Source organism: Papilio polytes, unplaced genomic scaffold (assembly GCF_000836215.1).
Source record: "Papilio polytes unplaced genomic scaffold, Ppol_1.0 DF822067.1, whole genome shotgun sequence".
In the NCBI taxonomy this organism is placed as follows: domain Eukaryota; kingdom Metazoa; phylum Arthropoda; class Insecta; order Lepidoptera; family Papilionidae; genus Papilio; species Papilio polytes.
Window position 1 is genome coordinate 4,504,731 of NW_013527137.1, and position 72,089 is coordinate 4,576,819.

Here is a 72,089-nt window from a genome sequence, read left to right on the forward strand (position 1 = left end):
GAGCTAGGACAATTTTTTTTGCAAATTAACCTAAAGACAAAAACTTTAACGAAAAAGAAGAAAAGTATTGAATCAAACTGTTGATGTGTTTTTTTTACATGTCCTTCAATTCTGTTTTTGAAAAACAAATATTTTTGTGTTTGTGTGCCGTTTAAAATAAGAATGATTATAAGAATAAGGATGCGGGGGAAATTACGGACATTAACAACACTGGATATGCATGTAGTTAGTGGCTACAGCGTGCTAGTTATATACACAGTTTGCTTTAACAATGCAATTGAAAGCTAACTAAAGACCGGTTGATTTACAAAGATCCCATCGGCTTTACCTCGCAAAGCTTTGCTCTTCTAATTAGCGGTTACCGCTTACTTTCAGCTCGCTTTACGTGCTACGTTTAAAATCTTTAGAGCGCTACGAAAATGTTAAAGCCTGTATTTTCTTTAGGTAGATTATTCTGTTATATAATCCAACTAATACTAAGATTACTAACATAAATGATAAAGTTTAGAAACAGCTATAAAGTGAAATAACACACAGCCTATTAATTAAGCCTTTTTTAATTCCGCGCGGTCGAAGTCGTAGGCAAAAGCTTACTAGAATATTATTTTGTTTAGAAAATCTTGTTGCTAAGTTTTATCTTAATGTTCTGAGGATTCCTACAATTATTTTTCATTTTATAATTGAGTTATTTGAATTGCAAATAGAAAATGCCAGATTTTTTTAACTTCCATAACAAAAAACATCGGTTAATATATATGTCTCTATTGATTTTTAAAAGACTTTATTTAAAAAAAATCTTGTCTCTTAAGAAAATTGTCAAAAAGGACTACTTAGTACCTTATTAATGCGAAAACATTAAGATTAGGCGTATCTTTTTTTATACGAAGAATTTTGCATAAAAACTAAAAAAAAAGCAAAAGCACTACCACCACTATGAGATGGATATCCCATGTCATAGTGGTGGTCGTGGCTTTGCCCCGGGCCGCTGAGCCACCAAGCCGTATGGCTTCGTATTCGTAAATTTAAAACATATTAAACATTGGCATCGCTCCAATAGCTATATAATCGTTGTAAATATCTCTCTATAAAATATCAGAACAAGATTATGTGATTAAAAAGTAAATATATAATTTATTTAATATAATATACAATGTTTTGTTCAAATATTGTATGAATGTAGAAAAGATGGCGCTACAATAAATTTGCGAGATATGAAGAAGTAAGGTTAAAATAAATGAAATTTGTCGACTACTATAAGTTTATGCATTTTAGTTTGTACGTTTTTATATAAATTCTTACAATAAAGACAGTATAAATATACAAACTATTGGTGTTTGAACTTATTGAAATATAATATAAAATTCAGATATTTTAAATGATCTTTTGTATTATAATTGCAGATAATAATTAGAATCATTACATCTTGTGTATTTTTCTATATTTCAAGGGATATGTACTATTATGTTTACAATATATTAGATGTATAGTTAAAAACAGTGCCATCTCTTATTCGTTCTTTAAACACGCTGAAGTTTGACATACAGTTTACAATAACAAAAAAAAATGTTTCTCCATATAAAATACGAGTTTGAAATATTTACAGTTATCTCAACAACACCAATCAATATAAACTTAACATTTTAAGTTTAACCAACTATCGAAGGATTTGTTTTAGGTTATGTAAAACATTACATCGACACGGATGAAGGCGACAACGAATTAAATGGGGTGAGTATAGAGCCTTGGGGTTGATAGCAACGTTATACAAATGATATGTTGAATATTGAACATTGATCTTTGGCACACAGTCGGTTAATTTCTCCGGCTTTCCCAGACTACAGACTTTTTATTGACTGTTTTGGTGACACACCGATAACGTGTAATATGGTTTTGACAACCCTATCTAGCCAAACTTCGGCCAATCAAATGTTTTTAATCTGCAGGGGTGTGCGGTTTTAATTTTTTTTACATTATGATAATAACTTCCAAAAGTCATTTCGGAGAAAGGCAAGAACATTAAAATAACTAAAAGTATTATATTATTCTACTTAACTTTATAAGCATTCGCTTTTCTGTGAAATTTACTTTTAATATTAAGATAAAATTTAAAAGTCAACAAGTAAAACGATTTCTCTTCGTTCATTAAAAATAAAAGGCTGAGCTTGTTGAGACATCCATTAATCAACGCGTCTCATCTTTAACGATGTTCTGGATAGTGTTTGCGAAATTTCAAAAGAAAAGCAGATGTTTGTAAGCGGAATATATTTATTCATTCTATTATATTTATTAACCAGCTTTTGGTCCTGACTTCGCTCGTAAAATAAAAGATAATAAAAAATATAGCCCATGTTACATGTCTAACTGGCAACGTAACTTTTTAATGGTGAAAGCATTCAAATCGGGCCAGTAGTTTTTGAATTATTTCAATAAATTTGACAGTGGTAGTGCCCGCTTTAACATCTTAGCACGAATGGCCCGCACGCCCGGTGCAATACCACGACCACACAGAAGATAGGCGTGAAATGGAAGCAATTCCGTGTTTCGTCTGATGAGTGTGGTGCCGGAGGCCTAATTTAAGTCCCTTTCTCTTTACCACCCTTTTCTTTTAAGGAGAGGTTGGGAAGAGGAAGTGGATTTGACGGTGGAGGAGATGCATAGGAAGGGGAAATATTCTCTTTATGTGCGTCTCCTCCTCCGTCGTATAAGGGTAGACAACGCATCTGCAATTGCGGATGTCTATGGGCAGCGGTCGCTTCGCCATTTTGGCGGTTTCAGGTGGCCGCTTGCTCGTTTGCCACCTTGTGTTATAAAAAAAAAAATAAATAAATACAAAAATACAAATCTTTCCTCTTTATAACATTAGTAGGCAACATTGTGTAGTAAATTCTAGAATATATCTACACTAGCTTTCGCCCGCGACTCCGCCCTCGTGGAATTAAAAAAAAACAAAAGTGATTAGCCTATGTGTTCTTCCGGACTATCCTCTACATATATACCAAATTTCATCGAAATCTGTTAATCCGTTTAGGCTATAAACTCTAACAAACATCCATCTATCCATAATCTAAACTTTCGCATTTATAATATTAGTATGAAGTATGATTTAGTCATCATGTGATACGGATGTATCAAATTTTACATCAAAAGCGCTCCCGCATTAAAAGATAGCTGCAGTCGAAAATTTAATATTATAAAAGGTTTGCAATTTTCAAAAGTGTAATGTTTTATGTTTAGTGAAAAATTTGTCTACAGAATGCTGAGACGGTTTAATAACGTTAATGCATTTTGTAGGTGCTATGCTTTCTAAAATAGTGTGTTTTTCACGTCGTATCTTTATTTTAATGCATCGTCTAATTTAAAAAAAAACATTTAACTTCAGGATCAGGTAGACAAATTAATTATATATCCGAACGTAAAACTACAATAGTTTAGTAGTTTTTGAGAAATGTCTTATTAATAAAGCTCCAATTTAAGCGCTAATAGCTAATAGCCTAATGGCCAATTTGGATAAACTAGTAGTGGTTGGAAAGATCGAGGGCAAAAGGTCACGGAGCCGTTCACCTACCCGATGGACCGATCAGGTTCAGTCCATACCGGGACTCAAGATCCCAACTGCCCTGAGACAAGCCGAAGATAGGGCGGCATGGAGGCAGCTCGTTGATGACTCTTTAAAGGCTTATCAGGGCAAACAAGACCTTCAGCAATGAAGAAACGAAGAAGAAGAAGAAGCCTAATGGTTTGGGATACGGACTATCGATCTTGCCGTGGAGGGTTCGAATCCCGCCATTCGATTGTTGTCGTGAACCATATCCTAGCACAAGCCTAGAGTTTAGTTGCATTGGTTAAAGGAAATATTAGTAAATTAATACAAAGTGAACAAAAAGCAGATGCAGAGGAAACTATTATCTAGAATTTATAGCATTGAAAAAGGCTGCAGTTCTGTACAAAATCATAGTATATACTTTAATAGCTTTGACGCATAAATACATATACAAATATTTTATTGGTAAGAGAATTACAAGTCATAATGTTAAAAAAAAACTTTACAGATATTCTGAACAAAACTTGTGTACATAAAACAATCATGGTAGGAAAAATTCTTTGATACTATAGAAGGCTTTTTGGATTAGCCATTACATGAGTTTATTTTTAAATGACGCGAGGCTGGTAGCCGCTGTGACGTGGTCTGGCAGGCGGTTGTAGACGGCGGGCCCCATGATATTACATATCATATTACGATAGATAGATACCAAGAGAACTTTGTATCTATTTAAGGAAATTCAGCGATTGGACACAGTTAAAAGTTATATACAGAATTACATAAAGCTACTAGTAATAAAAGATCGAACAACGGATGACCACTGCCCGTTTAAACTCCAAATTCCATTAACATTATGATGCCTGTCAGATTGTTAGTGACATTTACGAAGCAAAGTGTATAAAATCGGTTTTAGTATTAGGCCGTAAGTCAATTTGAAATTGTAAATTAACAAACGTTTTTATAAAGTTCCTAAAAAAAAATACATATAAAATATTCTTAGGTCCCTAATTGTTTTATGTAAACGATATCACCAATTTTATATTAGAATAATGACGCATAATGGTTAAAGTTATTGCCATTACGGCGGCATAAATTCCTTGCTTTGGCTCCATTGCAGTAGAATTAATAGCTGCCGCAGTTTGTATTGCATGGACGACAAATTTTAATTCAGTCATTAATTTAGTTTAACGGCGTACGCACAGTGCGAGCACATGACTATCTTCAAAAATGACTTTTACTGAGCATTCGATGGTTTTGGTTACTTGAAGTTGTGATTTGATGATCTATATGTATACACGCGTATAATAAAATTGCGGTGTCTGTTTGCATCAAAAGAAAAACTCCAGATTTCTAGAAGATGATGTATTTGCGTTGCTGATAACGAAAATCGTATCTGAAAAATTTTTGTCCGTTTGTCTGTCCACACACCGTGTTTATTCCGGGTTAACTCAGAAACGGCTGGGCCGATTTCGACCGCACTTTCACTGAAGGGTAGCTAATGTAGACAGGCATATTATAAGTTGTCTTTTATCTTAATATTGCGTGGACAAAGTTGCGGACAACAGCTAGTTTTTAATAAAAACATTATAACTTTCCACTAACGTTGTCGAAAATAATATAAAAAAAATGTTAACTTCGAATAAGTGCGAAAGCTGCCTTGTTTTTTAACAAACGGTCTTTGTTTAAAATGTTAGGTTATATTTGTTTTGGTCAAAATGTATCCAGATTTATCGTAATACGTAGTAAAAGTGATAAGGGATATCCAAAAGTGATAACAACGCCATCTATCCTCTATAGTTAAAGTGTATCACGTTCCACGAAATAAAAATATATAGACATTAAAATATCCTGTGAAGCAATCATGTAAATTTTTGGTAGCAATATTTATGCATATTTTAATTACCTCTACCAAGAGCTCGTTAGCTCAGCGGTTAGAGCACCCATTTGATATAATTAAATAGTGGTGGTCGGGGGTTCAAGTCCCTCACGAGCTAGTTTTTTTTTTTACATTTTTTAACTGTTGTTATAATGATTAAAAAACAGATACTATTACCCTATATTACATAGAGCAAACATTTTATTTGATATTTTCACGTACGGCTTAAAGGATATAATTATTTTTATTCCAGGCTAGTAATTTAACTTAAAATATATTACAAGCCGTAGGTTAATAAATTGCTTTTTGCTTTATAATTTTCAAGATCGGTTTAATGATTTAGAAAACATAAAAAACTATTTTATTGTTACAGATGTCAGTTGTTTCATTATAATTCGGTGTTATTTACAAATCGTAGATAAGTTGATAACACATGGTGATATATTTATCTACGAATGTTTACACTGAAATATAATCTTTGGACTATGCAATCCATATTAACATGTTATCTTATTAATATTTCGTTTATTTATTTACTTATTATGCTAATGTTATAAATGCGAAAATTTAGATGTACGGATGAATGGATGTTTGTTAGAGTCTGTAGCTTAAACGGCTGAACTGGTTTCAATGAAATTTGGTACAGATGTAAAGGATAGTCTGAAAGACACATAGACTACCTTCTTTTGTTTTATTCATTTCCTCGCGGACGGAGTCGCGGGCGAAAGCTAGTAATGTTATAAATACGAAAGTTTGGATGGATTAAGTTTGTTTAGACGATCTATTATGACTAAATTAAAAAGGTGTGTGTGTGTGTGTATTTTGGAAACTATATTTAACTGTAGTTAAATATTTTAATTAATTGCAACGTCAAATGGAAAATATAGTAGGATCGAGTGTCGGTGAGTGGTGCTAAATAAATCCACCTTGAAATATAGCGAACCTAACATCCCGGCCGCGAAATAATTGCTTTGTCTGGTTCTTGTATTCGATTTTTTGGCATGTTTTTTTTAATAATTACATCATGTGTAAAAACTATAGAACATAAAACTAATAGAGAAAGCAAATGGGATATTTTTTATTCCAGCTGCCCGAATGATAACATAATAGAAGGACATTTTAGTCGTTAAATTTACTTTTTATCGACGTCAATCTTTAAAATTTAAACTATATAACCTTTTTGCATTTTCCTTGATTAAAAAAAATCGTAAAAAAGTGTTGTAACTGGTATTTTTAAAGCAATTCTTGATTAATATGTAAACAAAGTAATATACATTAAATAAAGTAGCGATATGAGACGTGGAAAATCCTAATCAAGATTAACAATGAAATATTTACAATTCTGTTGTCATAGTTACGTTTATTAATGAAATTATTCATTACAAAACTATGTAGCATTACATTTATTAATAACACTGTAGCTATTGTTCCAACACTTCACATTCTAATACTTCGTGATACACACTTTGTTGAATTATAATGAAAATTCTGAAGTCTTTACGTTTCTTATTTATTATTGGAAATGTCTTACTTACGTTTAGAAATTTATCATTCATATCACGAAGAAAGCGTTACTTTATTTATATTGTGATTTTATTTGATATATTACTTAGTATCATCAACATCATCGTATGTATTCACTTCAAAATATATTATCGCATCGCTGATGTTTTATTCGTGAATTTTTTGTTATTCAATTCCATGGTATTTATTATCTTATCGTGTTATCATGCAGAGAAATTCAAAGACATGTTAAAGTTTTTGGAATCAAACAATAACTTTATTGATGAAGATAATATTTATTTAAAGAATTTTGGAAGAAAGAAAATAATGCTCAAAGTGGCTATGATCACATATTTGGCGATAAAATTGATATTTCCAATATTTTATTCTAGACATAAAAGTTTGACTATTAGCTTGCCTTATTTTGTCTATGTTGTTTTAAAATTAAACTCCATGTGGTGGGACTTTCGTTTTGTTTTTGAATATATGTTAATAAGTGCGTTATTGTATGTGTTTTCGGAACAGTTGGAATGTATTATTAGATCGGTAGTTAAACATAAACGCTTCGTAGCGGTCAACTTTCAGCTAAGTAACACAAATTTAGACAACGAATTTGTATGCAACCAGTACGTGGAAAAGATATCAGAATGGTTCCAGGCATTGACGAACCTTACCGAAGCTATAAAGCTTTTTAACACTATTTTTGGACTACAGGTATTCCTATTATGGTATTAGATGTTATTGTTGGTTTACAAATGCTAAAACTCCTTTATAATTCATCTTTGTTTTTTTCTATCAGGTAGAGGGATAAAAAAATGTTTTAGTACAGGTGTTTTGGCAGTGGAAACTCTCAGTTAGTTGTTATCGTTGTTTTTCTGATTGATTTCAGTTGGCTGTGATGTTAATAACAGGAACGTTTTATGTCAGTTTATTTCTGTACGATATAGCAGCTTTTAGTGTTAAGGTGAGTACGATACTCTTTTTAATTCCTAGGCCCTCTATGTTCAGACACTGTAAAGAATATATTCTTTCGTAGGAGTTGTAATTTACGTAAAATTAAAAAAAAGAAAGGGAGTCTATATGTTCTTCCAGATTATCCTCTGTATCTACGCCGAATTACACCGAGATCAAATTAGCAGTTTAGGTTAAAAACTCCTTTCATCAAAATTTTCGCATTTATAATATTAGTAAGATATGATGTGGCAATGTACTAATCATTTATTATATGTTTTAGCATAATTACGGTAACATAATTATTGTGTCGTATGCTATACGACTTGTCATTACGCTATTGGTGGTTTTGGTTCTATCCAGAGCCGGACAAAGACTTCATAATAACGTAAAACATTTGAGACGTCGTATTGGAAAAATTTATATTCTTTCATTAGTTGGTATGTATATGACTGTAAGCTTTGATTCATTCTTAAAATAAAGAATCATGTATTTACTAAAAACTTAACGATTCTGAGTGTGGCAATAACTTAAATACAGATATTGTTTTCAGATGAGAAGTTCTATACGGCCACAAAAGATATTTTGGAGTACATTTCTTGTGATCAGATGCGAATTCAAGCTTTCGGTTCTATAGAAGTGGACATGCGGCTGCCGCCTACGTTTATAATGCTCTTTACTTCTTACACAATCCTTGCTTTGCAATTTAATAACGTATTGTAACTTGTTAAAATCTATATGTCTACATGTTTAATTCACAATTTTCAATGTAATTTTATGCGATATAAATCACTGAATTGCACGCGTTTATTTGATGTAAAACTTATCCTATTTAAAGATACTGTACACTTGTATGATTTGTAATTAAAATTTTGAACATTGCATTTTATATCTTATTTGTCTTGTTCTTAAATATGTTAACCATGAAATCCACTGCCCTGGGACTTGTATCAATACATAAATAATTCCATAACTTAGGCCTTTTGTACATAAGGCAACGTAAATCTTTGAAATCAATATTGTATCGTTGCGTCGCGTAAGTGCTACCATGAATCATCTACGCGAGTTGTAGTTGTAGGCATAGGCTACGACTCTACTGACCGTGTTAATCGTACAGTTGCTACGCGGCGTAGCGTAGCCTACGACCATCATTAAAATAGCAGCGACTTTTCTTAGGATAATCTCGATAAGCTGAGGGCTATTTAGAATGTTGCATGTCAGTTGCGAGAACGTATAAAAAGTCGATCGAATCGAAAACTTAAGCCATTTTTTGTACAAAGGTCTTTAGTATGGGTTACGACTGACGACTACTGTGTCACTTGTATTGATACATGTTGTTTCTGTCTGTTTCAAAGAGAATGTGAGGGATGACAATATTTTATAATAAAAAAAATAAAAAAATAATTACATTTACTACGACTATACTGTGACATGTTTCAGAAACAAAATTACTTAATAATTTTTATGGATGTGATAATAAAAAATATACACTTTTTACTGTCATAGTTACATTGTTCATTATTGAAATTATTAATTTCTTTAAAATGTTTCACTTGTTCTTTTATTTGCTACCAAAACTGGCTTTTACGTCCGTCTGGTCGGTTATAGTGAAAGAACTCATTTGAGTTTCATAAAATAATTATAATGAAGATTCTGAATCATTTACGGTTTTTATTCGTTCTCGGAAACGTGTTATTGTTATTTCGAAATTTGTCATTTAAAAGCCGAGGGATTCGTTGTTTTATTTATTGTATAATTTTAATAGATATTATAATTAGTATCAGTAATGGCTTCACATGTTTTTATTTAAAACTATACAAACGATTATCCGACATTTTACATTTGAATGTGTCTCTCTTCAATTCATTAGTTTTCGTAATATTTTCAATTTATCATTCGGATAATTTAAAAAAGTTGTTATTTGTTTTGAATAATTTTATAATCAAGGATGAAATGTATTTAAAAAAATTTGACGGGAAGAGAAAATTATTATTATTCGCTGTTATATTATACATTGGAGTGAAAATAGTGCCCTCAATAATGTTTTCTAGATACTACAGTTTTGCCCACGAATTGCCGCTTCTTGTCCCTATTATTTTTAAAATAAATGCCATATTTTGCGATGCTAGATTTTTTTACGAATTCATATTTATGTGTGCATTATTGTATGTATTTTCTGAGCAAATAGAATGTATTATCAGGTCCGTTGTTAGACAAAGACGTTTCGTTACCGCTAACTGTGCACATTCGGACGCAACTCTACATCAGTTAGTAAAAATCCAGTATTTAAAAAAGGTATCAGAATGGTCCCACGCATTTGCAAACGTTGAAGAAGCTATTAAGCTTTTTAACAGAATTTTCAGTATACAGGTATTTATCTTATTTACTTAAAAAATGCAATAAATTTTAATAAAGTAAATAACGGCTTAGGTTTTGTAATTGTAGACAGTGTAAAACGAGTTGTCTGTTTTAAACAAGTTAACTTTGTAAATATTGCATTGTTTTTGTAATAAATCTATATTTTGACCTTTCATTTTATTGTAGTTCTCTATCATGATATCTTCGACTATCTTTTATGTGACATCGTTCTTGTACGACACGGCTGATCTTATTGTGAACGTAAGTTTAAATTATTTTCAGTCATCATACTAATAATGTAAATGCGAAAGTTTAGATGGATGGATGTTTGATGGAGTTTGCAGCTTAAACGGCTCAACGGATTTTTATGTAATTTAGTATAGATGTAGAGGATAGTCTGGAAGAACACTTAGGGTACTTACTTTTATTTTTTTAATTCCACGCGGCCGGAGTCGCGGGTGAAAGCTAGTAAATTATATTAGAAATATGTTTCTACAAAATACTTTAATCATATACTTAAGTAGCAAACAAATAACACTTTACACGGAAGTGTCAAAGACTTGGTACCTAATGGTAATAAGTCGTAGATTATAATTTGCTTCGGATGTCTTTGGTTAAAATATGTTCACCCAAGGACAAGACGTGTTATAACCAATATTGACTTTGCAATGTATCATTATCTTTACCATCGCTTTATATTAGGCTAGCTTTCGTCCACGACTCCGTCCGCATGAAATTAAAAAAAAGTAAGTAAACATAGCCGATGTTACTTACAGATAAAATACCTTTCTAACGGTGGAAGAATTTTCAAAATCGGCCCAGCACTTTTTGAGTCTTTTCATTACAATCAAACAAAGTTTTCCTCTTTATAATATTAGTATAGGTGTTAAATTATTTATTGTACGCTATTGGTTACATAAAAATAAACAAAAAAAATTTTTTTTCAGCGTCAGTTTGATACCGTTATACTAGTCAATTATCTATCGAGAGTTATAATGTTTCACACACAGATTTTCTTTTTGTCCAAAGCTGGTCAAAGATTACATAATAATGTAGAAGAATTAAAACGACGAGTTGGTAAAATTTTTATTTTATCGTTAACTGGTACGTATTTATATTCTAATAATTATCATTTATAATTATTACAAATTACGCCTTTCGAATTTATAATTTGAATCTTCATCCATTACATGTAGAGTCGTGGATTGGACCAGATTGTAGACGTCAATATTTCCTTCCACGTTCCTTTAAGACTAAAGCTATCATTTACTGAATAGCAAATATCATATTACAATCACCACTTACCATCATGGTATCGTAGTAAGCCGCTAGTTTACTCACTATTCAAGTAATTTATTTCAGATGACAAGTTCTATAAGGCTGCGCAAAATTTACTAGATCATATTTGCTGTGATAATACGAGAATCCAAGCGTTTGGCTCCATAGAAGTCAACATGAGCTTGGCGCCTACATTTATAATGCTATACACTTCATACACAATACTTGCTTTGCAATTTAATAATATTCTTTAAACGTTGAAATTAAGCCCGCTTTAACATATTCGCACGAATAGGAGGGATCGACTGATGTAACGACCACACGGAAGACAAGCGTGAACTGTGTCATGTACCATTTTTAAATTAACAAATAGTTACTAAAACTTTTTTAATGGCCTTCTACAATTCTTTTCAAATGTTTTACGGCTAGGTCATTGGCGCTCTGCATAGTGCCATCCCGCTATCCTCTGCCACACTTAAAATTGTTGCACTCAGAAAACTTTGGATTTAAAAATCGAACTATCTATTCACTACTTTGTGAAATTAGATTTAAAAATAAAATAAGAAATGACTATGTAACAGCTGTTTTTATTTCTTTCCCTTATCCTTTCTAATTCAACACCAGCTTACTATACGTCTCCACTGAGGGGCAAAAAAAAAATAAATCAGTGTATTTGTGTGTTCTGTACTTGATATGTTCCAACATGACGCTGTACACAATAGAGAAAAAATATGTCATCAAAGAGCGTTACAAAAAAAGGAAATGAGAGGATGGAGGATCTCATTAGCGAACTGTTTTCTTACTGCATACATACTCACTGTCACTGACTCGGAATTCAACATCGTACATTGTAAAATATACTCTACTCTGATAAACATTAGGTAAAAATTGAAGCGGATAAGTCAATATTTAATAGCGCGACAAGTATTAAACGGTGATCATGTCCGTTTCAAATAAGGATGTCCAAGTCAATACCCAATGTAATAAAACTAACGTACAATTTAGATACGTAAGTATTGTAAATCTCGAAGATTAATTGAAAATGCATCAGTTATTGTTATATTACTAGTGCTATCTTTTCGAAAATATTGTGACGTCACAATGAAGCGCAAATATATTCGTATACATTTTTATTAAAAACACATTATATTATTTGAAGTAAATTAAAAAATATTTTTTTGCACAAATCGTTTAATTCTAACAATTAGATAAATTAAATAGTTTATAAAAACTATTATAGCAGAGAAATGGAACGTGTAATTTATTTGCGGTTGTGAGGTTAGATTCGCTGTAAATCAAAGTGAATTTATTTCCCTACCCTTCTCACCGCATAGTGTTTTAATTGATGTGATTAAGCCGTAAACTGCAAACTTTAAAATAAAAATACATTATACCCATTACTATTACCGATTCTCTTTATAACATGTCATAATTATATGTCTTTTAAATAAAATTTATTATTATTTAAATTATTTAAAGTACAATCACAAGAAAAAACAACCTCCATTCAGTTTACAGTTTATACTCTAATTTATTTACAAACTAGTATGTTTAATTATTATTAAAAAACTCAATGACTTTGATATGTAGGTATTTGTAATTGTTCACGCCTGAGACGCTGGCAACACTCGCCTATGTCAAGAACCGAAAATAACGGCGACGAAGTAATCGTGCAACGTGCATATTTGTCTTAACATTATTATAAACTCTGTAACTTTGCTCAATAAACCAATCTAACCAACCAATTGGTCCTTCGAGCCGGATGAAATAGGAATTAAAATCAGACATTTATCTTAAGTTCGTTTTGCTTTAGTTTATCGCAAATTAGCTATAAAATAATTCTTAACTAGAGTCGGAGAACAAATCTTAAGATTATTCTTGTATCTTTAAATACAAGAAAAATCTTATAGAATTAATAAGAATTGTTACGTATTTCCTGTGCAATAAATTTATCGCTTGGTGATAAATCAAAAGGGCTTTAGTTGTCCGCCGAAGATTAGGGTCGTGGAGGCTCATTGCTGTTATTTGTCAGATTTGCCTGCATTAAGGTGAGTTTCCACTGTCGAAAATCCGTACAAATCTATTGTCTCAATTTTTACTAATAAAATTAAAGAAGCATAGGCAAATCATATTTCTGTTTAATTCAAATATTTTTTTAACAAACTTAAACAACATATCTAAATATGAGTTTGTACTAGTTATACCAAACGAAACAGAATTATGGGAAAGAAGGTGTTTATAGTACATTGTTAAACTGTAAAGCGATCACCGTATAGGAGGTGAATAACATTACACAGCTGGGAGGTAAAGTCATATCCACTGGAATAGACCCGAATGCTTCGATTCTCAATCGACGATACGATATAAAGCGTAGTAGATCTTTGGTTGCACGGTAGCGTTTGTAATCTGAAAAATAAAATTATTAACAGAATATTTTTACGTAAAAACAGAATGATCGTTAAGCTATTAGTAATCGTACTTCATACTAATATTATAAATGCGGAAGTTTAGAAGGATGTATTAAAAATGGCTTAACGGAGTTCGATTAAATTTGGTATAGATGTAGAGGATAGTCTGGAAGAACACATAGGCTTCTGTTTTTTTTATTCCACGCGGACGGCGTCGCGGGCGAAAACTAGTTAAAAATATTGCAAACAATGTCAAAAAGTTAAATGGCAATTGTGAGCGTGATTTCATTAAACTGGGTAGGAATTAAAATTCCTAGAATATGCCCATATCAAAAAAAAAATTATTCCTTTAAAACATAAAATTTCACCTACTATTTATTTATGAACATTATAACGGAAACTATAGTATAATTACTTACCGTTTAGTGAATTAAGTAAGAGTCTGCCAAAACGACGTCGTAAAGTTTGCACCTTATTTTTAATTCTTTGAGCTGTATATGATAAAATTAAAATTTGTATATGCATAATAATAATTTTCTGGATATAAACAACCAATGTAGCAGTATCGTATAATCCCTAGAACAAAATATTAAGTTATTTGTAACATATGAAATGGCCTTTTAATTATTTTTTACCAAATACCAAGTCTGGAGTGAGTTTGTTGATTCATTGCCGTAATACTTATGTACTTACATGAACACTCAGAAACGTGATGGTGTATAGAAAAATAGTGATATACGTCACCGCTAACATTAACATGATAGTAATCTGGAAAATATTAAGTGTTACAGATTTACAATATCACCTACAAAAATAAAATAAAATCAAGCAGGTACAGTACGGGAAACTAGCGGTGTTCTATATTAAAAGGTGCAATCTTTGAACATAATGAAACGAGACACGGAATAAAAATTGATACAACGCAGCTTATAAATGTATCTGTACGAAAAAAAGGCGTTTAGTGATCGAGGAGCTTCGCTTGCACCGAAAGAGGCGGAGTTTGTCTTGTCACAATGAACAAGGCCTTTTCCTGAAATGGAACACCGCAGATTTCCGCTGTTGTACTTGTATCCAAAAATACCTGTACACCAAAAATGTTATTAAACATATCCGTAGTATTTGCGATACCGGAATATATCAGTGACCATTGTTCAATATTCTTCTCGTATTCAGTTTGAATCATAGACAATCTGATAGTATTCACTTCTATTCTGTCAGGGGTCGAAGAAATGTGTACATCTCTATCTATTGACCTAATAACACAATCCAACTGATCCGATATTAATCCCAAAAGCGTATACAATAGTAAGTATTCATAAAAATATCGTACATCATTAAAAACTGTGTTGAGTCGAAGACACATCGACATAAAAACGGAAAATCTCTTTCTTAAGAGAAAATAATATTTAGTACCGAGAAATACTAAAATTATCTTTAATATCACAAATAAAATAAAAAATGTTATCATTACTACATTTCTTTTTTTAATTCTCCTTAAATACAATTCGTCCTTCGTAAAAAAGGAACTGTGCTTGTTAAAACAGATTATAAGTCTATCAAACCGTTTAGAATAGTAACATGAAAATAATATTAGAATTAAAGAATTCAAGAAAACCATTAATATATTTATACAATCGCCAACATGAAAATATAAAGAATAATATACAATTACAAAGCAGTTATAGAACGCTACCGATATTGTTACTATTATAGCAAATATCATTATCATGCGAATTCTTAAACCAACTAGGGACATATTTCTAAACAAAAACAAAAGATTCCCTATAACTAATAACATTTTAAATGATTTCAAAATATCCATAATTTCAACTTGAGTAAAAATGATTCAGAGATACTTATCTGTCTCAGTACAAGAACAAAACTAACCTGTAATTATTGAGTACTTGATATCGTATAAGTATTAATAACGTAAAAGCTTACAAATGGTTGTTTTAATAACCTTTTACTTTATTGTTGATATAACCTTGTAACCATGACAATAACAACGTAAACTGATTATTTTTTTATTGCATCGTTTTTAAGAACTATTTCTCTATTTGTAGTTCAGGTTTCATTATAATATTAGGCGAAATTGAAGGCATGAGCCCACCTTCTACTATACTATCGCATAACCGTTTAGTTTTGCTTTGATTCCCATGAGCTTATATGGAGGTGCGCAAATTACTCTATTTTTAGTTGTGCAACTAAACAGTTGAATTGGCTGCGAAACAATCGACAATCGCAAAACAGATTTGCGATAGTTTAGTCAAAGTTGTCTGCTCTTATAGTCAAGGGTACAAACATCGATCACGTGGTTGAGGGTTCCAACCCCACCGACGACTATAAACCATAACACAAGTCATTGAAATTGTATGAAACATTATTAGTTAATTAATGAAAACCTGCGAATGTTTTCCGAGAATAAAGAAATTATAAAAATTAAAAGGTTTATTACAATTTTTAATAAGCAAATAAGATGAAGGATCGATAGTTGGGTTCGACCGTAGTCTATCGGTATATTTCATGCGTTCGCTATTATGGTCTTATGGAGCTATTTGTTGAATTTGCGACGACACGACAGCCTATTAATTTACGGTCACAAAATGGCGCAATTTTGGTCATACAAATTCTTAACTGTCGGCTGTGCCCATGTAAAGGTATTATTAATAATTAAACTTTAAAAATTCAAGTTTATTAAGGAGATTTATCTTTTTGGTGCTCAAATTATTAAATGTTTTGGATAAAATAATGTATATGCTAAACATGTTAGAATGTTTAATTAGCTTTAGAAATCTGACATTTACCCGATAGCATAATTGTCATCGAATCGTTTTCACGACAAACAATGCAAATTGGAATATGATGGTCCGCACAATAATGTACTTTAAAATAACATCAAATCCGTGACTAGGAATACATTATTTTTAAAAGTTTGCATGAATATAATAATATGAAACGTACAATTTAGGCACATTGTCAAATAATGCAATTACTATATACAATATCTAGGCTCTGGATATATTAATATCTTTGTAACGATCGAGGTCTATATTTAAAAATTAATTACATTAGGCTTCCTTTCCTCGTCAAGTACAATTTCGTTTGCTATCCCTCGTTAATTAGAGACTGTGGAAAGGTAAGGACGCCTTCATTGTGTGGTCGTGGTATTGCACTGTTTAAGCGCTACACTCGTACAGCAGCTAATGCTGCGGTCTCTACTATTGTTGAAATAATATCTAGTTTATAATTCGATGATTTAGGTAGCCCTCTGATTTTCAGGTTTTTTCGTTAAACAATATTTATTGCATAATAGCTCCGTATAGGTATTATTATTTGAATGTGTATGTCTTTAATATTCATATTTCATTATTGATAACTTCGTTGTCATAGTTACCTTGGTTATTAATGAAATGGTTCAATACATTAACAATGGAATAATGCTTTTGCCGATAATTCATAATAACTTCAACACTTAAATTCGATCAGTATGCATTGAACATTCGTAAAGTAACGATTACTTTCTGTTAATACAATGAAGGTTTTAAAATCATTGCGCATTTTCTTTATTTTAGGAAACATAATACTTTTATTTCCAAATTTATTTACTTTAAATAAAGCAAGACGTCTTCTAATTATTTTGGTAATAATAACCGAAATATTGCTCTCTGTTACCAACGGCATTATATGCGCTTATCACAAATTATATTTTCACTTTCCTGATTTTATACATTTCAATTTGTCTCTCTTTAACTCCATATTATTAATTTTATTGACGTGTTACCATTCGGAACATTACAAAATAATGTTCACGTTTTTGGATTCCAATAGTTCATTTGTTTCGAAAGATGATAAATATTTGAAAAACTATGAAAAGAAAAGAATTGTTTTGCTTGTAATATTAATTCCATATTTAGTGTTGAAGACAGCTCTACCTTTGGCTAGTTCTCGATATTTCGGCATTCCAGGACACGAATTGCCTATCTTTGTTATCACGATTCTTAAAATTAACTCTTCCTTGTACGAGCTACGTTTCTTTTATATTTATTACATACTGTATGTGATATTGTATTTAATATCGGAACAATTGGAATGCATGATAAGATCGATTGTTAAAGAAAAATGCTTTGTCGCCACTGTCTTTGAGCAAACTGAGACAGTTGTATCGGATATGGTGACCATCCGTTACAAGAACATAACATCAGAGTGGTCGGATGTATTCACTTTTATTACTGATGCTATTATTTTGTTTAACAAGATATTTAGTTTACAGGTATTTTAAAGTTTTTGACGTGTGATCCATCGGTGGCTCTTACGTATATTTTTAATTTTTTTTTTACATTTTCAGATGACATTAATGTTTTCTTCAGCGATAATATATATTACCCTATTTCTCTACGATATAGCTGTTTTAAGCACTAGGGTAAGTTAACATTTGTAATGTTTTTTTATTAATTTATATCAAAGAATATATAATTTTCTATTACGTATTACTAGCAATTTACCTACGTGATATATTTAATTGGAATTATGATTAAGGCTCTGTTGTAATTAAAAAAAAAAATTTATCATGTAGCTTTTTATATTTCAGAGTTTCTACAATAATGTGATGTTATCGAAGTATTTAGTAAAGATAGTGATTCTACACGTACAGATATTTGTTTTGTCTAAAGCCGGTCAAAGAATTAACAACAATATAGAAAACTTGAAACGTCGTGTTGGAAAACTTTTGATTGGATCATTAACTAGTATGTGTTTTAATAATATTTTTAAGAGTATTGTAATTTATTACTTACATGTTTAGGGCCCGTCCCACCACTGGCTGATAACTCAGATAGCTTAAAAATGGCGTCACTGTCAGATAAGGTAACAAAATCAGATATTTCCATCACGTATTTGACACGTCGAATTGTTATCAGACAATTTACAATTTGGTGGTACAGGCTTTTAATATTGTTAATTTTAGTATTAGTGTCAGTTTTAGGTTTTATTTTTCTGTAGTCATCGCTTTAAAGTCGGCTTAATATTTTTTGGTAACATTTCAATACAATCTTACTTCTTACTAATATTATAAATGCGAAAGTTTGAACGGATGGACAAATGGATTTTGTTAGAGATTATAGTCTAATTTTTGAACAGACCACGATGTTATTTTCCACAGATGTAAAACATAGTCTGGAAGAATACATTAGCTACTTACTTTTGTTTTTTTATTTACACGTGGACGGAGTCGTAGACAAAAACTAATATATAGTATTTTTATTATTTCAGATGTACAGTCTTATGAAGTAACTAAAGATCTACTACAGCATATATCAAACGGTCGGACGCAGATTCAAGCATTTGGCTCTATTAATGTAGACATGAGTTTACCACCGACTTTTATAATGCTGTTCACCTCATACACGGTCATTGCTTTGCAGTTTAATAACGTACTTTAATTACTTTGATATATGTAATAATTAATGTTTGTCTGTATTTTTTGCACCGTTGATTATATTGTATTTCATAGCAATTAAAGTGTGAATTAATAATTTTTTATTTGACGTGGAATTGTAACTTCAGATAGTAATAAAACTTTAAACAAAGTAAATCTCTATCAATGCTTTTTAAAATTAAAATAATTAAAGCTCTTAAAGTATGTGTTAGTTATCTCCCATGATGCATGTTCCATACAATTATAAAATTCATTACAAAGTAAGGGAATTTGGATCGTTAGAATATTTTTTAATTAAACTGTAAAAAAAATAACGAAAATCACAGAGTAACTACCCGATATTGCACATCAAAGCAAAATTATGGTATACTTTCGAGTTTTATGTTACAATGACATCTGGGAGCATAATATTTTTCCTTCCAACCTTACGATCTTAATTTCGCAGTTACGACATTGGTTAGTAGAGAATTCTGTAATAAAATCTTCTCTATTCTTCGTTATTACTCGTAACTAACTATATAATTTATGACCTAAATACAGAACATATCAAGTTGTCATTTCAATTTAAAATACATCAGTTTCTCTTAAAAAGTAATCATGATACAAAATTGTAGGTTAGAAATCAATATGCCAAGATCAGATTTATCAATTACGTTTTTATTCTATTAGCTCGGAGCTACGCCCGCCGCCGCCTTAACCTGAAATTTGATTCCAGTCTCTATAAGCTTAGAGATAATTTATTTCTTATCTAATGCTCTCAATACATAGACACATTTTGTATTTGTTTTGATTATATTTATCTAATACCTGGATCCTAATTTAATAAGATGTTACATTATAAGTATTTTTCATAAAAATGTTCCTATAACATTATCTGAAAAATTCACAATTGTAGCCATCAAAAATGTACATTTAAATATCCAATTCAATTTGAAATTGATTATTATTAAAATAAAACTTTTTGGAAATAAAGATCTAATAGTAATTTAGGTTAACGATAAAAAACAAATAATTACATTTAACTTTAGCGAGTCTAATCTTCGCTGACAACCAAAGCCTCTTTGATTAATTACAATCCAGCAAAAGTTATTACACAACATTTTCAACGGAACGAAGTAATTAAATCGTTAGCTTTTTATCGCTGTTTTCTCAGGTTGTTTCAATTTGATACTAAAATGTAATGCAGGACATTAAAAGATGAGAAGAAACCGAAGAAGAATATTACTAAAAGTCCATATAATAGAAACAATAATTGCGCTTATGGTGAAAAAAAAAATCTATTAAGACATATTATTTAAAACTGATTAATCGACCGATCGATGTTAAAGTTCTAGCAACTTTGAATGTAAAGTTCAACAGTTAACCACTACGTTTATCGCTTGAATGTTGGGTAGTCAGAAGTTTAATGTAAACACAGTAGGTCGCTGACCTAATTGCCCATCCAGGTTTACCCAATCCCTCCACATCACATATTTGAGTACAATAAAGGAATATTAGACTTCACATAATCCTACAAAAGTTAAGAAACAAAAACGGTATTGAGATTTTTATATTGATATATATTTGTTAATCGTGTTTTTGAACGAATTTTATCTTAGACTAGCTGTTCCCGTGTGGCTTCATCCGCTTCAACTGTATTTTATTATTTACATTTATCAAATTATAAATTGCAAATGTCAAAATGACATGATGACAAACCATGGAAATCTTGTTTCCTTGATGTTGGCAGCTTGTAGTTTGTGGTCAAGGGACCATGGGAAAGGTGTTTTTCCAATTCATTTATCCCCTAAGTTTAATAGTGTAAGAACATATAGAATAAAGCATATCGTAAGTGTAGGGGTTTATATTAAAGAACTATTAAAAAATATCCTGTGATTGCGGACATCCTATGACACAAGGCTTTTTAAATTTAAAAATTCTCTTAGTACTATATAACTCAATTTAGAAGGTTCTAGAACATTTCAAATAACACAATGATGCTGAAGAATAGAGCAATAAAATGAAAAGGATGTAAAAATGCGTGCCAACGATTTGTCCCGTAGACGAGTGAAACCGAGGGCACAGCCTGATAATAAGCCTAACTTAAGATAAACACGTGTAACAAGGAAAATCTCACGTGTGCTAGTTTCAGTGACGCAAGTCACGTACAAGCTAGGTCAGTGACACTGTCGCGAGTAATTGATACTTGTTAGTCATTCTCGATATTTACTTGCTAAAAAAAGCTCACCGTAAATGTGTTTTGTTTCACAATAAAAGTATTTATTAAGTTACAACGTTTTTCATACGATTATAGGAGGTGTTATTTATATTTTTGTTGTCAACGTTATGTATTTCGCATATTAGTTCCATGTCTATTTATCATCCCGATAATTAATTAAAACCATGATCGATGAGTGGTTAAATATTTGACTTGGTTGTTAGGGATCGAATTGAAGTTGAGTGGCATTATTATAACAATGCCAAATTATTGATACTTTTTGAACGATTAAAGTAACTGGCAACTAATACTTTTGAGTACTGGCTAGATGGTTATCGTGCATGATAGCTGTCAAGACGACGATAAAATGACTGATGACAGTTGTCTTTGAATGTTGAAATGATGCGTTTTGTTATTATAAAATCAATTGGTTAAATCTCTGTTAATGTTTGCAATATGATTAGAGTGTGTTGTGAAGTTATCAATTAAGATGGTGGTCAACTACTTATGGTTTTTCTAATGTTACGCCATTGATATTTCTTTATCTCCGACAAACGGACGCTCACAGTGAAAGATCGTCATCATGGCAAATATATTTTACCCCATGAATAGTTAAATACGGGTAAGTTTATTTTTATTATGAACTAGCAATCGCCCGCGACTCCGTCCGCATGGAATAAAAAAAGTAAGTAGCCAATGTCGTCTTCAAGACTATGCCAAATTTCATGAAGATCCGTTCGGCAGTTAAGGCTCCGAAATCTAACAAACATCATAAACTTTCGCATTATTAAATTTATTAAGATTACTTTTTAAAAAGCTTGAAGTTAACATAATACTCATATACTGACAGCTCGTTTCGTGAATACGAATTACCATTGAAAAGTCTGAAATATTATTCCCGTGGGATCTCGCGTTCCATTTTACGATCTTCATTCTCTTAATTTCAAGAGAGCGATAAGCAAACTTTTACTGAAATACAAAATAAAATGGATCGACACATTCATCCTCTCAACGTTCTTGTAATATGAATTATGTATATTTTTTTCTCATGTAGAAATGGATTCGACTCGTAATATTATTTAAGTATACAATGAGAAAATGAAACATCCAGATGTATTATACTTTTTTTCATTTATAATTTATTTTCTTGTCCAGAAAACTATCAAATGTGTTTTTGATAAATTCTTTGAAGACGCTTGTCCGTATTTGCGGTTAAAAATCAACCAAATTCACTATGAAAATAAAATAGTACTGGTTTTCTAAAGTAAATTTAATTTTGTTTTATGTCCATAATCTGCAGACCAGATAAATAAGAAAGTTTGTGAAAGGTCTGCGTATTCAACAGTAAATTGTATTGAAATTGAAAAATGAAACACGAAGTTTGTCTGCGCCCTTAAGCTATTTAAGAGTAAAGAAATATGTAGATAATTAAATACCGCCGACGTATTTGTGACAATTAATAAAAAGACACAACTATGCAAAAGTGAACGGGAGTCGGCTTAACATAAAAAGAAAATGAGCGGAGAGACGAGGGATCTCATTAGTGAACAGTTTCCTTACTCTGCTATATTGATCGTCACGGATTAATTTTATTCAGGCGAAAATGATCTTTAAGTCTAATTGACTAGAGTATTAAATTGATTTGTTTTAAAAACTTTTATATTCCGTAATGAATTAATGTGAAACGCATTTGTTAATATTCTGTCATGTTCATTAAGAACTTTGAAATGGACATGTAATAAATATGTACAGTTAAGGACGTATATTTCCTACCCTCTTCGATAAATTCTCGTTTGACGCTCACGATCCAATTATGTTTTTTACGGCTGATACCAAAATACGATCAAAATTTTTAAGACAAGGGGATCAACCTATATAAAGATTTATTTATTTGAAGTATTTTGTATAATTTTATTATACTGATATGTTCTAAGGAACCAAAGTCCCTATCTATAGTAATATTATGATAAGGAAAGATTTTGTTTGTGTGTATTAAAATTACTCAATAATTATTGCGCCGATTTTACAAATTCTTTCACCGTTAGACAGATAATTTATCTGTGAATAACATAGGCTACATTTGTTTAATTTCACGCGGGAGAAGTCGAGAGCAACAGCCATATAAATAAAGATAAAAATAAATGAATCGGAATTGCAATAGCAATAAAAAAACATTATCTATTCTGTATTATCTAACAATTTGTACTGATTAAAAAAAATATTCTCATGTTAAAGATCGAATATGGACTCCATAGTTTAGCACTAAATATTAATAACAGAGTTATTATAGTATTAATCACATTCAACACAGATGTTGCAAAATGTTTCAAAACGTATGTCGGCCGACATTTAAATGCAAAAGTAATTTTCAAAGCCCAAAGGAATTAACTTGGGTCCAACCTAGCAAAGGGTACTTCAAAATAAAGGGATATTCTGCACAAATGTCGATTAATTTTAATTAAAACTAATTTAGTAAAACCAATTTTATATAATTAAAATATTACACAAATGTATTGCGATTTTAGTAGCCTTAAAATAACTGATAGAAACAGCATTATGGAATTTATAACAGTTGCTTACCTTATTTATTGCTTGACAAACATTTTTTTGGGTTTCTTATTTCAAACAACTACGAGTTTAATTTTAAAAACGTTAGTCCCTTTTACAAGGATGAAAGAATATAAACTTGTTCTCCAACGGTAGAAAATTTTTATTCAAAATGTTAAAAATCTCTAAACTTTCTAGTTTGTAATTGAATCAGTTTGGCTTACACGCCGCTGGCAATGTTTGCGGTGCACTCTACTCATGAATATTATGATTACGTCAACTGAAACACTGCAACGCTGATAAATATACGACAAATTGTTATTTTTTTACGGAGACGAACATATGAATACCGGGTAAGTTTGCGCAATATTCCATTAAGAAAATGTAATACCACGATGAGCTGACTATGGCATACTTACAAGGAATTTAATTCGATGGTGTCCAGTCTGAAAACCAATTTAAAATCTACTGAACTAGTTTATTTCGATAATAATGGCCTCATCTATTATTTTTTTCTTAAAACAATCATTTTAGATTTTTATCTCGAGTCGCAACACTCTATCGTCATATTATATTTAGTGGATTTTTTTATATTCTACCAACTAAATTTTCTAAAGAATATAACACAATCGGACCGGAAAATCCCAGGTTTCCAATCGAAGGCATTTTATATACAAGGTACCATATTTTTGGTTTCAGCTCCACAATACATAGGAGTTGAAATTGCTTAGAACGTGTAGCATTGTTCCATTGGATACCTGAAAATTGCTTTTTTATACACATGTGTTTCCAAAATCCCATTGTTTGAATTATAAAAAAGTCATAAAGATTTATTTATTTAGAAGTAATCTACCGACTAAGAATCTTCTTTAAAAAAGAAGTTTTAATATCATACTGATTTTAGATAAAATAACTGGATTTATAAAATATGCAAAGATTTTTGTTAAAACTTGTATAAATATATTAACGGCGTTTTTTAAAACTTACTTTTAAAAATGGCATTATTTTGTATAATAATACCACATAAAATATTCTAATAATAGCAACCTTCGGAAAAAAAAATAGGTCTGATCTTATTGGAATTCGCCAATACCGTTGACCAAGGTAAAGCGGCCAAATGACTGCCACATTCCGTGGTCAAACTCTTTGTACGGAATTCGATTGTAGAAAGGTATCGCCACACTGAGCAATTATGTTATCCTACGGAATCAGGTTATCGGTTCGAATTGTTGAGGTCGAATATTGTACAAGATACAAATTCTAGCATTCAAACATTGCTGGCGTTTTGCAATTGATTGAATTGTGTTGCTTGTAGATATTACATGAAAATGAAGTATTAAATTTTTCTATAGGAAACATAAAAATTAAAAAAATATATATTTCATGTTTTTGACATCTTAAAGATTAAAATTACAACATAAGACGATACCTACATTTAACATACAATATAGTAATTAAATCTGAGACAGTAAATGTATGAAAGTTTTTGAAAAATCTATTTCGTTATTCAAACACCCGAGTCATAATAACTAATAAGATTTTCTCCGGCGCTCCTTAGTCATGGAAACGTGACTAAAGTACCGAACTTGACACAATAATGAACTTTACTTTCCTTGTTTACTTTATTTGTATGACGTTTTTGCAACCAAGCTAAGTCTTGGTTGATTAAAGTTTTTGTTACTAAATCTTGCCTTTAAAAAATAAAAAGTATCCATTATATAAAGAGAAAAAGATTATTTTTTCTTCATTATTTAGGTGAATCTATAATAATATGCAAATTTATTAATGAATTACAAAAAAAATGTTAAAGAATTTTCAATTTTGTTGAAATAAAATTTGAAGTCAGACATGGATTTAAAAATTGCAGTCAAACAGTTGAACTTCTAAAATGTTAGTTTAATCTGAACTTACGCTTTTCTTATCGTATGCTCTGTAACGTTTACCGCAAAAGTATATTAAGTGCATTTTTAATACAATTATAGCATACGTTTCTATTTACACTTATCAATACCATATACATCATGCCTCTGTCTACGACTACGACGTATTACGAGTTGCCGAGATATCTGTAACATTGACAGAAATCCGTTAGCAAATTTAATTAAGCATCTGTCTCTAAATCTATTATTAGGTAATGTCGTCGTAAGATAGCTCGAGGGTTTAATTAATTTTCGGTTACTGGTACAGCTTAATATAGAGCTCTAAGGCGGCTTCCCTGAAATTCAATTACTATAGATTTTGTACCTTAAAATATATATTATTTTAATTTGATAGAAATACTTCAAGATGAACTTCAATCGCGTTTGATTTCTTGTTCAAAAAAATGTATACTGTTCTAATAATAGATTTATGTGAGAATTTCTTTTATTAAATGTATTACTATCACCTGTTTGTGAAGATTCCCGCCACAGTTTTTTTAGGTAAAAGTAGTTACGATAAAATCTTTACAGCCTCTAGTTGCCAGTATCTTAGACATTCATTTTTTCTTTCTTAATAAGTTGGAATGGATCCAAATATAATGGAGAAATTACAATTAGTCTCGCTTACTGCAATCCACTTTGTGACAAAGGAAATTCTCGGCCTTATTAATTAAAAGAAATAATTGCTCTTGTATCTTCTTATATTCAAAATTTAAAGATATCTGTTTTTCTATATTATTTATTTGGAAACACTTTATATTTTTTGATACATCTTTCATACGCCTAAAAAAAGGGAGACATCGATTTTAAGCTTCACAATGTATTTGAAACATTTCTACCAATTTTTAGCTCTATACGAATGATTGTAGCTTTAATATTTACTTTGACTCCCTTATATATATACGAATACTATCAACGAAATGTTCATTATAAAAACCGGTAAAACATAGAAGAAGTAATCGGAATAATTATTCGAGTGCGGAGTTATCCAGGTTAATACTTCATAAAAATGCAGAGCGGCAATTTTGTAGCAATCAACTAGGAACCAAAGGAGAACGAACTCGATTAAGTGGGCGCTGGAAAACAGATAACCAGATTTGCATAACTTTTTCACACAACTCTTTCCTTGCTAATTTCATTTTCATACTGCATGTTTTAAAAAATATAATTGAGTCAAGTTAAATTTCTGTGTGATTTCATTTTAAAAAAAATGATCTGCTTTGATTGAATATTGAAGCTATAATGATTGGCATAGAGCTGTTAATTGGTAGGAATTTTCCTTCCTCAAAGGGTGCTTCAAGAAGCGAGCCTACAATTTCCTCAAAGGCCAGGAACGCATCTGTAGTTCCTCTTGGTGTTGCGGATGTCCATGGGCGTCGATGACCACCTCTGTGTTCCTGCTGCTCGTTTGCTCCCTTCTCTTATATGAAAAGGAATGTTTGGAATACTTATAAGAAACTATTATAAGAACCCTGAAATAACACCATGATAACATAGCTCGGTTAAATTTAGCAAAGTGAAGCTATACTCGTAATAAATTTTATAGAGCTGAAAATTGAGCTTTTGTACATCAAACGCATGTTTGTTGTTTGTGGATGTTATTTGTCATTATAATATGATAATGTACATCCATTTCGAGGTTTAATTCTCTATTTATTGTTACTTTTACTTTACACTATCACACTTAGTTTGTGATCTAAACTGCTAAACGGAGCTCGATGAAATTTGGCATAGATTTATAGCAAAGTCTGTAAGAACACATAGGCTGCTTACTTTTTTTCTTTTTTAATTCCAGGCGCACGGAGTCGCGGGCGAAATCTAGTGATGTATAGTATATAAAATAAAAGGAGTACTATGTTAAAATGATTTAACGTTTCAATGTATTTATTTACTCGGTAAAAAAACGTTAAAAGTAAACTAAAGAAACTTCAATGGCCATTATCTCATAACGTTGGGCGTTTATAGAGCTCTGCAAACACTAGCGGCGTGTCATCGCTCGAGTGTTTGAGTTGCGGGATAAAAGCTTTCGGAAATTCACCACTGTACCACAAGGTTTTTATATCGACTCGCAAATTAATTTATTCTTAAACTACTACCCATTCAGAATTTTTTAATAGTCACTGATAGACTCTAAGCGTAGATTTAGTTAGAGAATGCTACACTAAGGAGCACCTTTAAATATTAAATGACTTTGAGTCCAACAGTAAGGAACCCTGTAAGTACCCTGCTATTAACTTATTATTAAAAAATATAGTAACCATGCTCTTATATCATTCTTTTTCGGGAACGTCTGGTAATTAAATCTACAATTCGTCAGTTTAGTCGTCACTCCCTATTTCATCATGTCTCTCGCTACGCAATCCATTATCTTATTAGACGTAATCGAATACTAACAGCCTTACAAATAAACGCAGAATAAAGTTAAACTATGGAATAATCTGAGTATAAGTATAAATTAGTAGAAATTTTAAGTTTAACTTTAAAAAGAGTTTATTTGTAAGGCTGTAAGAGAATAGTGGTTGGCTATTTGCTATTAAATTTCTGTTTTTTATTTTTATTTTTAAACTAAAAAGCGATAGGTGAATGATCTCAAACTTATGTTACGAGCCCAACGTTAATGTAACGATAGTTGTGCTGACTCAGCAAATTCTATAGGTAAAGAATAAAAAGGTTCCTATTGCAAGAAATTGAACGACGATGACGATGAGAATTTCATGTTACATCGTCATTTTGTAAATGCCAACTAAGAGCGGGTGCACCTTTGACTAAACTATCGCACGACAGTTGTGCGATTGTCGATTGTTTTGCAGTCAATTCAACTGTTTAGTTGCACAACTAAGAATCGAATAGTGTGCACATCCATATAATCTTATAGGAATCAAAGCGTGACTAAACAGTTGTGCGATAGTTTACTTTCAGATGAGACTTATGAGAGACGTTTTAATTAATGGAATTAACAATTTAATGTTTTTTTACAATTTTACATTGTATCTTAAACCTAGGTGTAGACCAAAGGTTATTGTAAAACAAATGTTATAACTTTGTTGCTATATGTTATGTTGTACACGTAACATATGTTGGACATTGTTATGTTAGCAGACTGTAACATTAGTTGCAGTACACTGTAACGCCGCAGAACGATAAACGTTAGATAACGTTACGTAACAATACTATTGCTCTAAATTGTAACAGTACATTGTAATTTGATTCATCTTTCTGATGTTATTGTTAGAGAAATGAAAAGGGGGGTTTTCAAAACATTTGACAACGTACCTCAAATAAAGACAAACTAGTTATGGTTAAGATTTGTCTATTTATTTAAAAGGTTAAATTGTAGTTAATTATTAAAATTATTATTACGTTAAACTTCATAATATAATTTTTGAAGTAAACAAAGTGCCAGAATATTATCGCAGCGGAACCGATGATTTAATTCGAAAATTTGACGTTTAAAAGAATGTAAGGTAGTTACTTGCAATTAATTACCGGATGTAGATGGCGCACAAAGCGTCCTCTTTAATTTTTCATTATGAGTACTATTTCCGTGCGGAAAATTGCGCGAGGATTTTTAAAATATTACCCGTGCAGAAAAGCACGATGGATTAAAAACTGTAGGGATTTAAGGTGGATGAAAACTAGCTCGTTAGCGATTCTTTTTTTTTCAAATATTCTGCAGGAATTGTCATTTTCCCGACCATGATGAGTCGCGACGCCGGCTCAATCATTTCGTTTCATACAACTTAACAAAGGATCCTGACGGATAAGCTGAAAGGAAACTATCTTGCGGCTAATTAATGTTTTAACATCGACAATGGACGTTAGTATATTAACCAATTAGTTAATTAAAAACATTAAATGTAAATTACTGATTCTTCTTAACAACTATTGATCTGTTTATGTTTCTCGATTATGCCTTTTTTAATTTGGCGTGTAATCTTGTTTCTGCATTCTTCTTTAGATTTACTTTATGTTTAACTAGCATTCGACCACGACTCTGTCCGCGCGGAGTTCAAAAAAACAAAAGTTAGTAGCCTATGTGTTTTTCCACACTATCCTTCACGTCTATGCTAAATTTCATCGAGATTCGTTCAGCCGTCTAAACTTTCGCATAACATTAGTAAGAAGTAAGATTTGAATTGACTGTTGAAATTACATCAACATATTAGATCTAAAAATAATGCGTATTGATGTATTGCATTAAAAATGAACTCGAATAATGATAAGCCTTGGAATAAATTCTGTACGTGCACAAAATATTTTATATAACGTTGAATGTCCGGTCATTTATAGCGACTTCGTGTAAAGCAATTTATATGCGTTGCATTCGTACTTCTTTGTGACAATTAGTTACGTAATAAATAAAACAAGGTTTCATTATATTTTTAATTTAACTGGTAAATAGTCGATAAAATACAGCAAAATATATGCGTTTAATAAATAGAAACGTGCTCGAGAGTTTAATGAAATTTTAGCACACCTTAATGCCACAAATTAAATTGATGAGTATTTTATTCATTTATAATTTTGTCGTGCTTTTAAAACAAAAGCAATGTACGTCAAAAGGTGAGTACAAATATCGAGGGAAATACGGCGAGCCACAATTGGAATTTAATGCATTTTCTGCGCAACTATTGCACCGATTTCAATCAGAACCAGACCGACATTCAGCGGAGCGAAAAATCAGCACTTCGGAATTGCCTTCATTTGGATATACATATCTGAGTGTGAAATTGTGTTTTCTACATATATTTTATAGCTTCCTGGTACATTTTATATGAAATTATTTCATAAAATAGCATTATTAAGGAATAGGCTTGTCACCGGAGGCCGCATCAGCTGCACCTCATCCTTATAGCCAAGAACTGTTTTATTTTCTTTTCTATTCAAGAAATGAATTTTGTTTTTGATTAATAAACGGTGTTTTCTTTATTTTTAATTTCGATTTTGTCATCTATTCATATTATGATAAAATAATTGGCTATTAAAATCAAATAACTTTTTCATATTTATCTTTGTTGAAAGTTTTATATTAAAATTTCGCATTGATCTGGAGGTTGACATAGAAAATCTAACATTCAGTTTTCACTATTTTAATATTTGTACAAAAAAGTTGCTCTATCTCTCGTTCTCTTTGAAAAACAAGGATAACAAAATAAGATTTTATACAGGTGTTACGACGGTTGAAATTCAAGCTGTAATACTCCAAGTCTCGGAACAATGCACGAATATTAGCCATTGTTTTGTATCGTACTTTCACTGAGATTGTCAACTGAGATGAGTTACTGAATAGACAAGTCTTTTGTGTTGAGGATTATTGACGTTACTCAATCTTTCAATCAGTCTCAAAATCACAATCAGGATTGTGAATTGTGATTAGCATGATCCTTTTTTTAAAGACAATAACAAATATTCATTCATTCGTTCATTCAGTCATTCATTCTTCGTTCATGTTTTTTCAAGCTGGTTTCTAATTAGCTTGATCTGAATTTAGAAATCCTGTACGAATTCAAGAATACGGTTTTTTTATATGGATTTTCCTTATTAAACTACTAAATTGTTGATGTGAATATTTATTACTTTTTATAATTAATGTAAATTAAAAATTTAAATAAATCGTGTATTAAATTATAGTCTAATAAACAATTTTAGTTTTAAATCTTAAACTAATCTGAGACATATAGATATGTGGATAATAGAAAAGTGAAAAACAAATTTAAACGTAGTATTTCCTTTTAAGAGAAAACCTTACTCGGAATATCGTAATATGGTAGAGCAACGAACGACGATTAAATATTGAAAATGTAGACCTAAAATGTTTCGCGCATCTGCTTACCATTACGTAAATTAGTCGATGTTGAATAGCTCCGTACTTGTGTAAAATTATGTATACGGAAAGTACTGAAACGAAGTTATATTCTGATGGAATTGGATGTTTAACAAAAATGTTTCCAATGTAGCTTCGTTCGATTTTATATTTTGCATAAATTATATTCACGCATAAAAATGTTTTTATCTGGTTGTCATAGAATAACATTTGTTCAATGAATCAAAGAATAAAAATTGGGTTCGTAATTACCGCGCTTTTTTCATTTTGAGAATTGAATAATGTACATTGAGATAAAACATGAAAACTCCGTATAAATTTTCTTTACAGACTACTTTTAATTTAAAATGTAATTTGCAGTAAAAAATGCACTTATATTAATGCGCTTGCAGTGCAAAAGTACAATAAAGGTAAATGCTATGACAGTTTCGCAAAGGAAAAGGATTTTAAATAGTAGGCGAGGGGTAACGCTGTGCTAAAATGAGAATGTAGGCGGGGGACCTCGTTAGCAAAAGACTTTTCACAGCGCTCTCCTCTGATTGTCACGATCTGAATATTTACTGTCACCTCTCCAATGAAATTTCACCTCTATTTGTTACGGAATAGAGTATAAAATACTCTATTACTTTAACTTAACACAGTATAGGGAGTAAAGAAAGATAAAACTCTCCTGTTCAAAGCTTTTTCCCAGAAATGTAACTAACTCAATGTCTAATTAAATGAATCATTTATTTCTTTTTATTTTTACTTCGTAAATCTGTTAAGAACAATGTGATTATTGTAATTGAATATTTATTGAAAATACAAAGGCATGTAAAACATTTTTTACTTTTTCTTTTCTTTATAAAACAAGAATTTAATCAAGATAAATAGCATAGACTTGGAAGGCAGGTGTGCAAAATACTTTAGTACATACTAAATTATTTAGAAGGCATTATGTGGGCGCAGTTCATTACGTCATAAAATTTTACACCAACTGAGAGGAAAACGCTTGCTTCTTGATGATATTTTGCTGCCTAAATATGAAAATTAATTTAAAGCCTGTTTTTAACTGCTATTCAATGACCACTTACAGAAATTGTGAAAGGGAAACCAAAGTACCTTTTGCTCTTATTATTCTAATAGAAAAAAGAAAAAAATAATTTAGAATTTAGAATTTCATGAATAAACAAAGACAAACACTAAAATAAACTTACCTTTAAAAAGCTATATTATCACTAAGTATGTTTCTTATTAAAATAGCTGTTTCAATACTTTGAAAGTGAGAGCAACTGTGGCTCAGGGGTTTAAGCATTAGCCTTGTAATCTACAGGTCTTGGGTTCGAATCCCGCCATGTACCAATGTGATTTTCGATTTTCGAATTTCATATGTACATAATATACCCGAAGTTCTTACGGTGAAGGAAAACATTGTGATACAATCTGCACATATCGACGAAGAAATTCAAAGATATGTGTGAAGTCGACCGACCCGCACTGGCCTAGTGTGGTTGGCTATGGCCTAGTGGCCCTTGATTTAAAAGTATTTTTAAACATTTCAAATTATCATACGATCAAAACTTAACAAAGACAACTAAAATTATATCTTATGTTTGTCTTTTGTTAAGTATTTTAATACTTCACTGGTCATTTAAAAACCAAAACATTAGATTGACTTGTTACGTGAAATGTTTTTTAGGAAGCTTAAAATTCCGTATAAGTTTTGTGATTTTACTGATACATTATGGCAATTTATAACTTAATGTACATAATATAAAGATCATTATTCCGTATACATCGTATTTTTGCAATTAAACTTTATAAAAATTCAGTCATCGTACTAAATGAGGACGTTAAATTTTTATTGCGAACTTCCCTTAGAAGATAATTGACGAGGCGTTAGAACTGTAATAAAATGGAAGACGAGTGAAAGCGTAATAAAATATATTTATAATAATATTTTTCTTTATTACTTTTCTTTTCATAAAAGAAAATCAGAATGGTCAAAAAGGTTAATTTATTTACACCACTAGTAATCTTTCCATTATTCAATGATAGAGAAAAAAAAATATTTCTTTTACTTCTTTATAACCTTCTAAGGGTTTGTGTAAGTCTAACAGTTTAAAATATTATTGTGAGCAATCTATTAGCATATATGTGCATCTGTTCCAGAATTCTTTCTATCTCCAAATTTCCTTTTTTAAATCAGTTTTGATCTTATCAATGTTGATCTGAATCAACACATACATAAAAAATAGTAATTATAACACACATTAAAAATAATGAAATAAGAATGAGCGACATAAAAATATTTTAAAGATCAGATGACGTCACTGTAAGTACTTTTGAAGCGCTTTTCAGCTCAGAGAAAAAGTAATAACTCAGTTAGCGCCTCTCGCCGAGGAAATTGACATCCTTTGTCGCCTTTGAAACACTATACCGCGTTTCGGAGAGCGGTCATTTGCACAGAATTGAGTCAGGGATACACTTCAAGAAGTAAATCACATAGCTTCAGTGAACTTGCTGAGCTACAAGTAACTATGTGATTTTTACACTGTTCAATTTTTTTAATTATCAAGATGGATTTCAACAACACCCGAAAGCGAAGTGCAACTTTATGCGTAGATAAATGTAGAAGTCATGGAGGTGTATCTGCGCAAAATTGGTTGTCTTATGTTGTAATGACAGTTTTCTTAGCACTAAAATTGTATGCTTTATTACTTTTAACTTTTTTAAAGATGTTCTTCAAGGTGTGTTGGGTCTCTAGTATAAACTTTATTTTTTAAATTTACAATAACTTTTTTGATATTTGAGAAAATATCAAGTTGTTCAGTGAACACCCATCTTTATATTGCTTACTGAACGGATTTAGGTCAAATGGAAGACAATTAAATTGAGTCGATTTTGTGATAGGGGATTGGAAAATTGTTTGCATAAACCGTTCGGAAGGATTTACGTCCAAACCGATTTATTCATTCCCTTCAGATAAGAGAAAACTGGAAAAAATATTTTAACGTAAAGAAAAAGTTATTATTACTTATATTTAACATTTACTCCAGTGTTTTATTGTTGATATAAAACGTGGACTTGGTTTTAAAGTAATTAAATGATAAGAACTGGGATGTACTATAATATTATTTCTGTGAAACTATTGAAAAAAAAGTATCAATATTATAAGTCTATTTATGTAAATATGAAAAAGGTATCATAATTAAATAAAAAAGAATTAATCATCGATCCTAATACATAAAAAAACTAAAAACATTTATAAAACTAAAATTAAACTTAAAAAAAAAACATACAGACGAATTGAGTACCTCCTTCTTTTGGAAAGTCGGTCAAAAAATATCAATTAAAAAGGAAAAAAATAGTTATTGGTTAAAACGAATAGGATCAGATGATGTTAATATTCGCAATTGAATCCTTATAAGTATGACTCTCTGAAGTTTTTTTTTTAATTTGATTCTTAATTGAATGGGTATAGAAGAAGCGAGAACATTTTTATTTCTGGCAAAGCGTTCGCCATCTATGTAGACATCGATTGAAATGTCAAACGCAAACTCGGATAATTCTCCCCAAACGAAATACTCGATGTACGATGCTTGGAACGAATCGAGATTTATCAATTTTAATTATCTACGAGTATATCTCATTGTTCAATACTAAACGAATATTGATGTTCAAAAACATTTTACAGATTAAAATACATTACTAATATGAAAATAATAAATTATTTCTTGCTTTGTTATATCATGAGCTTAAAAGGATTTTATTTAACACAAGATTTTGCCCGCGACTTCGTATGAACGAAATTCAAAATCAAATTATTGAGCATGCTTATGCGTTATTATGCATGCCAGGTATTTATCTTTGTGCCAAGGTTTATGTAGATACATTCGGCCATTTAAGACTTACGTAGGTACAAACATTATTTTCGTATAGTTTTAGTATGAAACGATGACGAGACGATGGGGACATAAACCAGAAAGTGTTAAGAATGAATGTGCATGGCTACAAAGGAAGAGGAACACCGAAGAAAATAGAAAGAGGATATGCTTAAGAAAGGAGTGGTTTCAGATATGACGGCTGATAGAGATGTATGGAAGAGCAGCACATACTGTGCCGACCCTCCATAAGGGATAAGGGCAAGATGATGATGATGAGTATTAGTATGAAAGTTCATTGTTTTACAGAATATCCTAATTCATAAAAATTAAAAAGGTCCACACATTATGTAGATATTTTTAACACAACTACTCACAAGAAGTTACAAAATAGGTATAATCCAGGTGGGTCATGTTTCGCCCGGCGTTTATTTTAATTTATGAAAATGTCAAAATAACCCAAACATTATTGTTAGGTAATGCTCTTGGGACGGCTGTCGGTCTGTACCTGTACCTTAAATTAACATACAAATGTTAAATGTAGGAGAATAGTTTAATTAATTTTTAAATTTCGTATTTGCCTTGAATACAATTATCTAAATAAGTTGAAGAAATTTTAGTAACACAAAACTGTTTAAAATACTTTAAAAGAACCTAAGTAGAGTGATATTAAAATTGACCCGTGTCGCAGGGAGGCGGAGGTCATAAAACTGTTTCAAACTGAAACTACAAAAGTTATTTTGTAACTGAAATTAAAAGTTAACGCTTGAGTGAACATAAATGATAACAGAGAAGGCGTGTTATTCTGTCCTGGAATAACTACAACACTAAATTAAGTGTAACTTTTTTTATAAGATAACAATTGCTTTTATTTCACACGAGCTGTTGCCCGCGACTTCGTCCGCGTGGTATTAGAAAACATACGAACTATATGAATTACGAAAAGCTACGTATCACTCGGAAACCAGACATTTATCAGGGATGAAAATTATCTATGTGTACTCCAGACTTTGTTTTATATCTGTGCCAAATTTCAATGAGATATGTTGAACCGTGGCAGAATGATCGAGTGAGCATTAAAAAACTAAATTAATGAATCCCACGGGAACCGTAACTATTCCCGGTATAAAAAGTAGCCTACGTGTTCTTTCAGACTATGTTATATGGTATATAAACCTGTTCCAAATTTCATGGAGATCCGTTCAGCCGTTTAGTCTACAAACGCTACCAAACATCCATCCATCCATCCATCCATCTAAACTTTCGCATTTATAATATTAGTAAGATTTTAAATTAACTCTTCCATTTTACACTCCAATAATATTGTAACTTAACCGCAGCGGCTGTCCATTACGAGGAATCCCTTAGTTTTGTATGTAAATATATCAAAACGAGTGTTATAAATATAGTAAAATAGCTTAACATAACATATTTATATGTAAATTGTATTCCCATACTTATAGCAGACAGATAACTGACCCTTAAAGTATTATCCAACATTGAAGTTTTGGGTCGACTTAATAACATTTTCTAAATGTATTCCGTTATTTCGTTTATCCTACGCAAAAGTATGATGTTATTCTAATGCAAGTAAATTTCAAACAAGTGTTATTTTCGCTTAAAGCGGTACAATTTTTTCTTATTTTTCTATTTTTAAATCTACACTCTGTATGTTCCGCTACATTCAGTTAGAATAGTATTAAGAAACGATGGCTTTTAAATCGCTACGCCATTTTACCGACATCATATTAATTAGTCCTTGTACCTACAAAATCAGATGACGCCATATAACGCTTTATCACGGATACAAGTCAACAATAATCAGAGCCCTCAATCCCAATACGATCACAAATGTAAATCCATGATTTTTGTCACACGACACAAAAGGAATACATAAGGACCGAAAGTAATCAAGATATACTAATGAGTCGTGGTCATGGTAATCAACACTAGGCGACGCCAACCGACACATCGCTAGCCATGCGTTGCCTTATCGTGTGTACCATTTGGTTCGTTTTTTTTAAACATATTTAGTGAGATATTTAATAACATTAAGTTTCTAAATAGGTTTACGAGTATATCTACTACCACGAATAGTTAAACCTTATACAGCGTGATTCGTGTAATATTTTTTTCAAATGTGTAATTCTATTATTACATAATTGAATATAGCGCTTTAAATTTTAATAAGACACGAAATAAAAGACGGTTATTTATAAATAGACAAATTTAATGTAAAAATTTTCATCCTTAATAATAAAGTATAACTGAATAAATTTCTAATTATGTTGACTAGATATTGACTATTTCCGGCAGTGGCTCTCAACTTCCCGAATCCAACGAACAACCTGATAACAAACATTAAAGTAAATAAATTATTCTCAATTTTTTATACATCGACAAAAAATCGTAAATGTTTTTAATAATTAATTTAATTTTTACAGATATTTTATCATACTGTATATTTAATTCATCAAGACAAGGTTTTACAATGATAGAAGTGGTTTATTGTAACTTAACATTTACTACATTAATAACTTATATACTTATTTTCAAATTCGTCCACATTAGCCTAATTTAAAACTGGAGTAATTGTTGATTTATTTTTAAAATTTTCACCTGTACAAGTGAGAGTTAAGTTATGATGTTTAAAATTGGGTCAGTGTTACGTTCCAGTTACGTAAAGTCTTGCAGTTTTTTTTATTAAATATGCACCTAACAAGTGCGATTTATTCATGCAATATTTATCTTAAATTCATCAATTTTAGTAAAATAAGCAAACACTTATTACCTATTATTTATCTTCATACTTAAATTAATTAAAAAAAACTGTTATTTTGATTTTAAAATTAGCTGTTTAGTATAACTAGCTAAAATTTATTAAGTGAAAGAGAAATTATATTTTTATTAGGTATTTAGGAATTTTGTTTTCATTCGAAATAACAACGTAAACAGCGAAGTAAATTTCAGTTTTATAAAATGGAACATGCGTCTTTTGAAAGAGATCTTTATTCATTTTATTTCCGAGTAGAGCTCTTGACGACTGAATATTTTCAGAAATCCCTTTTGAAACCTTCCTTACTTCAGTTCTATATACGAGTACAAGTCGACAATAACTTTTTGAATTCACGACTTTCACTTTCTACTTAATTTTATAATTAATTATTTAATACGTACCATGATCCGGGCAGTAGTGGCGTCTACGTCGTCGGCGTCTTTGATCGTCGCATGTATCCACGCAGGTTTCCTCTGAAATAAATTATTTTATGTAACAAGAGAAATAACATAACAATTAAGGCATTTAGAAAAATTATGAATAGATAAATTCTGACGTCCTTAATCGACTGACTATTGCAACTTAGCAACATACTTATAAACAATCCAACAGCGTTATCGAATAATACTGTATTTCCTCTTCCCTCACAATAATCCGCATTCCCATTTTCTCAGTTTAAGAGTCCCAGCACGGCACTCGCGGCCGCTTTAGCTGTTACGAATATTCGTTGGCCGAGTAGAGTATTTTTTAAATGGTTACACGACACAAAAAATATAAGCAAGAAGCAATTTAACTTATGTTTATAAAGTTCGCAAATTATATTTCTAATTTATCAAATGTGTTTTACCATGAAATGGAACAAAAAATTGTTGTTGTCCCTGTTTTTAAAGAGGATGAGAAGAACGATAATATTTTTGACAGTCGAGAACTGTAGTAAAATACCGTCACAACAGGAGGAGGAATGGGCGGGTGGCGCTGCATCGTCGTCATGTCGTGCCAGCGCTCGCAGCTGCAGTGTGTACGCACGGGAGCCCGCACTGGCGAGGCCGGGCCCAGCGAATGTCGCGTACGGACTTATTTCGTAAACATCTGATACACAGATAAAGTAAATGAAATAATAATAACGATTGGTTGTAACTGCATTTCGGAAAGGAGTAATAATAGTACTGATACGATAATTTTGTAAGGACAGGAAATTGGTCATAATCTACATACCTGGTGGATCTGGCAATAATTTGGGTGTTGGATGTGGCGCGTCTCCGTAAGTCCCGCAACCAGATTTGTCACTATTGCTAGCGACACGTGCCACCACACCGTCAGTTCTAATTGAATTTGATATGTTTTAATCTAAACATTTTCTATGATAAATGAAAGTACTTATAAAGTAGAGTATTGTGGACGTGCTTACCTTTTACGTCTCAATAGTATTGCAAGTATAGTCAATGCAGCCAACGATAGAGCTGCACATAATGCTAATAGCAGCGCCAGCTCGCCAGCTGTAGCTGGAAATGGAGCGTCCACTTCTTCAGCGAAACTACCCTCAAGTGGTACAGTCGTAAAATCATAAACCTCCCGCGTTAATCCTGCTTCATTAGAGGCCCGAGCAGCTACGCGATATCTCGAACCCGGAGTTAAACCTATCAAAGATCATGAACAGATGTCATTCTATTTAAATTAACTCACCAAAACGAAGACATATAAATACACTAACCACTTAAAATAACTTCTCCTCCAACCGGCACATCTCTTGCCCCCAATGCACCAGAACCGGCCCATTCTAGTTTTAAGGCTACGGGTCCACATCCCCCATCTGACCATATGCTCGTGTCAAATCGCGCATGCGTAGCATTTGCCCTTATCCACCTAGAATCAGGAGGTGCTGAAGGCGGACCACCTGAAGTCCGCACTGCTATCTCAGTCCCTGGAGCTCCGCCGGCCGAGCCATAAGCACGATAAGCTGAACCACATCGTAGACCACTTAAGGTCACAGGACCAGGGTTAGCAGATTGAATACGCCATTCCCCCTAAAATATTTATTATTATTTCAATACATGTGCTTTATTGCTGCTAAATAGGAAAACAATGTGATCAGCTAATTTACCTCTGGTGTAGCAAGCCTCCAATGCAATGTATAAGCTTTAGGAAGTGCATGTCCAGGTGCTCGTGGCGTGGGCCTTAGATCAAGTTCTAGTTCCCTAGACCTTGCTTCTAACAAAGCTAAGCTTGGTGGAGCTGGTGGTCGTAGCACAATCACTCGCCAGGTGACAGAATCTGAGCCGTGGGGATTTTCAGCAACGCATGTGTAATTATCAGCATGTGACAATTCTAAGCCTAGAATGAAAAGTTCAAGACTGGAGCGGAATAGAAATACATTTACTTAGGGAAGTAGATTTAAATACGATTTGTATACCTCGTATAAGAAGGGCATCTCCTTCCAATTGAAACGGTGGAACTGGATGCAGAGGATTACCAGCTCGAAGCCATCGTTTAGCAGGAGGTGGTACTCCTCCGACTACACAGCGTAGTGAAAGAGAACTTCCAGCTGCTTCCATTGCTAATCCACCAAAAGACGATATTCGGGCCGGTGCTGGAATACGATTTAATTATACTACTTATCCATCATTGAGTAATTTCCGCAGTTGAATATAAAGTCACCTAATGCACTGGTTTGACAAGCAACGACAGTTGATGGTGGACCTTCTCCGGCGCTTGTGGCTGCTCTGACCCAAGCTTCATATGTTCTACCTGAACGTAGTCCACGCAATGGTTTCATGCACTCTTCGCCATCAACACATGAATTCATTCTTGTTACATTTGGTTCCTGTGATCTAAAAGTATTAAGTTATTTTTAAGACGGAAGGATAAAAAGTGAATTCAGTTATTAACTAGAAAACCTCATTTGAAAGGAAATTCAATGCTCAAAATCTTACCCCGATAAATCTTTTACATATAAGGTATAATGAGTTAATTTTCCATTAGGTTGCGACGGTGGCAGCCATGATGCTCGTAAGGATCGTTCACTCAAAGCTATAAGTTTCATACCTCCTGGCGCACTTGGTACTGCAAAAAAATTATTAGTCAAAACGTGCATATTCTTACATTTGTACTTGGTCGTTTTATATACATTTACAAACCATCTTCATCTGTGCGACAGAACTGTGGAGCAGACAACGGCCCATCTCCTGCCGCGTTGTGTGCGCGTACCCTTATTTCATATTCAGCATACGGTGATAAACGCGACACTGTCGTTTCTTCCCCCTAAAGGAATAAACTTCATAGCTAAATTGAACATAGCTCGATGGTTGTAAAGATAGAGTAAACTAATGAGCACATCTTTAATCCTCTTAAATATTGTATTTTGCCTGTAAGCTAAAAATTGTCCATAAGACAAATAAAATTAAGCATATTGTTCACGAACCTGAACTCGTAAATATGCGTCCTGAGGAGGCAACAGTGGGTCAGAATCACGTCTTGTGTATTGCAGCGTATAATGAGTTATGATGCCTCCTCTTGATTCCGGAGTTGGTGGATGCCACGATACTCTAAGTGAAGTTGAACCACTTGATATGCAGGGTAGCAATTCTGGACTTCCATTAGGAGCTTAACAAAGAATATCATAAAAACTTATAGATGAACTCAATCGATATGATTGTTATTACTGATCATTATTTACCTATTTTTGAAAAATGATGAAATAATAAATATGAAAATCTCACATTGAATTCTAAGGATACTTACGAGATTCTAGTGTGTGTCGATAATGAGGTGGTGACAGAGGCCCAGCGCCGGCGGCGTTGTAAGCTCTAACAGTGATGCCATATCTTGTGGCCGCCTTCAGTCCTCTTAGAGTGGTACTGGTCGCGTCCGCACTGGCTCCACTCTCTGAACCGGCGTTATCACCGTGCCCCTTACCCTCCTCGGATACTTCCCACCAACGTATCGTATAGCCGAGTAATGTACCGTGCCATGTTTCTCTCGGCGGTGGCTACGGCGACAACAGTAAATCATTTTTTACCAAAAAAACATCCTTTTCAGATCATCAAATATGAATTTAAAGATTTTCGATAGTACAGATTTTTACTAAATTTCCTTTTTATATCAAAAATTCGAATGTATTTGTGGAAAACATGGAATAAAAGTTATGGAAAACAATACCTGCCAAGTGACAAGTAACTCTCGAGCGCGCAGAGCTCTCACTATTATGTCGCGCGGCACTCCGCCCGGGGCTGTTCAAATTATTGTGAAATTTAAATAAAGGTACGGACTTCACAGTTTAAACTGAATATTTAGCTATAAAACAATTATTACAAATAATATAGTGATACATGGTTTAAACATTTTTAGGTAATTTATTGTGCCAATTGAGCTTGGATTGATTGACATTTTCGCATTGCGTCAAATTGCGTTATATCTCCTTGGATTGTACAATGTAATCTAATTTTTTGGAAAAAGACACATAAAACAATCCTCTTATTTCCCTCCTAACATACCTTTTGCATATTGTTTGATCTATTAAGAAGTTAAAAAAATAAGGTCTTGGTTACCTTCTTCTCTGGTAGTAAAATGTAGAGGCGTAGTATAGGGTGAAGCGCCGACGTCGTTGTGTGCGGCGAGTCTAAGGACATATCGTGTGTCCGGAGCTAATCCGGTCACCAAAGCCCCGGCGCGCCCCGGCCCTTCCGATCTGAATGGTCAATAGGCTTAAACAATAATCCTCTTGTAATGGAAAATCGGACTACAACCGAAAACGTCACTAACAATCATTAAATATTTCATGTTTGTACGGATCGAGGGATTTGCGTATATTCCATCTCTTTGTTGTTTTAACATTCATTAAATTATGCCATTTATTTCTGAACAGAATTGTTTGTTTTAGTTATACATATTCCACTGCTTAGATATACGCTGTAGAGATATTGACAGATAATTTTAAACACTATGCAGTTATATGTTGCAGTTTAAATTCCAATTTGCATTTTAAAAAATTACATAGTTATTTAATTACTTTAAAATAAATTGAAGTGTTACTTACGCAACGTGAAGAAGATCTGAGTTTGTAAGTGTCACATTTACAACCTCCGGCGTGTCCCAGGTGTTCATCAATGTAGGAATCGGTACACTCAAGCCGACATTTGTCATGTCGACTGCAAGAGCTTTATATTGTAATGTATAATGCGACACAATTACTCCTCGTGCGGCTCTCCAAGTTACTCGAGCTTTTCTCGACCATAACTCAGAAATGCGAACTTCTTCGGGCACGTTAGGGCGTTCTGCGCCAAGACAAATTATTTTAAACTAAGAGAAACTAAAACAGTATTTAGTATCACTAGTAAACATATAAGAAAAATCATATATTCAAAATATAGCATTGAATACCTTTCACAAATAATCGAAAAAGTAATTCATCGTTTCCATACAAATTTCGCGCCAGACATCGGTAGTCCCCGGCGTGTTCCGGGCCCGCGTGGTTTATTGTTATTTCTGACGTTATCATTCCATTTCCTACGTCTTTTGTTTCCACTCCTCCTGTTCCACTATTATTAAATGAACGATAATTTAATGGTTTATAATCATAGCTTAAAAGTAACACTTTAACAATGGTGACGCCATGATTAAAAAAATATGGGGAAGAACTGAGACCAGTTTAATTCGATTTATAGACGTTTTCTACTTATATACTGAGGATTAGAATATTCTATGCAGACAAGTACTTACAGTAAAGATAATGGACGTGAATCATGTGTCCAATGTAAGTGGATCTCCGGTTCCCCTCTTACAGTGCAAGTGAGCCTCGCAGTTGATCCCCTCACCACCCATCTAGTTTCTCCGCCTCCGTCACCTCTTGTTAGTATAGGTGGCTCTAAGTGTCAACAAATAAACCAACTTTTAGAAATAACCTTGGAAATCTCCGACAATTACTTTATATTATTTTCATTTTTTGATAATTCAGATTCTCTTTCTCAGTAATTATTGAAGTCTTGCGTCTCAAACTAATCAAGTAATTTTAGAAATTAATTTAATTACCTCTTACGTCAAGATAGAAGGAATGATGTAGAAATGAATGTTGGACACGTGCTGTACATCGATACCATCCCTCATGATTAGAAGTAACCGCTTTTAGCCAAATAGTGCCATCAGATAGAACCGTTCCTTCAGTAGAGTCTGATGAATCTGATTGGCTCCATAAAATGTGATGCCAATTGTCACCTCCTATGAATAATTTAAAATCAAAGACCCCAACTTGAAACAATGGAATTAAAATTCGATGAGCTTACCTGAAGAAAATTCCCAAGATATTCTTGGAAATGGTTGACCTTTAGCAGAACACGGCAGAAGTACCGCAGCTCCGACTGACACTGAAGTATTCTGAGCACGCCACACCCAAGACGGTGATTCTATTCGTAATAACTGTTTTAATTGATAGGTTATTCAACTCTAAGGTACACGTACAAATCATACTGATAACAATATTCTTGAAGCAGACTACAACGATATTAATATTTAAATATGTACCTTTTACGATCAATGGCGCAGTATGACTAATTGTACCAAAATCATTAGTAGCTCTGCATGTGTATTCCCCAGTGTGTGCAGAAGAAAGATTATGTATAACTAAGAGTGAGAAAAAGTCCATGTTTTTTTGTTCGACCTTGAAACACAAAAAATATTAATTCAAAAAAAATCCATAATTTAGTCTGTAACATTGTTACAAATTCTAAATTTTACCTTTAATACAGATGGTATTGGCAAATTGTCTTTATGCCAAGAAAATAATATTGGTTTATCGCCTGACACTAAGCTACAAGTTGCTTGCGTACTTCCGCCGACTTCGAGTTCCTCGGGGAAGTGGAATGGCATTATTTTTGGCGGTTCTGTTAAAAAAAATCAGTTAATCTTTTTCATTTAACTTTATTATCAATTTAAAAAAAATATGCTTACTATGTACTTCGAGACGAACTGTTCTTCTAGCGAGTTCTCCACTCTCAGCTCTCACCTCGCATGTGTAACTACCCGCGTCAGTACTTCTTACTGTTGGTAGCCTTAATATCCCAATGTCCTCTGTTGATTCGAGACTTGAATCTATTGCTGATCCATCTTCACGACGCCAAATTACTTCTCTGTAGGCATTAATAAAGGATTAAACGAAATTTTTCATTAGCGAAACTTGTAGTTTTAAAAAGCAATTGTCATCATCAAAGTACAAAAAGCATTACTCTTAAATTTCATGTACCCACTTTATTGGATATCCTGAGTAAGGGCAATTAAGTATAACATCCGTGTTTGTTTTCACATGAATTGGCGGCAGGTATCGAATGTTTGGTGGACCTGAGGAACAAAAAAGGACAATAATTACATTGTTGATTAATTAACGTCATCTAACATAAGTTTCGGAATTACCAAATATATTGAGTCTTGCATGATGCGCATGAGAGCCACCAGAGTTAGTAGCATTACAACCATATCTACCGCCTTCGTCTGCTGTTCTAATTGTCACACTTAACGTCGAGACTATTGCTCCTTCTTCACCGTTAGGTAGAGATTCTGCTCTTGTATTTACACTATATCTACAAAGCAATCATAAAGTCAATAACTGTACTGAATACATTTTAAAAACCAACGTCTTGATTTTGGAACCTATTTACTTACTTATCCGGAGCAGAAGGTAAAGGTCTATTATCTAAAGTCCATAATATTCTTGGTGGTGGAATACCATTAGCCGCGCATCTTAATACAATACTTTGTCCTATTCTGGTGACAGCTTCACTAAATGTTGAAATTAATCTTGGTGGTCTATCTGAAATTACACTGTGATATAATTACCATAAAAAGAAATATACAACTGGATAAAAAGAATCGTGGAGTACCAGCTATGACAAGTTCGGATCCAGAAACAGCAGAATCCATGTGATCGAAAGCTGTACATTGATAAAGACCAGCATGATGTGAACGGACTGGACCTAGCGATAGCCGAGATTGGGGTGCATGAAGAGGTCGACCTTCATGCTGCCAACTTAATGTTACACCTCCACCACGACCACCTTGTACTGAGCAATTAAAAACTCCTGATCCACCGGTTCCTAGCATCTAAAAATGTAGAAATTATTTAGTTTTGTATTGGAGTATTTCATAAATAAATGATATCGACAGAATGCACTTACCATTGGATTTGGAGTAACAGTAACAGTTAACGGTTCTGTTACTATTAATCGTATAAGTATTCTAGTTGAAGATTCAGTTCCCGTAGAACAAGCATAACGTAGAGCGTGATGTGGTCGCACGTTAGGTAGGATGAGGGCACCGCCCTTAACTATTCCTTCACCTGGAGTGTGAGCTATCCAAACCCCGCTTGCTTCCTGTCGCTGCCAACTGATAATTTGTATTGATAGTGAAATAATTAAAATTTTAACTTTCTCTTAATATCTTCGACATTGTATTTTTTTACAATTATTGATAACTTCTATAACTAAATTTACTTACGTTATAGTATGTCCACCGATGTGTCGTATAATACAAGGCAGTATAACAGTATCTCCTGTTCGTGCTTCAACTGAATTTATTTCGTTGTTTTCCAACCAACTACTATCTGTTCAATTAATTTATATAGTTAAAGAAATAAACTCTCATTAAAATACCTAAATATTGCATTAAACTCACCATCTGTAGTAAGTTTTACGATTGGACTAGGTGTATCTAACGCGATACAAGAATATTCTGCTTGCATATCTGCTTGAGTTAAATCTACACCTAATAAGAAACCACCCGCACCAGATATCCATCGGGAATCTGTAATATAACCTTCAATATAATCTACTTTTATAACTTCAGACGATTATTATTGATATATTGATAAGTTTTCTCAACATACCGCCACCAATATAACTCGAGGAAAGTGTAAGCCCGTCTTGGATCCATCGGATATCAACGAGACCAATTTGTGGGGATATCTCACATCGCAATACAACCGATCCGCCAACTTTAGCCGGAGTTAACTGACGTACAGAATGTGATAAAACGTTATCTTCAACTGCGAACAAATTAATTTTATTGATATCTGAATGAAAATTATATATTTTTTTTATAGTGGACCTAATTTTTTATTTATTTAAGAAACTTACTAGATCTACAATAGAGGTACAGGAAGACCGAATAAAGTATGGATGGATTGTGTGATAGAGGATATTCTTTACGGGAATGGATTTATATATAACTGTTGATAGCTGTATGGAAAAGCAGCATATCTTGTGCCTTCCCCTCCATAGGGATAAGGGTAAATTGATGATTACTACATCTACAATTGAACAGATGTAAATATTTAACTAACGTTAAAAGTACTTATTAAAATTACGCATTTTGTAGAAAGCAATTTCACCTGTTTTCTTAAAAGTACGAATTCAAAAAGCATTAGTAGAAACAATACAAAAATAAAATATCAAAGTGTCGAATACTTTCTACAAAACTCATTTGAATAAGAATAAGCCTCTTTTGCGCCTCCATTTGTTGCCTTTCAATTTTTCCTTTGTAGTCGGCTCTATTGTATGGAAAATGTTAAAATATGGTAAGTAAAATCTGCACCACAAGCTCAGTTTGGAACAGAAAAATATTTTCGAATAAACACAAAGTTTTATTGAAAATCCTTAAAGAATTTAGTCTTCGAAGAGTCTTACTTCTTCTTGACCAATGTTTTTTTTTCTACACTTAACATTAACCAATATGTAAACCTTCTTTTCCGGTTTAGTTCAAGTGTAATTGATCCGAGGAATTTTTACTATCACAAACAACTTGGCTATGTAATGTGAAACTACCTTATAAAAAAGTGACAATGGATTTGAATAAGTGTAATTCACAATTTGCGTAATTATGTCTACTTATCACATATAGCAATTATTTTATTACATTTCATTCCACTTCATCTTAAATAGTATGAAATATCTCTGTCTTTTGAGTTATCTAAAAAGAAGAAATGTTAATATATTCAATTACAATATCAAAAGTTTTCAGACAGCGTACTCCGCCTTTAGCATTAGGATCTATAATTTAACTTAAAAACTGTTTTTGCTTCAAATACTTCTGAACAAGGAAAATTTACCTTGTTACGAGCTCACTGTAATGTCATTTTTAATTCCTTAATTAAAAGTTTTGGCGTGTAAAAAACTCGAGCGGCCGTTGGCTGTTTTTCATTTTATTTCATATTTCCCTCGCTGTGTAACGGAAAGTTAATTGGTTCTACTCGGCTCAAAGTTGTAATTTGTTTTTTTTAGTACATCTGTTTATAACGAAAGGACCTTTGTTTCAGTTGCATTATGATATATTTATTAACTATTTGTTTAATTATAAAAATAGGCTAACTAGTTATTTATTTTTAATACTAAACAAGAAACGTGCTAGCGTCCACTTAGTAGAGTTAACATAACAAAATGTTCTCTATCCAAAGGCATCTGAAGCTATAGAGTTACAAATGATTACATTGAACAAACGGAAGGTAGAACGTAAACATCAATGATGATTTGAGGTCTCTTCCACTTGTACCAAAAATGTTAATTTTATTTTGTAACTGATCGATAAACATTTTTTATTTTCAGTACAGTAAAACACTGGTACTCACCTGGTTGTAGTAACATAGGTCTTGATAAAGTGGTTCCCGCTTTATTTGACGCCTTACATCTTAATATCGCACTACTTCCGCCGCCGCCGGCGTCCACTACTGAGCGCCTCGCGCCGACCACCAGCCGTCCGTCGTTTATCACATGCCTAATGTTACAAGGTCAAAGGTGACATAAAACTATTCAAAATAATACAATTCAATAAAGAATCTAGAGTATATTCTGCCAAAATAAAACAAATTAACAATTGGTTGAAAGAGGATCTAATTCTTTCCTTAAAAAAGTTTTGTTATTAATTTGTCCGTGTAGATTATATGCCAAAAAAAAAACTATAGGAAGAATTTGCTTAAATAACAATTAAAGAAGTCAGGGTATGGGCAGCTCGAATATTAAAGTTTTACATTAAGGAATAATTAATTACATAAAAACTTCATTCATTTTAGACGAGACTAATAGAAAGTAACTAACTACTGGTGAATCGTTAAAGTGATATTTTATTTACTTTGCTTAAAAGTTTTCAAACCGCTCCATACTTCGTACGGAAGAGACTTCGAATTTAACTTAGTCTTAAAGGAGTGAGATCGTAAAGTAGACCAATTTATTAGCAGTTCGCTTTAAAGAGCTCAGCTCTGTTCTGTCATTTATAAATTGAATCCTTAGGAACTGAATCTTAACTACCTACTTGTAACTTTTTTGTAATAGAATTGTAAAACAATTATTAAAAAAATTAAGAAGCCATTGACAACAGTGTATTTCTTACCAGCAATAAATGCTTATCTTAACACTTAGTGTAGTGTCATCCAAACGTTATGGTTCGCGATTTTGTAAAAGACAATTTTACCCACCTAACAAATTATACCTGCCAATTACTTGCTCACAACTGACTACAAATCGATGAGAATCATAATACCTATGTAGTTTAAAAAGTAAAAGTAAATCAAATATAAGCTAACCTTAAGCCGGGTATAGTTGTAAGGATCTGTCCCTCAGCAGTGACCCAGTTGACGTCAGGCGTGGGGTGGCCGGTAGCGCGGCAAAGCGCGTGTGCGCCGCGTGTGGCCGGCCACAGCACGCGCGCCGGCGGCTCCACTGTGAAGTGTGGCCGCTTCGCACTGGCCAGTGCTGCCGCGATGATGGCCAATGTCCATGGTATTTTATACCCTTGACAAAACAAATGAATCTTAAACGTTGACACCATTTGTTTTTTATGTGTGATTTATGAGCGGCGGTTTTATCCAAGGCTCGTTTATATGATATCCAAAATATATGCACGAAAATCTCGTTAGTTTATCGTTTAACTTTGTGATATAACATGAATTATTATATCGGGTTGTCATGATTTATTCAAAATAAAATTATGCAAAGTCTGTTAAAATGCAGATTAGCAACATATTCGAACTAGAAAAGTTAAATAAACAAAAATTGAAGTTGAGCTGTACAAATTCTAATCTCTCGTGCGCTCTTTTCAATGTCATTAAAATTAATAATGCACCAATAACCGATTTATTCTTTTATTAATAAATAAATAAAAAATGAATAATAAATTACGTACTCGTGTAATATACCTTTGATATAAGGTTATTTTACTACACATAAAAAAAGTGTATGTAAACTTTTATAGGACGATATTTAAAGCGTACATCGCATAATTTGGCTTTAAAAGGAAGCGGAATGTACATCGCACCATTTTACATGTACAAAATAGATATTAAAAAGATTTATTATTATGCCGTTTATTGTAGGCCACCTCGTAAATCAAGTAGTGTGAGCAGCCTCTATTGGCCGGCCGCTGCGTTATTTACACCCAACGGTAATGTCAGCCAACTGCATTTTGATTAAAAAGTTTTAAACTGAATTTTGTTTTAGTAAAAGGAAAACTATACTTTTATAATGGTTTTGTTTTAAGTTTTGTTGTAAAAAATTCTAACGAATATTGTTATTTACTCAGTAAAACAATTTTACCTTTTACAAACTTTAAAAGTACTTTCCATGATTATATTGTAAAAAAGGATATAATTTCACTAAAATGTTTATCTCATACATAGCAAGAATTTTTTTTGTTATTGGAGTAAATGTTTGAGCTATCAAAAACTAAATCATTGCTAAAATTCATCAACATTTGAATGACTAGATTATTTTTAACAAAATTAAAAAAGTTTTTAAAATAAAAAAAAATTGAATAATTAAAATTTGTCATTTAATTAGTAAAACAGTTTTTTTTTGTTATTTGATTTCTTTTTTGTTATGGTATAAACTTTAAAGCTTTAGTACTTTACTATTATTAAATAAGTATTATTAATTAAACGCACCTTTCATTACTAAGCTAAAAATTCACAACAATTTCTCAAATCGCTGCAAAATTGTTTAATATTAATAATCATGATATGTTCACACACAACTAATTTTTGATCACTGCACATTTCCATTTCCTTTCATACAATCCAATCATGTTATTACAGTTAGCAGGGACATAACGATCGTTCATAAAACTTTTGCGCCATATCTAGAGAACGGCCACGACCCGCTTCTGCGGCGCTCGGATAAAGACTGGCGCGGGAAGCTTAAAGCTCGAAGCTTGTAGTTCGTAGCTGAAGCTTCGTAGTTCGTAGCACATCGTAGCGCTACCGGCCCACGCTCGCTTTATAGACACTAATTATTGTCAGGATTATGAAAGGAAATTAATATAAAATTACTACATTCTGTATTATAAGACTTACAATAGGATCGAAAAACAAACATGTTTTTCAATAAATAGTTATATAAAGTAAATAATGTAATAACAAGATATAAATATTCTTTGTAACAATATTCTTATGTCATATAAAATATTTCTTTAAAATGTTGCATGTTAATAAAATTGAGTAATACATTTCCTCGTATAAAGTTTATCGGTTATTTCGTTATGAGACGAACAAGTTTTACGAGGAACTGGCCCCGAGAATACAGAAAACAGATTCTCCACATTCTAGTATGTTACAAATTTCTTCCAACTTATTAAGATACAAGTGCATTCTTCTGTTTTAAAAAATAGTTATCCCAATTTGTTATTTTGCTATTAAAATATTTGTACTTGTTCTTTTTTTTATAACTAAAAGTACTTCAAAGACCAAAAAATCGATGCAAAAGTTAGAACGGCATAAGCTGAAGTGAATGTTATTCATCTGAAATGTAAGCATAAATATATACACATCTGATAGTTACCTTACGAGACGAGACGAAATGCAAAATGGGTAACTAGGTAAGCAAGTGCTACTTGGTAAGTTACTCCCAGTTAACTTAGTTGTAAGTTTCTTTGATAAAGCACAGACTGTACTTACTCTTGTTACAGTTTTAACGTGAACTTTTGTCATGTAAAATTTGACTCACATTTTGCATATGCACGGAAAATTGTGTATTATGTAAGAGTTAACTTTATCAAAGCTTTTAAATTATTGGGTAAATATGTACTATGAAATATAGGTATGTATTATCCAGGTCATAGTTTCAATCGATGAATGTAGTATTTATATATAGTTTGTTAAATATGATATTATTTTAGTAACATTACGATTTTATATTGGTGATTTTTTTATGGTCAATTTCTTTTTCTATTTAATAATCTTGTTTATTACATTTTAGAAGGCTTCATGTTTATTACATATTAGACCATGAATTTCTCTTTCGTCTTTACGTAAATCCTCAGAGAACATCAAAAGGCTTTTTATTACCGTTGGAATATCTTTTGAAAATCCATCTCCACATCGTAATTCCTATTTATATGCCTATATTCCTTTAGATAAAAGGAACGCGCATTAACGACTTACTTTTGTGATAGAATTTATATAAGAAAGAGCGTAAATAAAATGTAAAACAAACAAAATTTACACAACTTAGTAACGACGGTATATTTATAAATGTTACAAAAACCCACGTGAATTTCCACAGTTGAGAATCATGTACGAAAACATAATTGCTATCTCAGTTTTTTAAGAAGAAAGAGGGATGACAGCATATGTTTATGTAAGAGTTTCGTCAGTGTATACTGTTCGAACACCGAAGTCAAATATTAATACAACAAACTCGATGTTGGTATTCATTTTACGTGAAATTAATGGACAAATTTACCCTTCACTGTGTACACAGTACTGCAGCGAACATTTAAATTACGTAGAGAAATATTTTATACGACACAAAAGTACAATTTAAATATCAAATAATTATTTATTTACGTCTTTAGTTATTTTTAAGTACATATATAAAACAAATATTTACTTTACACATACTGTTAAATATATCAAGTGAAATAAATGCTACAACATATGTATAATGTAATAAAAATAAAATGTGTATTATAGAAAAACCACAACAAACTAAATATTACTGATATAAGTTTAGTTGGTAATAGAATTATCCCATAATCCTCTTTCTAGTTAATTGTTATAATCGAGACATTAATAAGCCAAAGCTTAGTTGAAATCGATTTGCCTCGCGGCGGCCGAACTCGGCTCATTGGGTTCCGGCACATGCGGCTTATTAGGTAAAAGCTCTAACGTTATTAATCTTATTATTAGTAAACATCTAAATATAACTCACACAAACAAATTATAGTCAATTATACAATTATATGGGCCTCTTGTAAATATGTAACCAGATTGTAAATTGTCTTATAACAGTCTAACGTGTAAAATATGCGATGGAAATATCAGATTTCGTTCCCTTATCTGACAGTGATGCCATTTTTAAGATATCTGAGCCTCTATTAGCCAGTGGGAGGCAGACCTTAAGTATACATCAATTATACAATGGTCTACAATGTATTCTTTCAAACAATGAAGTCATTTAGACACGAGACCGCGACAGAAAGACAAGTTGATGAATGCAACTTGTCTTTCAGCCAAATTGTACTTTATTTACAAGTACTGCTTGAATTGCTCTCTGTCATGTTGTCCCCTATGTTTAGACCAGTATCTATTAGAACTACCATACACAACGGTTTTAAAACATTGAAAATATTTATCAAGTCAGATAGTTTTTAATGGGTAAGTGTGGATATATAATTTAAACATAGGTGTATATGTGCTGAAGTTATGCACGATCGGCTATTAAAGTTAAGTATTACGATTTAAAAAATGTTGTCATTATTATAATGTAACAATATGATAATTAAAATTTACAACAGTTAATTATTGTTCCAAATAAAAAAAATATTAATTAACACTTTTGAACCTAACTGTACATAGAATAGAAAGTGTGAAATTAGACACTTATCTTTCACTCCCATTTGCCCCGTGTGCTTGTGTCAAGTGTGTTTTAAATATTGCCGCGTATTGTGCACAGGAGGGTCCATGGCGCAGTGGGATAGACCCTTGTGGTTGCCCGAAGCCCTGATTTTAAGAATATTCTTTTATGTAAACATTTTGCAAAATATAATACAATGTTTACGTCAAATAGATATTTTACATTTTATTTACTTATTTATTTATTTATATAAATATACAAATATTTATACAAATACATTTCACACTTTTCCTTTTTTTTTCACTTTTAATTTAAAATTCGGTATTTTGTTCAATTATATATACTTGGCTCCTTTACTAGGTTAATTCCCTGTATTAAAAGAACCAATGACTTCCCTTACTTCGGTTATGTTATGTATCTATGTGTAAAAAAGTATACTGAAATCTAAACACAGTTATTGCATTTTTTCCTGAATTATTTCCAATAACTTCCTGTAAAATACAACTAATCGGAAACTAAAAGGATGGATTAAGTTAAGCAACATCAATATCCATGGTGACCGAAATCCATTAAATCCTCGGAGGCGATAAATCTACCTAGATTTGGCACCTCGCAATGGCTTTGTTTGTTTCTCTCTCTTAATGCATCGGGCTCGAAACTAGTTCAAAGCGAAAATCGATCGAAAAGGAAATGTAATAAAAAGAATATAACTTCAACGTAAACAATGATGTTTAAAAAATGTTATTTTTAATTCCCTTCCAAATATGTTACATTCTTTGTATTTATTTTGTAAATATGTAAAACAAATAAATGTTGCATACAAACAAATTGAATTCCGAGGCGGGCATGTTTTTGAACCACGTATTTGCCCAGGCGGAGAGGAGCAGATTTTATCTCATTCAGCCAGCCACTTTGCACTTCGACTACGTCTTAATAGAAAGCCTCTGTATTCAAGCTTCATTTGAATATTCCTGTTAAAGGAAATTTATTCTACTCGGATTCTCGGGAAATTCTTTTATTACGGATTCGATCACCCGCTACTTCAATTTGTTTCCATTTTTATCTTTCTTTTGTTTTTCACTTAATAAATACTGGTTGTCGCCTATGATATTGTGTGCTATTTTTTTTATTTTTGTGGTAAATCCGTTCATGAACTTTTGACTATTTCTCATAATATTTAATTTACACAAAAGAACACTTTAAGCTATTTAATGACTTTAACTATGGCACTTTGATTTTTTATAACGCGAGTAAAAGCGCAGGATATAATTAGATAGCAAAATAATAATCTAAATACCTGAAAATTATGTAAGAATATAGAGTATTTGTTTTGTATATTTATTATATTGTTATTTTTTAATCTTTAAAATAATTGGATGTTCGGAATATAACATCTCGATATATACGAGATAAAGGCGCTTCAAAGGGAAAAAGACAAACAAAGGAGTAGTCAGGGGTTGTGTCAATTTCAAACTGAGCTGTTGCAAAGAGAACATACGCCAAACACTACGCGCCTTTTATTGTACCGTGGAACAGCAACCGTACTTCAGAGTTTTTGTTCGTCTATCTTTGTCTGATTCCTCGGGTGTTCGAGAGATTAGGGCTCTGTGAAAATCTCTACTAATATTATAAAGAGTATGTGTTTTCGTATGTATTGAAATAACTCGTAAACTACTGGGGTGATTTACAAAATTCTTTCACCATTAAAAAGTTACGTTATCGGTGAGTAACATGGGCTATGTTTTTATTATTTTTTTAATTCCACGCGGACGAAGTGGCGAGCAAGAGCTGGTTTGAATTAAAGACTACGGGGGTATTTTAAGTAGGAAACAGAAAATTAATTACCCTGAATAAGTTTCACTTTTGACGATATCAAGAAATTACACTGAAAATATTCACAAAATCCCTTATGAGTACTAATTATTGCCTATGACATTGTGTAATATTTTTTTTATTTTTGTGGTTTTTTGATCAAGTTCAAACTCCGCATAAAATCACGTTATATTACAGAGAGTGGATTCGTATAGTTTACTAAATATACATTTTCTTTGTATAGTTTTGAATGAAATGAGGTCAATGGTTAAAATTCTCAGCATTAACCGTGTTGACATCTCGTCTCATTATATAACAAAGAATTTCTCTTGTTTGTTCCCTCCTTGACATCAATTAGTAAAAGTTTTATACTTCCTGTTTGTTTGCTTTTTATTTGTTGGCCTCATAATAAAAGTTTTAACGATGAAACGTTTTCATTATTTAGTTACTAATGTTTATTCTATCTAACTTGTGGAACTTTTTCTATGTCTGTGGTTTATGTCTATTTTTATCTTTGTCTTGGCCTGTTTTATTTTAAGTCGACTTTTTTTCCAAGTTAAGGTTCATAATGTTATTGAATAAATAAAACTATCCGTGTATCTTTATTATATGAAAATTTATGCGTATGGACATAAAGCAAATGGGAAATGCATACTTCTCCAGCTACAGGGTAAGGTAAAATTATTTAGTAAGATTATTTTATTTAAAATTTTAGAATTTCAATATCATTGTTTTCTAATGAAAGCAATAGATGGCGTTGTTCGACCATTAAAGCATCTCTTAGCCTCGTTTTTAATTTTTCCTTTTAATTCTGTTGTTCTTATAATTACTCCTTCCTATGCTTTTTAACTCGGAGTCATCATCAAGTTATCTCTGAATGTTAAAATTAACTGTTTCACGTTTCTTTTAATTTAAATATCACACTAAAATAGTCTTTGTATAATAATTAATTTTCAACATTTCCCAGGCTGCAGCGGATATAAACAGTATCGTCTGAGTGGACGTAAGTGTCCCAGTGTTACAAGCACCCTTTCTGTTCCATGACTAAGCAGTAACATCCTGCGCTTGTAGTGAAGTTGATCCAGCGCTTTGAGACTGCGTTTATGGGAAACACTTCAAGTAAGTATCGATAAGCGGTTAACTTCTAAAGCGCTACATTGCTTTAATTATAATACTAACGAAATCAATTTTTAAGATTTTTATAAGCAATAGTAATTTGAAACAGAAAATATTGTAAATTTACATTTACAATCTTATTTGTGCATATTTTCTTTTCATTAAAATGAATACTCAAAACATTTAAACGAAAGTCTTTATCTTACTCCTTATTGATATTATAAATGCGAAAGATTAGATGGATGGATGTTTATTAGACTTTGTAGCCTAAATGGCTGAACGATGAAATTTGGATAAATTTGGAAATAGACGTAGAGGATAGTCTGGAAGAACACATAGACTACTCACTTTTGTTTTTTTTATTTCCACGCCGACAGAGTCTCTGGCAATAGCTAGTATCCTTATAAATGTTTATATTTAAGATTTTTATTTCCCTAATAGCACTATAAACATGTATTACGACTTCTTTATGTCACATTTTCCTTTATAAATTGCATATTTTTATATTTCCATCGAGCGTAACCCAGTTTACAGAACAGGAGATCGGAAAACGATAGTATAACAGTTTCCGACACTAAGAGTAAAATGCAAATGTCCCCATTCTCCGACAAATTCCCGACATTTGATTCTATTGGAATCGGATTCTGAGTACACTATGTTCTATATTAATTTAGATGACCTAATTTTCACGTAGAGTCTATTAAACGTTCAAATTTTCTATCAAATTATTTGATTATGATGATTATTGAATTGAAAACGTAGTTCAATTTTTAAACATAGTATCAAGTTCTCAGGCGAAAAATTAAAAAACTTTTTATTATTTGTATACACACATTGTACTTTCCTATTTCATCTATGCAATTTTTAGTAAAATCGTCTCCAGTTTTCCGTTCTAACGCTTAAAGCAAATGGAATACAAAAAAGAACTTTCCTTTTAAAACGTTGGACCCGTATCGTGTGGTGCAATGGAGGTGAGTCCGTGACAAAGGACATATTTTACGTGAACTCGTTGTGGCCGCTAGCCCCCGGCTACCGTAGTTTTAGTTCTAAAATCCCCTACTACAATATCACGAAGACTCTACGATAAATTATAGAAAGAAATAAAACAGACAGTATTGACAATAGTGAATTTATGAATGGTACGAACTACAAAAGACAAGAAATTAAATCGATTTCTCATTTGAAATTCTTTGTACAAGCTTTATTGATATTAATATATTTTTTGTTAAAAAGTTTGTAGCTTTTTTAGTTTTTAAATTGGTAAATCATAAGAAACGTTTTACAAATAAGATATTTATAAAACGTTTAAAGTTTCGCCTACATTTGCAAATGTATACCGTGTCAAGATGTTTAAAAAGGTCGTTGTACTCTCAAGTCTTAGTACACACAATGGTTAAAGTTTTTCTCCCTTAGTGTTGTTAAGTATTTTAAATATATTTTTAGAACAGAAAATATGTCTTAAACTTTTCAATCAAACATTTTTATAAATATTATGCTATAAAATTAATTTAAAGTAAAAGAAATTAATGAATATCGTATATGTTTTCTTTAATAACACCATGATGTCAAAATTACCTATTAAACATATTATCCAATATCGTTGATGACAAAATGTGTTAGAATTAGCAAATTTTCCGGATGCTAAATACGTTTGAAGCCGATTCATTTGAATTCCCGTCGCACGTCAATGTGGCTCGTAAAACGACAATTCCCCTCACGAACTCTAATGACCCGCATTCACATAGCATTTGAATGTAACAAGGGACCATTCCTATTTAGTGACATTTCAATTTTTATCATATTTATACTACAAACTTATATACGCTAATTTCTCATTGTACTCAGAAAAATCACTCTTATAGTAAATACAGTTTTTGAAGCAAAAAAAAATATGTTTGTAATTGTCAATGAATTTACTCTCAGGATAAGACAATATTAAAACATCGACTCTCTTTAACATAACAGAGATAACCCTATGTCCTGTACGTGTTTTGGCAATAGAAACTCACAGGAAGGTGCATTATTGCGGACATTTTGAGGTATGTACAGTAGATACAGGCTCTTCAATCTTACGCCTACCCACGCGCAACATGATACGTGCTTACCCGAACACGGAATAGCTTTTAAGTTCATAAAGGAGATTCGTGTTACCTAACAATCATTAATGACACCGGTTCTAGTACCACAATGTTAAATTAAATCTATAAATGTTAAATAAGACTTAAAAGGTACATTTGATAATCTATACATATAATAAAATTGGAGGGTCTGTTTGTAATATCGTAAAATTTCAGATTTCGAGAAGATGGTGCATTAATGTTGCTGATAACGAAAATCGCATTTAAAGAAGTTTTGTCTGTCTGTCTGTCTCTCCGCAAGCCACGTTTGTTCCGGGTAATTTCCAAAACGGGTGAGCCGATTTCAACTTTCACTAAATGGTAGCTGACACAGACGGGCATATTATATGTTTATTTTATCCTAATATTGCGTGGAGGATGTCGCGGGCAACAGCTAGTTTTTCGAATCATCATACTATATTATTAATGCGAAAGTTTTAATGCGTGGTTTATTAGAAGGTGTCTCCAGAATGGCTTTGTATAATATTTGATATGAATGAAGAATGTATTCTGTAATTAACCATCTGGAATATACTAATTTAATTTTCTTTTTAATACAGTGCGGACGAGGTCTAGGACAAAAGCTAGTATCATGATTTATTTATCGTAATTAAGTATTTAATTCACGATTTTTTTTATATAAATAATAGTTCGATTATTAACATAACCTGACTTGGAATTCACATATCATTTGTTTTGACATTCTCAAAATTAAAGCCAAAAACTATTTGACTAAAAGTCGATTAATTCATTGTAAACCATTTCTAATTACTCACAAGAGTTTTCAGTGGGAGTTTTAAATCTGTCGCATTTAATTCTAACAAAAAAACTCTCAGCAATTAGTTAAAGTGCTGTCCTACTTATACTATAAGAACAAAAAATCTTAGAACGTGTTCCATGATTTATGCAGTCAGACTTTTTCTAGGCAAAGACTAAATGCTGGACAGTTACCTACATACATTATCTTGAGTTCAAAAGTTAAAAATGTAAAGACACGTAACAAAAAAGATACAATTTAAAACGAAAATGCATTCATTGCAATTTAATTGACTTTACTTTGCGCTTATTTATTTTAATAGAAAATCCTTACAATTTCACAGCTATCTGGAGCATACATTTGGAGCGAGCACACACTTCTCGCTTTTTAGTTCTCCAATTAAACACTTGTATTGGTTGCGAAACAATCGACAATCGCACAACTGTTGTGCGATAGTTTAGTCAAATGTATGCGTTCTTATTGTTCATCGGAGTTTATACTCATTTTATTTCGAAATAATTTTTAAATTAATTGGACGTAAAATATAATTTATACTAATATTATGAAGAGGAAAACTTTCTTTCTTTGATTGTAATGAACAGGCTCAAAACTACTCGGCCGATTTCAAAATTCTTTCACCGTTAGAAAGGTAATTTATCTGTGAGTAAAATAGGCTATATTTTTTATTGTTTTTAAATCTACTTGGACGGAGTTGCGGGCAAAAGCTAGTTGTGAATAAGATTTTAAATAAACCCTTGCGTTGCTCATCACCATGCGTGTAACGTTTGTATTTAATTTACGTCATCAGCCACGATGACGTCATAAAACGCTCATAATGTTATCGCGGTGCCTAAACTCACTTTTGCTTATCTTAACGCTTTGTACATAACGTGGCAGGGTTCCATGGTATGTGTAAATAAAATTACCACTTTGACTACGAAAACTTCGGACTTGGTGTTACATTTTGTTTTTTGGTCACAATATTAAGAAAGACAATAATCTAAAATGTTCCCATGAAAATTATATTTACCCTTGTTAAATGGCATTTAATAAAATCATTTATTTGTTATCGAAACAAATGACTAACAAACAAACTATCGCTTGTACTCTTTACAATCACTTTGTTAGTAGAATTCAGTATCAGCAACCGCTTGTTTGATATCTATAAATTGAGGGAAAATCGCTCACACTCAATTTATATAGTAAATCTCACGCTTACTACATTATTATAAATACTTTACATTGCCTCTATATAAATTTATCTTGCAGCATTTGACGACAACGTTCACGACGAAGAGGTTAAATAGAAACGTGAGGAAACTGAATAACAAGCTACTTCAGCGTCCCGCGCTTTTCTTAACAAATTGAATTATTTGAAACTGTAAATATAAATAATGAACATACACTATTAATTAAAGTTTCAGCTTTAATATCGGTCATCGCTCGTAGCATTAATGAAAATCAATTATCAAATTATTTCGTAATTATGAAATTCAGAGAAGAATACTATTATATACCACAAAATGAATACGTATTTAGTTGCGAAGTAAGACTTTAATTTCGCAAGCTATAGTATTAATTACGCAAAGTAAAATAAAGCGAGAAAAGTAAAGAATAAATAATTGCACTCGTTTGAACTAGAAACCGTATAAGGCGAGAAAATTACAGTGTTTTTTATTCTCATATAACGTATATTAAAACGATATTATGAAATAAAATTTATGTATAGAGCTGTTTATGTCAAAAATGACCGCTTCGAATATGTACACGTGCCTAAATTTTATCTACATTCAGATAAAAAAATGTTTTTGTTTTTTTTTCAGATTTGTTAACTCAAATAAGTCAATATGTTATGTAGAGAATGATAAAAGCTTATAGCTCTTATCAGCTTTCTTTCTTTACATATATCGTTATATAATATCGCTCGTATTATTTTTTCTTCTTCTTTTGGTGCTATTTCCTAACGAAGGTTGTAACGTATTATAGCAACTTGAAGTTTAGACACAGCAGCTCGAAACATAGAACGCGTACTTATGTTGTACCATTGGCGAAGATTCTTAATCCACAATGGTCTTCTCCTTCCCTGGCATCTTTTCCTCAGAATCTTACCCTAAATAATAATCTGTCCCAATTCGTATTTATAATTTTATTAGGTAGTATTATTCTTCAATGAATTATACATTGACGCATTAAGTAAATTGCGCGCACTAAATTGTGAATGTTCCGGAACGTTCGGCACCGGAAGTGGGCCGTGCAGCCGCACATTAATTTGCATAGCACCGGACAGATCCACTTTCCGTATCTAGTAAGTCCTTCTCTGCATTATACATCTACAGTATGATAAATGATTTAAATCAAAAACCGTATACAATTGTGAAGGCATGATAGACATAAATCTTACTAATATTATAAATGCGAAAGTTTAGATGAATGGATGGATGTTAGAGTTTGTAGCCTAAACTGCTGAAGGGATCTCGATGAAATTAGACATAGAAATCAAGTTCGGCAAAAATAAACCCTAATAATTTCCCTTCAGCTTATTTATGAACTGTCACGGCATCATCAAGATCTCAAGTTTTGTTAAGATTTTTTTCTTCACAAGATATCTAAAGCCACCGAAACAAATAGGAGAAGTTTTCATTTATTATTTTAGGCTAGATTAGTAAAACTTGTAACGTAAAACAAAAAGCGTCAGAACAAAAAGACTCGGGAGTGTTATTAATTGAATTTAACTTTTCAAGCTTTCTAAAATAATGTTATTTAACTCCGTAACCTTTTCTATCAAGTCAAAATCATCACACGTATGGCCGCAACGGAAACAGCCCCAAGGCAGTGACACTTCCACCCTTTGCATTCACAATACGACCATTGTCATTCAGTTCCCACTCGCACGGCGCAACCCTCTTTGTTTTGTCCTCGCACAGGATTACAGCAAACAATACCTAAATAAACACCTATGTTTATTTACTTCTGTCTAACACGACCTCTGAATTCATCTTACAAAACCGTCATCTTTTTAAACTTCGAGAAAAGAAAAAAAAGATACCTTTACAAATTGTCGAAACATGTCAATTAGTACAGAATTTCGTTCAATATCCAATTTGGCAAGTCTTAATGAATTGCTGGGGCAAATTAGAAATTGACAGCGAACATGATTTGTCGGTGACATATTTGTTCTATTTAAATCTGTTGATTCTACTTTGTACTTATAAAGATTTCTGATCTTGATATGCAATGCAACCTATCTCAGATAGTTAATTTAGCGTGAGAGCACTAGCCGTGTTACGGATTAAACGGGATGGAAGTTCCGCACTATCGAATTACAATAAACCTGATTAACAGCTCAAGTACTTACAAACTATAAATAGATGTCGCTAAACGGGATTAATCTCTTAAAGGAACTCATTAATTTCTCTATTTCCATATACGAGTACTAAAACATAAATGTAACTATTTCTAAATCCTTAACATGTAAATGTTTTTGACTTTGAATCAAGTAATACGTATATAAATAGACCCTTTAAGGCTGTATATTCAAAATGAATGCAACAGGATACGTCACGTACAAAAGGCAGACGGAGGCAAAGTGGTTGCAGAGGAAATGAAAATTGTCTGAAGGCAGGCGAGAGGCGAGAGGCGAGACGACATTTCCGCGCCCGGCCTTTGCAGATAGCGCACAACGCGCTGTTATCGCTTTCAGCTTTAACGATACTTATCTCTATATTATGAGTATGATGCAAAAACCTCCCTTTGTTTACTCTTTATGTACTGTATTTATACGTGTTAAATATTTTGATGATGTTTTATAATGGTTCGACAATATTCGTAGGGATTACTTAGTTTACTTTGTTTGCTTTTTGTAAAAAGGATGTAGAGAAAATGTATCTCGTTAGAATATTTTAGTATAATATTTAATTTATTTTATTTAAAATAATCAGATTGCATTTAGTCATTTCGTATAAGATAAAATGCGTTCTCCTTTTTAATTAAAAACCTGCAACTTAAACTGTAATTTACCAAAAAAAGACAAAGAGAAGCCTTGTACAAAAGCAAAAAAATGGTAACATTTAGCGATACATTTTCGTGTGCCAAAAGCTTCCGTTCCCTGGAAGAGAGATTACAGATTTATGGAGATGTAATGAGTTAGCCTGCGTGCTAATGAGGATCATCCTCTTTTGTCGTCGCCGGATGAATTTTAAATTGCAGCCGCGCCAAAAAGAGCAGTACTTATAGATGTGTATACAACATTCTGATTAGCTTGTAAATGGCTTCGCAAACTCAGTAATCATTGGACTAAAGAGAAACAGTGTAATCTCATGAACATTGTCACATTGTCGTTTTAGAGTTTTGATTTTGAATTTCCTATTTTCTTTTTGTTTACACTGATAATAAACACCCGATAAATGCATTTTAAAATATAAAACTTAGGGTTTACGGGGGAAACGTTTTATACGAATCGTTTCTAAGTTTACCAATTTTTTCTTTAAAATAATAAATGCTGATTTTTTAAATTTCACTTTTATAACTTACGTTACAATTAAAAAATACTGTTTTTCCAACATAAAAATAGATTTTAGTCAGTGTCTATCAAATAGTAATTGGTTATCTATAACATAAAACGTAACAGTCGTATCGTTTCATATTTGATTCGAGGCGCAGAACGAAGCCAGGCGCGCTCGGTATCGAGTGACCTTTCATTAGCTTTTCAAAAGCAGCTTACGAGCAGCCAGTGATAATGGAAAACGGATTAAACTGGATATTCTAGTGCCTAGCCTGCTATTTTCTACTAATACAACTATAAAGTGCAAAGCGGTCCGAGAAATACTTTTTTTTTTAAAAAAAGAAATAAAAAACCTTTATTAAGAGTCGCTCACCTTACGATCATTAAATTACTAAATTTTGTATTTGTAATGTCCACTAAGGGTTGTCCTTAGTGATTACGAAATGACTTTAAGTACGGCAGAGCATGTTTTCATCATGATATTCTTTGTTTTCTAGAAAAAAAACGTATTTTCAGTTGTCTATCCTTGACTATTACACACTAAGCTAGTTAATAGCTTGCATCTCGTGTCGGATCTCCTCCGTCGGCAAACTTGCCACTTTTATTCCGTCCACTTCAGCGATAAAAGCTTCTTTGTGTAGGATAATGGGGTAACCCTTTCCTCGACGGAGTGTACACACGCGGCCAAACGAACTCATGTGTCGTCGCGTCGCGTCGGGGTTAGAAAAACGTGGCGGATGTGACGTCACACGAAAATATATTTAGATGACGATCCGATATATAACACTTTTATAACTAGCTGTTGCCCGCGTGAAATTATTGAAAATAATAGCCTATGTTACTCGTGAATAATGTAGCTTTCAAATGCTGAAAGAATTTTTAAAAATGGTTCGTTCGTTTTTGAGCCTATTCAAATCACATCACACATCAAATCCAAAGCCTATTCAAATCAAACAAACAAAGTTTTTCTCTTTATAACATTAGCATGACATGGAAAACTTAAAGCTATATTAACTCAAAAAAATCTCATCACTAGTTGACTGAACGTTGATAACAAGTCTTCAAATAGAGAAATCTTGTAGTACAGATAAACAAACAAACAAACAAACAAGTGCTGCAGCTTGTTACTATAATAATGGGTTAACAATATAAAATAGGTACTATTAGACATGTAAATGTTAACGACTACAGTTAACATATACATTTCAATTAAAAAAGTCAGGAACATTACGGTGGTTATAACATTTCGTAAATAGTTTTACAAAACATGATCAGATACTCGCTAGCATCAGCCTTTTACTATCGTTAAAAGAAAAAATAAATAAACACTTTAATAAACAATTATAAATATGCAAATCTTTTAATATAACTTTAACGATCTCTTGTACCGTTACTTAGTGCTTCAGTGGTTACCTAAATCGAAAAAAATTACAATAGCTTAAAAGACCGCAACAGAATTTTTAACTCGGAATATACATTAAAAGTTTCATAACAAGTTTCTAAGCGGCAACGCTGCGGAGTCCACAGGTGCTCGACGACGCAAGAGGGCGAAGTGAGCAAGTAAAACTTTTATGTAGGTTCTTTCTATTTTATTTTTAGGTTCATCAGTAGCTATTCAATGTAAAGTTTATAATATTTATAATTCATAAAACTAAAACTAATACTTATATAACAACCAAATTGGAGGCATATTTTAAAAAAGTATATTGCTAAGAGCATTTTAAACTGAGGAGTATATATGTCTTATTAACAGTGGTAGTGCCCGCTTTAACATCTTCGCACGAATGGGCCGGCTCGCCCAGTGTAATACCACGACCACACAGAAAACAGGCGTGAAGTGGAAGCAATTCCGCGTTTCGTCTGATGAGTGTGGTGCCGGAGGCCTAACTTTAGTCCCTTTTCCTTTCCACCCTTTTCTTAAGGGGTAAGGATGGGAGGGAAAAGTGGATTTGACGGTGGAGGAGACGCATAGGAAGGGGAAATGTCCTCTTTATGTGCGTCTCCTCCTCCGTCAATTAGGGTAGGCAACGCATCTGCAATTGCGGATGTTTATATATTTCGGTGGATTTAGGTGGCCGCTTGCTCGTTTGTCACCTCGTATTATAAAAAAAAAATGTCTTATATGTTTAGATGTGAGTGTGTAAAGAGTACAAACAGAAGACCTTAGAACGGGAGCACATGTTTGACTAAACTATATCACAACTGTTGTGCGATTGTCGATTGTTCCGCAGCCAATTCAATTGTATTGTACAACTTAAAATCGAGTCAATAAACTCATAGGTATCAAAGCGAGGCTAAACAGTTGTGTAAAAGTTTAGTTTCAGTGTGCACACTCTTTATATTTGTTTAACCCGTGTTTGTATATTTACTGTCGATTTTCTCCTTAATATTAGGACATTTGGACTTTACTAAGTACGTATGCTCATTGGAAACGGAACCTAATCATGGCTGTAGTAAATCTTGATACAGTCCTAAGTCCGTATTGATTGATTGCTATTAGAGCGTAATGGTTGCTTCTGTGATAAATAGGTTACAAGAACATTGCTCAGGTAAGTTTAATGGGTTAATATGTTACAGTAACTAATACTAGACAAGGAACTAGATGCGTTTACGGTTAATAGACATATTATTAATGTTATTGAGTCGTACTGCCTATAATAGGTTATGAATAATGAAAAACATGTTGATTCACTGACCACACAAGTTAACAGTATGTTTAGAAAGTAAAAATCTGTTAACATTAAGACCGAGCGCACACCTTTGACTAAACTACCGCACAATTGTTTAGATTCGCTTTGATTCCTTTGACATATAGAAATGCACACACTACTTGATTTTTAGTTGTGGAACTAAACAATTGAATTGGCTGCGAAACAATCGACAATCACACAATCGATCTAGTATTATTCAGAACATATAGTAATTTACACAAATAAAACATTTTAGGCTTTCCATAGTTTTTAATTACGTGAGAAATCCAACAATTAGCAGTTTATAGAATGTCACTACAAGAATTTTTAAATGGCTGTCACCTCGCATATTATTTGTTTCCCTTTGTTAAAATAATACACGTCTGTTTCACCTAAGTGTTCACACGTGACCTCTCAAAATAATCAAATGGGAAGGGGAAGCTATACCGTAACAGGGAATATTTTAAAGGGTAAATAAAATATAGCAATGTGTTTGGTAAAATGATTTAAACAATGTATCATATTTCTTATGAAATAAATAACGTAAAATTGTAAATAAAATATTAATCTATTTAATATATAACTATATTTCATTTTTTTCTCACAATTTCAACAGAAAACAGTAATAAGTTTATGGCCGACATGTATGAACTTTGATATTTCTTTTACCTCTACCTAATTTCAGTGTTAGATTTAAGTATATCTATTATATATATTTATCTACGTCTGTTTCTATCACAACTCCGTTATTTATTTTAATGTTATGTTTTGCTTGTTATATTTCGACCCATATAATTATCGTATCAGATAATCAAAGCGCCTGTATAAATAACGTAGAGCGGGTGCTTACGATAGCGTCTCATTAATTAGCACGACGCTAGAATATAAACAAAGGACGATTGAGATATGACACGACACGACACGACACGACACACTACACAATGGAATATAGCATGTTACTAGCGATGCCAATTAAAATTAACAAGTTATAGTCAACGACACAATAAGACATGATTACATAGTAAGAAATAGGTTACCTTTCGAAATATTGCTAGAAGTATATTACCTAGTCTTGTTTCAGACAAAGAGTTACAAAAATATATAAAGGAGGCACAGTTGACACTTCACTCGAGACATTTTTCGTAATTATCCCTATTTTATCTATGGTACTTCAAAACCACATGGTAATATAATTAATTGTAATTAAATTAACTGTCAATAGGTATTAATACATAACATTTAAATGTCTATATTCTATTTTTAACACTGTTGGTTTATTTCATTACAAAACATTATAATTTTGTAAAATATTTTATTACATCTCAAAATAAGGACACGTGTTTGCACTAAACTTGACATTTTTTTATACTATGCTTACTGTATATTTTATTAAATGTATTTGGTTTTTATAGAGGTCTTTGTCTACAGAAATTGTATTTTACAGTCATTTGTTTGACCAATTGTTTACTACTTTTCACTTTGAAATTCTTAATTTAAGCATGTACTCTAAAGTTTTATTGTAAATCTGATGGACAATTTGGTTAAAAGCAGTTCCCTGTTAGCGTACGAATTGCGACGCAGCCGACACATTAATCAACGAAATCACCTAACAATAATAAAGAGTTATTCATAAAAATGCGCTGCATAAAACTCTATTATAAACATTTTATGTAAACACGAGCAGTCCAGAATAAATTACTAAAAATTCGTCAAAATAAACAGAATAATATGAAAACATACTTTTCTCAGAACGAAAATAAATTACGACACTATTACGTAGCATAAATGTAAGTTAGATTAAGAAATATGAAACAAAAATGTTGCAAGCCAGCGCCGGTACTGCGGACCAAATAACTGACCGGAACGTGTCTAAATTAATGTGCGGTTGCGTGGCTCGCATCCGTTTCCGAAGCGCCGCCGCCACATTCACGAATTCATTCGGCTTGCTAAAGAATGATAGACCCGCCATTGTCCTAAGTTAATTCATTAATTACAACAACATGCGTAATTAATTACATTAAATGTTGATGCGTAGACTGGTCGGTACCCTGGCATATAATATTCTTGACACTCAAACTTTTAAAACTCACAGTTAGTAAATAAAAATGTAAACAAACCTTAAAATTGATTTAGTTTTTCTTAGTATGGTGGCAATGACTCTGAGTGGCAGTTAAAGATAGTCATAAATTGGAGATATTTTATTTAACATCTGGATTGATTTCTTCCTCTAAATAAAAACAAAATTTCCGTAAGCTCATAAAAGCTACTAAAGCTTACCGCGAAAAAATATTCAATTGTGTTTTAAGAAGAAACTTTCACAACGTATTTTTAACGTTAGGTTAAGTAACTTGGAACATAAAAGCTCGCAGGTGGATGGAAAATACAAAAAGTAGGTAAAGTTTACCTCGGAAACTTGCAAACATCGTATAACTTAGACGCATAAGATGTTACTTATTAAGTGAGCTTTAGGAGATCTCATAAATATATCTTGTATACGGTGAAAAGATAAGCTTTTACGAAGCTCATTTCCTATTTTTATGTAATTAGTAGCAAAATAGTTGAATAAACTTTATTTGAGAATATAGTAATACTTTGATTGACTTTTCAGATTTCTTTTCCTAAAAAGTAATATTGCATTTAAAAGTAGTAAAATTATGTAATAAAAAGTTAATTTTGTTTTTTCATATGCTATCATTGCGTAAGTTCGTCATTAAAAACAGAGGCATACAAACCGAACCGTGTGTATTTAGGAAGGTTCAGATTGAGTGCTTGTTCCTGCCGGCGACCATTGCGAGGATTTCAAAAGCACCCTCGTACTTGCCTTGTTCCGACTGCGCTTTGTTGGTTCTATTGTCATAGCAACACGTGTCACGACACTTCTATACTACGGCATTACACTGGCGTAGGCGAAGCATTGCTAAATGTTTAACGCTAATAGATATACTATACACCTCTCTAGTTTAAAATAATTATTATTACAGAAGACAGGCGTAAACTGGAAGCAGTTCCGCGTGGCTGCTTCCTCGTTTGCCACCTTATAGTATAAAAAAATGCTGTCGTATTGGCATTTCGTGTCAAAGTTTCACGACTACCACGCCAGCACTGATCTGTACAACTGTAGGATAATTATGAAATTATCCAAAAGATTGATAGATAGTGTCGTAACAAAATGTGCGTCGACTCATGTGTAGATTATAAATCTCTATTTGACGGGTGACTTCGCTTTGCACAGTTTTACGTTTAAAAAGAGTGAAATGTAATTACAAAAATTTTTAATATCCAAAATATGTGATATGTAAATGCAATGAAAAAATAAAGTAAACATGATTTCCAAATTTAACTTCTCATGATAGTATCTACAGACACGAATTTATCTACATTGTTTTCATTTTGTATGGTAAAAATAGACTCGATGCAGAGTGTTGTTGAGATTCAGTGAGGAGACTGCGTGTACGACTATTTGAGTGGCAATTAGAGCAGACAGTTGACAGCCACGTATCGCTGTAAGCTATCTGTGTTTTATTTTTCTTTATTTATAAAGATGTACCCTGGTACAATCCTTATTGTAAAAATGATTTTACGTTTTTCCAATTGTACAATAAAACAATTGCCTTATTTCCGAACGTATTTAATAAATCTGTCTGAAATGAAATTGCACAAAACTGAATTTACATCTTAAAAAATCTATTTTAAGGCACATCAGTAATGACTAGGAATTTATATTAAGCTTTATAAATCAATCTGAAATCAGATCATATAGTCAGCCGAGTAGTCTCATACAAAAAAAGACCTAGCAACAGTTTCATGTCTATTAACTCGGAGTGTAAAACTCATTTGTTAAACTCGAGGCAAAACTTACAGTTGTAACTAACGTCAAACTCAGTCGCGACGCTACGCTCACTTTGCGCGGCAAGATATGACGCCACGTTCTGACGTCACAAAGGACAAGTTGAAATAGACAGTTCTGGAAACTTTTGTAGTTTGAGAAATCTTATGTATTCTATGAAGTAGTATTTGACTTTTACAAGAATTGCAAAAAAGATATTTATAAACAAACGTCGTAAGTTAAATTTGTTCATATCTTCTATAAAATCTTTGACACATAAACAAGTAAATCCTATTCGTACTTTATTAAAGTAGTTAATTTGTTTCGATGTAAATGTAGCTTCAATTAGTACAATCGAAAGAAATGATTCAAACTATGCAGACAAAATGGCTTCAGAACAGGTGGCTTTAAAATTCTGCATTATATTCTACGGACGTTAAAACCCGTCGCAAGAACAATGAGACATAATGCTTGACGTCATTATCCACTCTGAGATACGGAAACGTTTACGAAAGCTTCGGCCAACGAGTTACTCTCCGCTCCAAATTGTATGGAAGCTAGCTTCACAGTTAAATGCCTGTCTCGTTTGTTTGATGAAAATTTAATATTATAATATAGTATTATTTTTTTAACTATTCTCCATCATCGTCTACGTTTACTTAGATTAGAAAAGAAATCCTTTATTTAATTACATTTTTTTTTTACTCAATTACAATGTCATGTTTGTTTTTCTTTTCTTTTTTTTTCTGTTTGTGTTGTTAAGGAATCAATTTTTTAAAGGCCACTGTAAAATTTAATATATTTTCGTAAATTAAAATCCTCAAAAGAACTTTTATTCCTTCAGAAATGTATCCATTGCGAAAAATTGCTATCAATTTTCTTATATAGAATTTAGCGACAAAAGGGTTACCCCATAACTCTTCGTCTTACACAAAGAAGCTTTTAGCGTTGAAACGAATGTCGGGAATGTGGTAAAA

The 72,089-nt window shown here is 32.2% G+C and overlaps 1 protein-coding gene across 1 annotated transcript; it reads right to left on the reverse strand.

Moving 5' to 3' along the window:
• Positions 1–37,991: 37,991 nt before the first annotated feature.
• LOC106107057 (Down syndrome cell adhesion molecule-like protein Dscam2) lies at positions 37,992–49,209 on the reverse strand. The gene is made up of 32 exons (XM_013287746.1): positions 49,079–49,209; positions 47,342–47,500; positions 47,131–47,259; positions 46,954–47,059; positions 46,635–46,842; positions 46,341–46,560; positions 46,123–46,270; positions 45,874–46,040; positions 45,711–45,801; positions 45,415–45,593; positions 45,202–45,347; positions 44,989–45,124; positions 44,751–44,870; positions 44,500–44,685; positions 44,191–44,335; positions 43,852–44,009; positions 43,508–43,745; positions 43,020–43,159; positions 42,631–42,701; positions 42,214–42,460; positions 41,894–42,075; positions 41,610–41,733; positions 41,406–41,535; positions 41,131–41,303; positions 40,886–41,062; positions 40,577–40,806; positions 40,187–40,499; positions 39,884–40,112; positions 39,691–39,797; positions 39,418–39,564; positions 38,877–38,948; positions 37,992–38,047 (listed from the first exon to the last, which is right to left on the reverse strand). The coding sequence occupies exons 1-32, from the start codon at positions 49,092–49,094 to the stop codon at positions 38,022–38,024; spliced, it is 4,920 nt and encodes a 1,639-aa protein (XP_013143200.1). The 5' UTR covers positions 49,095–49,209; the 3' UTR covers positions 37,992–38,021.
• Positions 49,210–72,089: the final 22,880 nt, after the last annotated feature.

Excerpts from the sequence above, each read along its gene's own strand:
- LOC106107057 (XM_013287746.1), bottom strand. Across the intron at positions 46,843-46,953 it reads ATCGGTGGACATACTATAAC|TTGGCAGCGACAGGAAGCAA; the intron begins GTAAGTAAATTT and ends ACAAATTATCAG. Across the intron at positions 42,076-42,213 it reads TCGACACACACTAGAATCTC|CTCCTAATGGAAGTCCAGAA; the intron begins GTAAGTATCCTT and ends TTCTTTGTTAAG.